We start from the raw sequence: 72,089 nt of genomic DNA on the forward strand, positions 1-72,089 counted from the left end.
GCACCTCCGTGTACCCCATATTGTAAAACATGCTGTAAAGATGACCCACCGGAATCTTCTCCGGATTGATTCTTGAAGGGTCAGCAGCAAGCCCTAGCAGTGTACCAAATCTTTGCCTTGAAATCGAGGTCTTGTGATCAGACACCTCGAAGAACACCCTGTCGACTGCTTTATCGTAATGAGCAGTCGCATACACCTGCGATAGGAGCACCATGGGCACAGACTCAACACGAGATAGTGCAGGAGCGATTTGCGAGTACTTCAGGCACTCGATGATCGGAAACATGTAAGAATCATACGCCTGAGGTGTTAGGTCAATCACCAGGCATTGTTGAGGACGAATAGGAAGGATGTGTGAGGTAGCATGGACTGAGGATGATTCTGCCATTGTTGAAGGTTGAAGAAGATGATGAACAAGAAAGCTTTTGGGAGTTTTTGTTCTCTTGAAATTTCGGAAGCAGTAAAGAGGTAAATGGTAGTGAAGACTGCCTTTTATAGTGGTTGTAAGGAGAGAGAAAAATCTGTTCAAATCTTCTATGGAAATACGAAAAGGTTTCCCGGAATGACAGATGCGTGACAGTTGTGGCATGCGATGATCACGTAGGAGAGAGAGTGTCAGATTCCTAGGATCACGCCGCCCAACAAGCGCCGTTTCAAAACAAACCGTTTCAAATCCTCACGCGCCTTTAAGTGCCAGAGAGGAATCGCTTGAAATTCTCACACGCGTCCATTGTGTCAGTAAAAGAGTGGACGTTTCAAATTCACACGCGCCCCTTTTTAACCACCGGTTGAAATTCAATCCTTTTATTTCCCGCCTGAGTCAGCAACCTTTCGTCTTATCTTGTAAATGGCAGCTTTTGAAATAAATACCCACATGGACAATTTTTGACCACAGCTTGATAATTAACCACCAAAGCAATAATACAACCTGTAATAATTAGTAACGGAATTTTGGAAAATCAAAGATTTTCGTGCTAAGAGTGTAAAAAGAAAAGAAATAAAGCAACTCTTTTTAGGAATGACTGTGATGTCAATAATGACACGAAACAAATGATCCCGGGCACGAATCTCTTCCTTCAAGGTCAAGAGAGACCTTAAAGTGTTAATGTGGATTCCCGTTGAATTACGATCAAACACTTATTAATAAATGTTGAAAGGCTTCTTTTAATTAGGCTAAGTAAGGGTGGCTTTCGCTTTGATTCAGCAATTCTAATCTTGAAATAAGAAAGAAAGTGAACAAAGTACTTGTGAGACCGGTGTAGTCTGTTGAACAAGTAGGTAGGAATTAAGTTTAAATTGGCTTGGAAAATATAAAATCTCAGATAAAAAATTAAAAACTGGATCCCAAGGGAAGAAACGTTATGGTGTTTAACAATTTCATAGGAATCACACAAAATAAAATTTGAGATTTCATGAAGGTACATTCGTCAATTCTTTTGGTGAAAACTTGAGCAAATTAATTGTTCACCGTCAATTCAGATTTGGTGTTGAATTTTGGGTTTCACTCAGCTCGTAGTGGCACGAAACTAAGATCATCAACACAGATGTTGTGTAACCATAAACCTCAGTGGTAAGTTCTGAGAGTCTCAAGGGTTACGTTGATGAAACGAATATAATGGAGAAATGTAATGGAGATGGTGTAAGAAAATAAGGTACCTCTGCTGCGAAATTAAGGACCAAGTAGAAAACTCTTATCTCATGTGAGAAGAGAGTGAGGTAGCTCACGATTAGAATAAATGTGGTAGCCTTATTGGGAAGACAAGGTTTGTTTATACCAGGTCATGAAGGCTATTATTCAAAATCTTATGAGGCTTGGGACACATACAGCAGCATGCTTCTAGGGACACTTAAGTAACCCGACAATTATATCCCCATAAACGAACGAACACACAAACAAAATTAAAAGAGAAAAATATTTTTGGAGTTTTTGAGATATATTAAAGAAATAAAAAAATAAAAGAAAATAAAAAATAATAATAAAAAAAAATAAGTAAGAAAAATAAGACTTAGAAAGAGTAAAAAAAACTTTGGAAAAATTTGAGAAACCGAACCCGAACGTTCGGTTGGATTCGGTTGGGAAAAATTTGAAAAACCGAACCCGAGCGTTCGGTTGGTTTCGGTTGAAGAAAATTTTGAAAAACCGAACCCGAGCGTTCGGTTGGTTTCGGTTCAAGAAAATTTTGAAAAACCGAACCCGAGCGTTCGGTTGGTTTCGGTTCCAGAAAATTTTGAAAAACCGAACCCGAGCGTTCGGTTGGTTTCGGTTCAACAAAATTTTGAAAAACCGAACCCGAACCTTCGGTAGGTTTCGGTTTTGGAAAATTTTAAGAAACCGAACCCGAACCTTCGGTAGGTTTCGGTTTTGGAAAATTTTATAAAACCAAGGAATTTAGACATGCAATCAGAAAATACTTTCAACACTAAGAAAAACAATTTTGTACAAGTAATATACAACCAAGAAAAACTACCTTTGAGGTGATGAGCGAGTCAAATGGTTTAACCGAACCCGAACGTTCGGTTGGTTTCGCTTCTTACATTTGAGTTTGAGAGGTAGTGTGAGGTACGGACTCTAATTCCATCATACCTAGCCCTTGCAATATTCTGTTGAATGATGCTTCAGGAAGAGCTTTGGTAAAGACGTCAGCCAGTTGATCAGTGGTTCTTACGAAATGAACTTCGACGTTTCCATCTTCCACGTGATCTTTGATGAAGTGATACCTCAGTGCTATGTGTTTGGTTTTAGAGTGTTGCACTGGGTTATGACAGATCCTAATTGTACTTTCAGAGTCACAATATAGTGGGATCTTCTTCATATTTAGTCCATAGTCTCGAAGTTGACTTTGGATCCAAATCACTTGAGAGGTGCAGGATGCAGCGGCTATATATTCCGCTTCGGCAGTAGACAACGACACGCACGTTTGTTTCTTGGGTTGCCAGCTAACCAACTTCCCGTCAAGGAATTGACAGCCACCAGTGGTGCTTTTTCTGTCGAGTCCACATCCTCCAAGGTCAACATCTGAATAGGCTTGAACGAAAAAGCCTGAATTGGAAGGATACCATAGACCTAAGGAGGTGGTTCGCTTGAGATAGCGTAAAATGTTCTTCACTGCAAGCATGTGAGGTTCGCGTGGGTTTGCCTGAAATCGAGCGCAATAACACACAGAAAACATGATGTCAGGCCTGCTAGCAGTAAGATACATTAGTGAGCCTATCATTTGACGATAGAGCGTGATATCAACAGCCGGTTTGTCTAGAGATGGAGTTAGCTTGGTGCTGAATGCCATTGGGACTTTGACTTTGGAGTCTCCCATCATACCAAACTTTGCTAGGAGAGTCTTCGTGTAAGCTTCCTGATTGATAAAGATGCCTTCGGGTCCATGTAATATTTAAACCAAGGAAAAAGTTAATAGGACCCATTGAGCTCATTTCAAATTTAGTCTCCATCAGCTTTCTGAATTCAGCGGTTAGGCTGGGATTCGTAGAGCCAGAGATGATGTCATCGACATAAATTTGAACTATCATAAGGTGGTTACCTTCCTTTTTGCGAAAGAAGGTTGGGTCAACCGAACCTTGTTTGAATTTAGACATCTTTAAGAATTTAGTTAGCGTTTCATACCAGGCTCTCGGAGCTTGTTTGAGGCCATACACAGCTTTATCCAGAATGTAGCAATGATTTGGATATTTTTCGTTCACAAACCCAGGAGGTTGCTCCACATACACGGTTTCTTCGAGTTCTCCATTAAGAAATGCACACTTGACGTCCATTTGGAAAACTTCAAAGTTTTTGTGGGCAGCATAAGCAAGAAATATTCTAACTGATTCTAGCCTAGCTACGGGAGCGAAAGTCTCTTCATAATCAATCCCTTCCTCCTGAAAATATCCCTTTACTACCAGACGAGCTTTGTTCCTTATAACATTCCCTTCCTTGTCCATTTTATTCCTAAAGACCAATTTGAGACCAACAACCGAGGCATCTGGAGGAGTTGGAATGAGGCGCCAGACTTTGTTCCTTTCGAATTCGTTCAGTTCGTCTTGCATTGCTTGAACCCAATCGGAGTGATCGAGAGCAGTGTTAACTGTCTTCGGTTCAACTTTTGATACGAATGAGTTAAACATACAAAACTCAACCTTTGAAAATAAGGATGTTTGTTTTGCCTTCAGTTGTGATCGGGTCAGAACCTTTTCGGAGACATCACCAACTACTTGAGAGATAGGATGATCTCTGGTCCATTTGGTAAGAGGAGGATAGTTTGGATCAAAGGTTGGGTCTAGTTCAGCATTGATCATTTCTTCTGGCTCGGATTGGCTTTCGTAGTCGAGCGTCATATCACCATGCTCCCCCTCGATTGATGAGCTATGAGAAACTTGAGGTTCAGAAGTTTCTTGTGGTGCTGGACTTTCAGGCGTTGATGCACCTTCAGTTGGAGAAGCACTTTCGGTAGCAGTTGAAGAGCTTGGCTCCCCCTCAACATGTGAGCTTGGCTCCCCCTCGACATGTGAGCTTGGCTCCCCCTCGACTGAAGCATCGTTGGATGGAGGTTCATCAGAATTCGATCCTCCTTCATTCATTCTCCTGGCAGCTTCTTCGACAATTTGCTTCATGTGGTCTACCTTGTTGTCGGCTGCATTTGCTTCTGAGAGAGTAGCTTTCTCTGGTTCATCAAAGAGCTCCAGAAATTTCTCGTATAGATTAGCGTTCGAGACTGTGACTTGGCCAGTTTGAGGAAAGATTTCCTCAGCTGTGTCTTCTTTGGCCTGTAGCTTTTTGACATAGCTATCGTCAAAAGTCACGTAATAGGTCTCTTCGATTTTTCTCGAACGCTTGTTTAGGACTCTGTATGCTTTGGATGTGAGAGAGTAACCCAGAAAGATTCCCACGTCGGCTTTGACATCGAACTTGTTGCGGTGTTCTTTAGAGTTAAAGGTGAAACACCGTGAGCCGAACACATGGAAAAATTTCACATTGGGCTTTCTGTTGTTGAGAATCTCGTATGGTGTGAGCGTGAATCGTTTGTTGAGATAGGACCTGTTCTGTGTAAAACAAGCAGCAGAAATAGCATCAGCCCAAAAATAAAGAGGTAAGAAAGCGAAACTTAGCATAGTTCGGGCAGCTTCACACAAAGATCGGTTTCGTCTTTCGACAATTCCGTTCTGTTGTGGTGTGTAGGGAGCTGAGAAGTTGTGACTTATTCCTTTTTCTGCTAGAAATTCTTCAAACTCCCTGTTCTTGAATTCCAGACCATTGTCGCTCCTGATGTTGCGAACGACCTTCTTGAGCTTTACTTCAATCTGCTTGATGAACACTTTCAGCTTATGAATCGCTTCAGATTTGAGCTTTAAAAAGAACACCCATGTAAATCGTGAAAAGTCATCAACAATAACAAGAATATACTTGCTACCAACGATGCTTTCGATAGATGATGGACCACACAAATCAATATGAAGTAATTCGAGTGGTTCAACAACTTTTGTGTTAATTATAGATGGATGACTTTGACGACTCTGCTTCCCCATTTCGCATGCAGCACACAAATGATCTCTGTCGAACTTGAGCAATGGAAGGCCTCGAACATGACCTACAGTGACAAGTTTGTTGATATCTTTAAAGTTGAGATGAGAGAGTCTTCGGTGCCACAACTAGCTTTCGTCAGATTGAGCTTTTGATAACAAGCATATAGCTGGGTTTCCTTTGATGGTTTTAAGATTTAGAGGAAACATTTCACCCTTACGCTCCGACTTGAGAATCACTTTCTTTGTCTTCTTCTCAATAATTTCAGAACCTTCATCGTTGAATGAGACTTTGAGACCTGTACCTCCAACAAGCTGAGATACACTGATGAGGTTGTGTTGTAGTCCTTCCACATATGCCACCTTCCTTATAGTAAAGTCACCATTAGTTATCATTCCGTATCCCTTTATGGTGCCGAAAGAATTGTTTCCAAACTTGACGTTGCCACCATTTGAAAGAGACCTGTATTCCCTGAGCTCCTCTTTCCTCCCTGTCATGTGACGCGAGCAGCCACTGTCGATGTACCATTCTTCGTCGAACTGCTCGTCACTTATAACCTGCAAAAATTATGCAGATTTACGAACCCAAAGTTTCTTGGGTCCTCGTGAGCTTTTCATTGGAACAGGAATGGTAAGAGAGATGTCAACAAGATATGTTCGTTTTATAAGTGTTGTTTCATCTTTCTTTTTGATGGTAAAGACTTTTATTTTATTAGGATTAGGTGAGTTCGGTTTAGACTCTGGTTTGGATGCATTAATCTTCTGTTTGCCTTTTTGTTCAGCTGACGAATTAGATTTTTGAGAACGAACAGAATGAGCTTTAGAGCAAGATGGAGATGAATTGGAAGAATTAGAAGAATTAGATGAATGAGAAGGAGTGGGCTTAGATTGAGATGACTTCTTAGCTGGAGACTCTAGGTGACCCTTTTGCTTTTGATCATTGGTGGGACTGACCTTAGAGTTTTGATCTCTTTTGACTTCAGAAACGAACCTATGCTTTCGGTTGGAGTCGTTCTGTGAACCGAACCTTTGCTTTCGGTTGAAGTCATCCTCAGAACCGAACCTTTGCCTTCGGTTGGTATTCTCTTCCGAACCGAACCTTGGTTTTCGTTGTTGTGGCTCTCATGCTTTTTGACAGGATTGTTCTCAAACTTCAGATTCTTGTCTTGATGTGTGAAATATGCATTCTGGGACTGCCAGAATTGCTTCCTTTCGGAGAGATTCTTCCTGTATCTTTGGTTCCTTTCACGTTTCTTATTCCTCATCTGCTTTGGTTGATGATGAATATTGGCTTTCATTTTTGGTTTCTCCTTGGCTGGTTCACTTTGAACTATAGGAGTTTCACGTTGAACTGAGGAACTAGAGGGAATGTCTTCTTTTGTCGAACTTCCATTCTCTTGAGGAATGTCTTTTGTACCACTCGTACTTGGCTCATCGAAATTATCTGGCTTATTCAATGGTTCTGGTATATATCTACCTTTACTCATCCATGAGGTTCTTTCTGATAAGCCTACTGTTTCGTTTGCATTATCTATTGGAGCTGACCAGAAGTACTCATCGCAACCATCAGCATTGTCTTCGTTCACTATAGTTGTGAGTTCAGCGGTCTGATGTTCGGTTATTCCAGTGACCTTGTACACTTGATTTGGAGTACTCCTGACCTTTTGATATACAACTGCTTTCTCTGCTAAGATCGGGGACTTTTGTTGGGACAATCGAGCGAACTCCACTGAATTTTCAGAAATTAGATTCTTGTGGTTTTCAAGTTCTCTTTTTACAAATTCTGAGCAGTCAACCGTGTCCTCTACAGAAATTTCACTCATGTTGTCGTCCTCATTAAGCTCAGATGCATTTTCAACATGAATTTTGTTTTCTGAGCTCAAGTTGGCGTTTAAAGAGTCAAATTTTTGTATGGTTTCGGTTCTTAGTTTGAGTCTATCATTTTCATCCAAAAGGTTTTTAAGCATGTCCTTGTGGTCCTTGGATTTAATGAAAGATTCTATTTTGTCCAGTCCATACATATAGGTCGGATTGACGTCATCAGATGATATCACACTCTCACAATTATAAGCTTCAGCATCAATTTCATCCTCCTTAAACTCAAGGAAGGGCAAAATCATGCGATGGATCTTTTGGCCTATTTCACAATCCAAGTGAAGCTGAGTAATATTAGAATAAAGACGTTTTGCAATTAAACAAAAAACATTCCGCTGTTTTAACAACTTTAAATTGTCTCTTTGTAAATAAATGTTTTCGTCTTTTATTTTAACTAATTCAGACTCCTTCAACTCGATCCACATGCGCCGCTCCTCACTCTTCGAAGACACCCTGCTTAATTGATCAGTTAGGTTAGAATTGGTGACTCAAGTTTGAGTTAAGCTACTATCTAGATGAGAAATTCTTGTATTAACATTTTTAGTTCTTTCTCAGATGAGGATTGTGGTACTTTAAATGAAACGAAAACCGATTGTACCTTCTTGATCAGTTCATCGAGCTCATTGAACTGCACGCTGAGCGGTTTGGCCGTAAAGCACATGTCCTGCTGCTCCTTCGGTTCATTGCTTCCATCATCAGTGTTGTATCCCCTCATCTGAGATACATCGGACACCATGAAGCATCTTCCTCCACTGCTCTCCTCCTTTGCCACACATGCCTTTCCATGAGTAGGCTTCCTCACTTCATTGTCTTCTGAGTCGGTTGACCAAACTTCCACGCTACCGAACTCGTCATCAGCAACCGAACCCTGCACAATTAGAGCATTCATGGAAGGGTTAGCTGTAGACTTCTTCTTTCTCATATCATCAAGCCTTTTCTGCAACAAGGCTTCCTCATCCTTTTCCTCGTCCTTTTCAGCCATCTTTTTGAGGACACAATCCTTAGCATAGTGGTTTTTCCCACCACAGTAGTAACAGCTTACTCCAGAATCACCATCTGCCTTCGGTTCCTTCTTGGGCTCTTCAACCTTCGGTTCATTGTTAACCTTTTTTGAACTATAACTCCCCTGCCAGTTTTGGTTTTTGTTGCTGGGGAATCTCTTCTTAATGAACCTCTTGGGGTTAGATACCATCATAGCATAATCCTCAGACGTGAGGTCATACTCCTCCAAGTTGAGGTCTTCATCCTCCATCACAGCTTTACTTTTTGACAGGAGGGCCAGTGAACCTAGGCTTGAAACCACGTTCTTTTCCTGCAGCACAATCTTCTCCTGGGACTTGAGAATACCCACCAGTTTCGCCAAAGAGTATGATTTAAACTGCTCATGGGCTTTAACTGTTGACACCACTGCTCTCCATTCTGGCCTTAGACCATTTAAGAACGTAACCTTCTGCTCGATAAGCTTCCTTTCGATGTCATGTTTGATCATCCTGCTGAGAAGATGATTGAAGCGATCGAACGTCTGGGTCACAGTTTCTTCGGCTCCTTGCCTGAATTCTCCAAACTCAGATAAAAGCAAGGTTTGGATAGAATGTTCAAGATCCTCGTCTGTAGAGTACAGTTCGCGAAGTCTATCCCAAACTTCTTTTGCCATCGTGCATGAGCTGACCAACCTGAAGGTGTCGGACTGAAGGGCGAATCTAATCAATCTTAACGCCTTGATATTACACTGGAATTTATCCTTTTCATCTTGTGCGATATCTTTGACATCCTTCAGCAGATCATTATACTCCTTTTGAGTTTTAATAATCCTTGATGTTGCAGAGTGAGAAAACGGTCCATTGATAATTGCTTCCCATATGAGGTATCCATTATCCTCAGATCCTATAACGTAGTCTTCGAAGTGATGCGCCCAGACTTCATAATCATGGGTATATAGGATTGGAATCTTCGTGGTTGAACCGATGCTGTTGGAAATATTGATGGGGTTTGATTGCGACTCGTCCATTATGATCGAAAAACCTGTTTAAAGATCAGACTTGTAATAAATCAGATTAGGGCAAAACAATAAATATCAAGATACGTCAATAATGAGATGACGGCTCAATAAATATCAGTAATTGCGGAAAAACCCTAATTGAAACCTTTTCACAGAAAAGATGTGTATCGATTACACAGCCTCCTGCTCTGATACCAATTGATGAGATTAAAACTTAATCTTGAAGATCGATTAGATCTTAAACAGGTAAGTAAATATAAAACAGCAAGAACACGAAAATAAAGAACAAGTCAAGAATGAATCAAACGTGTCGAATGATTAAAACAAAACCCTCAAAAGAGCTCGATCAAGAACATCAACTGTAGAGGGTTGGTAGGTTTACAAGAACGATCAAAGAAATATGTAATGTTATCGTTATTCTCTAGATCGATAACCTAATATGCATGCAAGCATATACTTATATAATAAACCTAAAAGGCTCTCGGTTGGACAGGCCCAAACCGGAGTACAAAATAATTGGACTAACAGCCGAGCCCAATGACGCAATCCTTTAGCGAATCTTCAACCCAACAAAGAACAATGTTATAATAGATCTAGAATCATACCTTTGAATCTATTGTTTGATCTTGTTGTCTTGGAGCTTCTAGAGTCACAATTGTCACTCCTCTAATGGCTTACAAACACCAAATAGCAAGGAGGATGATTTGGGAGAGAGGAGAGGGGAGGAAATCGGCCATGGTTTCTATACTTTAGATCAAGTGCCGATTTCCCTTTGCCATAGGGTGTATTTATACTTGTAGACTCCTTAAGGGTTACGGCTTAAACCCTAATTGGATAATCTTCTCTTAAAGCCATCCAAATCCATTCCTTAGATAACCCCTTGGACGATTTGAAGCTATCCCAAGCTTCTAGAATCCGTCCAATACATATCTATATGGATTTACAGTCTAAAGTTTAACTATCAAACAATTGACAGTTTATACCCTCTTATTTAATTAATCTCTTTAAGTCACCAAATTAATTCCAATTAATTCTATGACTTATAACAATATTATTATTCTTTATATTATTCCCATAATATATTAATAATATTTATTCTCTCTTAATAAATCATCCTATCAAGTTGCTATGGTGAAGGCAACCCAAAAGGACCATGCACAACCGGGTCAAATACTTGCCTAATAGAGTTGCAGCCTTAGACACTATTCCAACAGTCTCCCACTTGGATAAGTCTAGTAACTATATGCACAAGTACAATTTGATTTGCAATCGTAGCTCTCAAGACTCTGTCAAACTCTGATCTAATCAATCTTGAGTAAAGCCCTTCGCAACCAATCACACTTTATATGTGTGTACGTTTCCATCCACGTCGGTCTTCTTCTTGAAGATCCATTTGCACTCAACGGTCTTACGTCCGGGCACATTATCAACCAAATTCCAAACTTGGTTATCATGCATGGATTGGATCTCGCTATCCATTGCCTCTTTCCATTTTGCAGACTCCGGGCCTGCCATGGCTTTCTTATAGCTATTAGGTTCATCAAGATTTATTAGTGTACCATCACTAATATACGTGTCCCCTTCGGTAGTAATATGAAACCCATAAAACTGGGGTAGGACTCTAACTCTATCAGAACGTCTAAGAGGTAAGGACTCGTCAATCGGTTCAACCGGAGTTTCCTCCTCGGGTTGAGTGCCAGCGGTAGAGGCTCCTTCATCTATCGACTCTTGAATCTCTTCAAGCTCGATTTGCCTCCCACTGTCTCCTTGGCTTATCTGTTCTCGCTCTTTGAAAACTCCTCTCCTCGCAACGAAGACAACATTGTCCTTTGGTCTATAGAAGAGATACCCAAAGGATTTCTGCGGGTAGCCGATGAAAATACATCGCTCACTACGAGGTTCGAGCTTGTCGTGAGTATCTCGTCTTACGAAAGCCTCGCAACCCAAACCTTGATATGTGCCAACGAGGGAGCTTTCCCTGTCCACATCTCGTGAGGTGTTTTGGCAACCTTATTAGTAGGGACTCGGTTAAGGATATAGGCGGCAGTCTCTAAGGCATACCCCCAAAAAGAGATAGGTAGTGAAGCACGACTCATCATAGAGCGAACCATATCCAATAGGGTTCGATTACGCCTTTCTGCCACACCATTCAACTGCGGTGTCCTAGGAGGCGTCAATTGTGAAACTATTCCACACTCCTTGAGATAATCGTGGAATTCAAGACTTAGGTACTCTCCTCCTCGATCGGATCGAAGCATCTTGATTTTCCTGCCCAATTGATTCTCCACTTCATTCTTGAACTCTTTGAACTTTTCAAAGGTTTCTGACTTTTGCTTGATTAAATAGATATACCCATATCTACTATAATCATCGGTAAAAGTCACGTAGAAGCGGTTCCCATCCTTTTTGGTTGATCTAAATGGTCCACATACATCGGTATGTATTAGGTCCAATAGACCCGCACCCCTTTCACACGTACTCATGAAGGGTGATTTAGTCATCTTTCCAAATAAACAAGACTCGCATGTGTCATCTTCCCTAAGGTCGAATGACTCCAACACTCCATCCTTTTGGAGTTGAGCTATGCATTTCTTATTGACATGTCCAAGACGACAATGCCACAAGGATGCTTTATCCATACTATTGGAAGAATCTATGTTCAAAACATCATTTCCTAAGTTATCAACAATCATAACAATTTCATAAATTCCATTACATGGTATAGCTTCAAAGTAAAAGACACCATTTAGATAAGCCAAAATAGAACCATTCTCATTATTAAAAGAAAATCTAAAACCTTGTCTATATAAACCATGAAATGAAATGATGTTTCTAGCCATTTCTGGCGAATAGCAACAATTGTTCAAATCTAAACATAAATTATTCCTAAGCACTAAAGAATACACTCCAATCTTGGTCACAGGCGACGATCTTCTGTTCCCCATGATTAGATTGATCCTTCCTTTCTCCACATCCCTACTTCTTCTTAGTCCTTGCACATTAGAACAAATGTGATAACCACAACCGGTATCAAGAACCCAAGAAATAGCATGATTAGAATTGTTAGATTTAATTGTATATATACCTGTGAAAGATGGCTTGATCTTTCCTTCCTTGATGGCTTGCAGGTACTCTGGGCAGCTTCTCTTCCAATGTCCTATCTTGTGGCAGTGGTGACACTCTGCCTCCTTAGGGTTAGGGCAGGGCTTAGCGGGATCAACTTTGGTCCCACTAGAAGAGGCACCATCTCGGGCTTTAACCTTGTGATAGTCCTTAGACGAAGCCTTCCTCTTCTTTCCCTTTCCTTGACCAATAGCCAAGACAGGAGCAGCGGGTGGATTGGGAGTTGGTGCAACAGACTTGTCTTTTAAGTTGCTCTCAGCGACTCTCAAGAGACCTTGGAGTTTGCTTAGGGTGACCTCCTCTTTATTCATGTGGTAGGTCATCCTAAATTGATTGTACATCGGAGGCAAAGATTGAAGCACCATGTCGATCGCCAAGTCTTCCCCAAAGTCAACATTTAACTTGCGAAGGCGGTCGACATACCTTTGCATCTTTTGCAGGTGCACGGTAAGAGACTCTCCATGACCCATCTTAGGGGAAATCATGTTAGTGAAAATCTCATAATGCTCTTGTCTCGCGTTTTGGTGGTATCTCTCCAATAAGTCTTGATGCATCTCGTACGGGTACATGTCCTCGTAGGACTTTTGGAATTCGGAGTTCATGGTGGCTATCATGATGCAATGTACCTTCGTTGCATCTCGCTCATGAGTTTCAAAAGCGGTAATTTCAGCCGGAGTAGCGATTTCAGGGTTGATTTTCTCGAGCTTCTCATCGAGGACATACTCTTTATCCTCATAGCGAGCAATGGTGCGAATGTATCTTATCCATTCGCTAAAGTTCGTTCCATCGAAGGTGACCTTTTGGCAAAGGCTCATCAACGTGAAAGAACTAGCAGCAGCGTTGTTTGCGTTCGACATCTACAATTAGAAAAAAGGACAAAGATAGATTAGAATATGAATCCCTAATTATCACCCAATAAGAAAAATTAGGGCTAGGATCCAACAACAACATTTACATATTAGAAAAGGGATGCCGTAATCTAACATGCAAATAAATTGAAGGTAAGTGAATGACAATTCACTAATTCTCCACCATAAAACCTAACTATTAGTCCTAAATGTATTGAGAATTCTTAGGTTCGGATGAGATTCATTGAAAACTATTCAATGGCATATTTAAATCTCGATATGCCCCTCTAGTTTGTGACTGGGATACCGAGGATCACAAAGCGGGTGGGAATTACCATGCAAATTCACATGGTGCCTTCATTGTAACGATCACCTATTCGATGTGTCGGTAAACCACACACGCTCCATCGAACTATGATAAACAATGAATCACCATTTGCCACCTTTGCTTAAAACCAATTAGTGTGCCGGTAAACCACACACGCTCCACTAACTTCTTAGCAAGGGTGCAAAGTGTAATTTTATGGGATTGCATCAATTCACTTTTCCTAAAGTAACTAAGATTGGGAAATTTAAAAAAAAAGTGTAGTTACTTTGTATTACTTATTATACTTTTAATGAGAGGATGAGGTTGCCCTATCCTACCTGTTCGGCTAACGACCCTCCACTGATCAAGCAAGCGGTGGGTGTGAGTGTACACCTATTAAGCGTCATCTTATAGGCCGCAACCTTATACCCACCTTATAGATCGGCTTCGTGAATGAGGCCTACTAACGGTAAGACTAGCATTTTAGCTATACATATATATATATATATATATATATATATATATATATATATATATTAATCTTGTAATATTATATTAGTATAGGGTTGTATTTTAAACTTTTTAAAATCTAGGGTTTGAAATTTAAATTGTCTAAATAAAACTTTTAATCACAAAATATAAATTTCAAAACTTGAGGACAAGTTTTAAACATTTAAAACACGGAGGATCAAATAACAAATAATTTTAATTAACAATTAATTTCCTAATTATCTATATTTGATTTATTCAAGATTTCTTGCAAGATAAATACCAAAATAATCAAAATAATTAATTAATTATCATATAAGGAAATTAAATATTTTATTAGTTGATAAATATCTTTAATTAGATCAAGATAATAGTCATATATATCAAAAAATCAGATTAGGGTTGATCTAATATGATTAAGGTAAGTTTCCATAAGATAATCATGAAGAAATACCGAATCTGGCCATTCCTGACGCTTGGACTCGCCGAGTGCACCAAGGGACTCGCCGAGTCAGCCCAACTCGCCGAGTCCACTGTGGAACTCACCGAGTCCATGACTCAGAAACACAAAATTGAAATTTGCAGTTCAGTTTCAAACAAATAAGCAACAATTTAATGAAAACCAAGCTAGTCTCTGATACCATTGATGGGTTTTAGCCATAAGAACTTTCCTATGTGCGCATGCAAAACCCTAATGCTTGGATCTAGGCTTTCTAATTAAATATGCTTTGAATCCAAGACTTCTAATGACTATTTAGGTATAAGAACAATGTTATAACAGATCTAGAATCATACCTTTGAATCTCTTGTTTGATCTTGTTGTCTTGGAGCTTCTAGAGTCACAATTGTCACTCCTCTAATGGCTTACAAACACCAAATAGCAAGGAGGATGATTTGGGAGAGAGGAGAGGGGAGGAAATCGGCCAGGGTTTCTATACTTTAGATCAAGTGCCGATTTCCCTTTGCCATAGGGTCTATTTATACTTGTAGACTCCTTAAGGGTTACAGTTTAAACCCTAATTGGATAATCTTCTCTTAAAGCCATCCAAATCCATTCCTTAGATAACCCCTTGGACGATTTGAAGCTATCCCAAGCTTCTAGAATCCGTCCAATACATATCTATATGGATTTACAGTCTAAAGTTTAACTATCAAACAATTGACAGTTTATACCCTCTTATTTAATTAATCTCTTTAAGTCACCAAATTAATTCCAATTAATTCTATGACTTATAACAATATTATTATTCTTTATATTATTCCCATAATACATTAATAATATTTATTCTCTCTTAATAAATCATCCTATCAAGTTGTTATGGTGAAGGCAACCCAAAAGGACCATGCACAACCGGGTCAAATACTTGCCTAAAATAGTTGCAGCCTTAGACACTATTCCAACATGAATTTGGCCAGAGGGTCATGGGGAGCACCGAGGTGGTGCTCAAGACGGCCAAGAGAATCCAGCAGGTTCGAAGCAGGCTTCAGACTGCGTAGAGTCGACAACAAAGTTACGCCGACAAGCGTCGATCAGACCTGGAGTTCCAGGTCGGGGATATGGTTCTCCTGAAAGTGTCGCCTTGGAAAGGCGTCATTCGATTCAGGAAGTGGGGCAAATTGGGCCTGAGATTCATTGGTCCGTTCAGGGTTGTAGCCCGGGTGGGCAAGGTGGCGTATAGGCTGGATCTGCCAACCGAACTCAGTCAGATCCACAACACCTTCCACGTCTCTCAATTGTGGAAGTGTTTGGTAGACGACTCGGCAGTGGTGCCTTTGGAGGATATTCAGGTCGATGACAGCCTGAATTACATCGAGCGGCCTGTCGCAATCCTCGACAGGAAGTCGAAGGATCTAAGGAACAAGAGGGTGGAACTTGTAAAGGTGCAATGGCAGCACCGGAAGGGATCAGAGTGGACTTGGGAGCCGGTGGAAGAGATGATGGAGCACTACCCCGAGCTGTTCCAGGATCAAGCAGCAGACTTCGAGGACGAAGTCTAAAATAAGTGGGGGAGATTTGTAGCACCTGGTTCCTGGTACGTACTCCTTGTGCATAATATTTTGATTTTGTGCATTTTTTTTGCTTTGGACTCGGCGAGTTAAAGGACCAACTCGTCGAGTAGAAGCGGGATGAGGCGCGGGCTTTGAACTTTGAACTCGGCGAGTAGACCCTGCTTGGACAAAAACCCTAATCCGGGTGTTTTCACCCTATTTAAACGCTCTAACTTGGCCTCCTTCGTCCCTAACACTTCCAGAGAGCTGTAGAAAGAAACCCTAGTCCCCATATTGTTCTTGAGAGTGATTTTGGCTTTGTGGAGAAGGTTTGGAGCTTAGAGGAAGGAAGAGGAGGTTGAAGTGTGCAAGGAGGGGAGGTAGATCCGGAATCTACACTGTAAGAAGCTTCCATTCAGGTAGAAAAGTTCTTACCTTGATCACTAGTTCATTAGATCCCCTTTTTGTCCCAAATTAGTGGTTTTCAAGCCCTAAAACCTCAAACTCCATGTATTTATGCTCTAAGTTCTGAAAGGACTTCGGATTGGGACCTTATGGACATCTTAGAAGTATAAAGTCTTTGTGGTTGGAGTTATTGAGGTCCCTCTTGAGTGTATGACCTCTTAAAGAGCTTGGATTTGCCTTCTTGAGCTTATAGGGCCATGTATGCACGTAAAGTTTGCAACTTTACGTGATAAGCATGCCCTAGGGGCATGGATCTATGGTTTTGAAGCGTTGCGTGTCTCAGATTTGGTCTGTATGGGTAGTGGGTCGAAGGGACTCGGCGAGTCCCAAAGTGGAACTCGGCGAGTTCTATGTAGATGGTCTTAGACTCAGCGAATTGGATGAACAACTCGGCGAGTCCTATGAAGATTGCCTGGAACTCGACGAGTTGTTCTTCAAACTCGGCGAGTCATATGAACTTTCGCTGAGAAAGAGGGGTTTAAGTGTTGAAGGTCCAACCCTTCGTATCTGCACGCGAAATTAGCAATTTAACGTGTAGCAATAGTCCCAGAACTCCAAATCCTCTTAAGGGATGCTCTGGTGAGGATTTGGAAGCGAGTAGGAGGTCTGCTCGTGGGACTCGACGAGTTGTTCTTGGACTCGGCGAGTCGGACCACGAGTCGGTTCTATAGTCCCAATTGGTGAGTTAAGAGTGACTCGGTGAGTGGGAAGAGGGACCTGGCGAGTAGGACCGGGTTAGTAGGAGAAGGACTCGGCAAGCCTGTGCCATGACTCGGCGAGTCCAGTCAACTGGAAGTTGACTTTGACCAAGGAGTTGACCTTGGAACTGGGTTGGGTCAGTCAATTGGCTAAGGGTATTTATGAGTGGCTAATCTATGTTTATGGATTTGTAGCCGGAGGATTACCAGTGCAGCAGCCAGACGTCTAGCAGTCAGACTTTCGGTAGCTACTTTTCGAGGTGAGTTACCTTCCAGTAGCGGTGGGTCTACGGCCACAAAGCCGGCCCACCAGTACGAGTTGTATGATAGATGATTGTCTCTGTGATATTCATCTGGGGTTGCTACTACCTGTGTTATGTTTATGTGCTAGTATGATATGTTGCTATGTGATATGTGTTATGTGGTAGCAGTAGCGGGTAAGATAGTCCCCAGTATCCGGTCGTAAGGACCGAAGGGGAGGCCAGCACCCAGATATGCTAGGCAGTATCCGGTCGTAAGGACCGAAGGGGTAGGTCGGGCACCCAGATATGCCCGACAGTATATGTATGTTATGTGATTATGTAGTATGTGGTACAGTGGGGGAACTCATTAAGCTTCGTGCTTACAGTTTTCAGTTTTGGTTTCAGGTACCTCTTCTTCGAAGGGGAAGGAGTTGGCGCGGTAGCGGCCCATCACACACATGACCAGTATTCTGCACTACGAGACCCTCCTGGGAGTTTGTACTCTGACATTATTATGTTTTTATAAAATGTTTTTCAACACATGTGATAACTTTAATGAAATGATATCATTGGTGAACGTTTTAATTCTAATGTTTGCAAAGTATATGTTTTAAAAATGAAATTTTTGGCTCGTATTTTTGGGATGTTACAAGGTCACTTCTCTCTTCCCTCCCCTTTTTATTCTTCTCGGCCGAAGCTAACACACACACACACATTTTCAAATCCTCTCCAAACCACCTTCAAGATCACCCTCCATCTTCTATCAAGATATCACGAACTTTGCTTGAGTTTTTAAGGATCTTCATCAAGTTTTTCAACCTCTGGTAAGTTGGTATCAAACACAAACATCTACTTCCAACTTAATACTAAAACTCCTACAAGATCACCCTCCATCTTCTATGAAGATATCTCGAACTTTGCTTGAGTTTTTAAGGATCTTCATCAAATTTTTCAACCTTTGGTAAGTTGGTATCAAACACAAACATCTACGTCCAACTTAATACTAAAACTCCTTCTTACATAGCTTTGTTTCATGATATAATCTCCTAGAACTCCACTAAGTTCGAAAGTCCCTCCAAGTTGTTGCTAGGACCAAATATCTCTCCATATCTTTCTCAAAACCGAACCAACAAACCTCAAGGTGACTTCATACCCCCTTATTTTCGGTTTTTAATTATTTTTTGGGGAGAATACAAGTACTATGTGTTGATCTATGTGTGTACGTTTGTCATATGTGATTTCTTTGGTTTACGTTGTGAAATTATGATGTTATTTGTTAATCTTAAAATCTATGGCTCTAGTGTGAAGAATACATAAACAATGTGCATATTAAACAACTTACTTCAAAGATCTAAGAATCTTTAGGCTTAAGAAGTGAAAACAATGTCAAAATCCTTATAAGTGTCATTTTTGCCAAAATAATCAAAGTTTGGGTAAAACATGGTATTTTTGGTTTTATAAGGACAATTTAGTATTGACTACATAGAAATCTAACTTTTATGAAAATAACATTTGTCTAGGGTTCAAAAACATAAATTTTAGCTTAATGGGCTTTAAATTTGGGCCTCACGAGTTTTGGGCCCAAAGTTGCAAAAATGAAGTATTTTAGGGGATGAAATGGAAAATTTAACAAACTATGAGTTTAAAACATAAATAAAATTGTTTTGAGAGCTAAAAATGACTTTGATGCAAAAATTGGACTAAAAATTCAAAGGTTTTGATTTTGGGGTAAAAATTGTAAAACTTGCGGAATTTGTGCCAAAAGGGTAAACTTTTTACAACTAGGTGCTGGAAATGACGAATATAATAGTTTTGGGCTGAAATTATTATTTAAATAAAGTTTGGGTCTAAAATGTCAAGAAAAACGGTTTAAGGACCGAAAATGTCAATTTTCATAAAAGGGGACTAAAAGTGCCATTTTTATAGATAAAAGGGTTGAAACGGTCAAACTAAATGTTTTTGGGCCAAATAGACAAATATTAAATTATTGAGTTATAAACATTAAGTTTTAGACGCATGGTTATATATATATATATATATATATATATATATATATATATATATATATATATATATATATATATATATATATATATATATATACACACGTATAACCAAAGCTTTGTTATAAACCAACCGTCAAAGTATTTTAGCACTTCGAATAAACATCGAACTCACAACAAATACCTACATTACGAACTTAAGATCTATAAATTATAAATGATTCAATGGTTGGGCTCAAATATCTCCTATTCATGCTATTGGGCCTTTGTGGCCCAATATCATGATTATTGGCCCAATATATTTAGACATGTTTATTGGGCTTCCGGTGACCTAATTACATACCTAGTGGGCCTTTATCAGCTTTAATCTGCTATTGGTCCTTAGTGGTCCATTTGCATTGCTAATAAGACGCTGAACCTTTTTAATATGCTTAATAAACTATAACGTGTCCGTAGCATACTCGACAGCCTGTAATAACACACAAAGTTAGTGGGCCTCTGTAGTCCTCCTCTATTCGCCTGTTAGGCTTACCTTTTATACAAGTAAACATAAATTAGGTTGTTAAACTAGGTTATTCAACTTTAATTGGATTTAGTGGGAAATAACGGGTGACACCAATAAGTGTCGGTCGTAGTCTGTAGTTATAACTAGAGTCTCCTGGAGGGAGAGCGAGAGTTTGTGTATAGATCTATATGGGGTGACTCCCCCACACCCAAGTTGTTCGCTACAGTTAGACTCGGCCAGTCTAGGGTGACAAAATCTTGATCAAAACCGGCGTTTGGAAAAATGCCATGACATGCGAATTAGTCATTATTCTGCATGGTTATAACGACTCAAATAGGGATCCATTACCATCTAAGTAATCATAGGAAATCATATTCATTCGTTGTGATGATACAATAATACAAAACTATCATACTATTTATATCAGAAAACGTCGGGTTTTCCGGGGGAACAACATTATTCACTCCTACATACAACAACTATAATACAAGAATCAATTTTGAATGACAATCACTTTTACTTGTTTTGAAATCACATACATATGCACTTATCGGATCATCACATCTTTCTCGCAAACAGTTTTTGTACAGAAAATATCGGATTTTCTGGGTTTTACAAACAATACAAACTACTTTTATATCAAACATGCTTATGAACTCACCAACATTATATATGTTGACATTTTCAAAATAACTTGTATTCTCAGGAACTCGTTAGACTGAAGAACCTCCAAGTGTGTTTCAGGAAATTTCTTTTGTGAAATTTTAATCATCAGACAATTTATGTTTTGAATTATGCCATGTAAACAATGTATTTGATGTGAACAAGGGCAGTTGTAATGTATTAATGCATGGTGATGTTTATGTTATGTTTCATGTATATTCATTGTGATGATATTTCAATTTAAGTCACATGAACCCTCGGACGTTTCCGCCGTCTGGTTCGGGGGTCTGACAAGTTGGTATCAGAGCTCTATTTATAGTGAACTGGCATATTTAACCACACAACACTGATATGCAACTATTAACCCAAAGAGGGACCAAATAACTCTGAACAAAACAAATAAAATATAATAATAGACACTCTTACTTTTGCGACTTAGGAAAATAAACATAATAACAATCAAAATAAGATGATTGGAAAATCCTGACATCTCGGTTAAGCCAGGACTGTTCACTGGTGTATTAAGGGCGAATGTTGCCTGATCAACTACATTTCCTCCAGAATACAACTATCACATCCCCTAGGGCGATCGAAATGGTCGATAAACCTAAGACATACCCTTTTTTTAACTAAGAAGAGAACATCAACCCAATTTTTATAACAACTAAAACATCTTAGGTATAATAATAGTTTATACCCTCGTTGCGTGTTCCTTATCTCAGTCACCATGGAAGAGGAGCATCAAGGCATTCAGTTTCCCCAGGCCTGGGTGGCCCACGGAATGATTGAAGACGACCTCGAGGAAGGACAAGGAGTAGCACACGGCATTGGGCCCGACGAGTACACCGATACGGATTACGAGTTTGAGGGGACCGATGACGACACGGATGAGGACGGAGACACATACGAAGCCCCCGTCGAATCACCTACCGGCGAGGCAGACCAGGACCACCCTGCCCCACCAGGAAACCCCATGGGAGAGGATCGTTCTCTGGAGGCAGAGGCAGCCGCACTTCGGCAACAGCTATTCGCCATGGAGGCACAAGCGGTGCAGGCTGAACTGGAAAGGGATGAGGTCGTCGGGGAGATGACCAAGATGGCCCAGATGTTGGCACAACATTTCAGAATATGATTTCACTCCCACCGTTAGATGCCTCATAGTGTGTTTAGAATCAGTAGACCCCCCTACTAATGCTATGTTATCTTATGCTTACCATGTTATGTACTACCGACTCCATGTTTAAGTGATTACACTACTCATAGAGTCGTTATGTTGCGTATTTTGTACCCTTATGTATGCTCTTTCGAGCAAATTTTCATGTATCAAAGTACGGATATTATTAGTGGAAAATATTGTTTGTTTTATCGTGATGTTGTCATCTGCTATGTGTTTTACATCCTTATTTTTAGTGTAAATATATGGAGTCAATTAGATGCACATTCGATTCACGGAATTCCCAACTTAAATACAATACGTACTTAACATCTTTCTGTTCCATAACAGCAAGATGCCACAAAGACCAAACCATAGAAACAATCAACCATCGACACCGCCAGAAATCAACTCGGTTGCATTTCAAGCAGCTATATCTGCTGCAGTTACAGCGGCACTGGCGCAGATCCACAATGGGAACAATGATGGAGGCAACGGACAAGGGATCGGAGGCTCAAACAACGGAATGAACCAGGGGCCTACCAAGACATGCTCCTTCAAAGATTTCACTAACGCCAAGCCACGAACCTTTAATGGCACAGGGGGAATGATAACCCGGAAGAGACAGATTGAAAAGGTGGAATCAGTTTTCGAGATATGTGAATGTCCCGAAGAGGTCAAGGTGAAGTTTTCAGCATGTACATTTGTTGATCAAGCTCTCACCTGGTGGAATGGACATGTGGAGGCCATGACTCTTCCCATATCCAATGTCATGCCATGGGCAAAATTGAAAGAAATGCTGATGGCCGAGTAGTGCCCGCGTAGCGAAATTCAGAAAATGGAGCAAGAGTTATGGAACCTCACAGTCCGAAACTCTGACATCGATGCTTACATATCAAGGCTTACTGAATTGTCTCTGTTGTGCCCTGGCATGATTACCTCGGAAGGAAAGAAAATTGAACAATTCATCTGGGGATTAACTCCCCCAATTCAAGGAAACGTGACAGCCGCAAATCCTGAAAACTTTGACAGCGCCAAGAGGTTGGCCAAGAAGCTGTAGGACCACAAAAACAAAAAGGGGAAAAAGCAGGGGAAACTAAAAGCAAGAAGGAGAGTGATAACAAGAAGAGAGAATAACAAGCGGAAGGAACGACAAGGCTCAGAGTCGTCAAAGAAACAACAAACAGTGAGAGTTCATGCTGCAACCACCTAAGTCCCCTTCACACCACATGTGCCAACCTCATCTACCCCAAGTGCCCCTAAGCAGTATTCTGGAAATCTCCCAAAGTGCAACAAGTGCAATCTTCATCACAATGGTGAATGCAGGTAGATGCATTGTACCAGTTGCAACCGAAAGGGTCACAAGGCAAAATATTGTAGAACTTATGCACCCCAGAACCAGCAACCGGGAAACAACAACAACACCAACAACAACGACAACAACATTGGGGCTAGACACACTTGTTATGGATGTGGAAGGACTGGGCATTTCCGTTGAAACTGCCTCAATGTCAACAACCCAAGGAATGGAGGAGAACGGAGAGTGTTGACCATGGGTCAAGGAGAAGCGGTTCAGGATCCCGTTGTTGTCATTGGTACGTTTCTCCTTAACAACACATATGCATGCATCTTGTTTGATACCGGGGTGGAGCGGAATTTTGTGAGTAATAATTTCAAATATTTTCTAAAACAACAACCCATGAAGCTTAATGAAACCTTTACGGTGGAAATGGCTAATGGGAAAACAGAATCAACTGGGTAAATCTACATAGGATGTACCCTGACCTTAAATCACCACGCGTTTCAAATAAATTTGATGCATGTAACTATTAGGAGTTTTGATGTGATTATCGGCATGGATTGGTTGAGCCCCCATCATGCTGAAATTATGTGTCACGAGAAGGCTGTTCGCCTTCATCTCCCTAACCACGAAATCCTAATTATATACGGAGACAAACCCAATACGAACATTCATCTTATCTCGTGTATTAAGGCACATAAGTGTCTAAAAAAGGACATGGAGTTTCTAGCTCATATCGTGGATAAGTCCAAGGAAGAGGTTAGTATTCGAAACATCCCAGTGTCTTGCGATTTCCCTGACATCTTTCCTGAAGACCTTCTGGGGATACCCCCAGAAAGACAAGATAAAACATCCCAGAGGCTTGCGATTTCCCTGACATCTTTCCTGAAGACCTTCCGGGGATACCCCCAGAAAGACAAGTCGAGTTTCGAATTGACCTTGTGCCAGGAGCTACACCCATTGCCAAATCGCCCTATAGGTTGGCTCCTGCGGAGATGCAAGAACTGTCAAGCCAACTCAGCGTACTTTTGAGCAAAGGATTCATCCAACCTAGTTTCTCACCTTGGGGAGCTCCGGTCCTTTTTGTTAAAAAGAAGGACGGATCCTTTAGAATGTGCATCGATTATAGAGAGATAAATAAGCTCACTATCAAGAATCGCTACCCACTTCCACGAATCGACGATCTATTCGACCAGCTTCAAGGAGCAAATTACTTCTCTAAGATAGATTTCGATCCGGCTACCACCAACTCAAGGTCCGGGAAGAGGATATCCCCAAGACCACTTTCCAAACTCGCTATGGACATTATGAATTTGTTGTAATGCCCTTCGGTCTAACGAATGCCCCTGTTGCATTTATGGACCTGATGAATCGAGTTTGCCGACCATTGCTCAACAACTTTGTCATCGTTTTAATCGACGATATTCTGGTCTATTCTCGAAGCGAAGAGGAACATAGTTGACATCTCCTACAAATATTGGAAATCCTGCGAGCCAAAAAGTTATACGCAAAACTCTCTAAGTGTGAGTTCTGGCTCCATAGCGTAAACATTTTTGGCCATGTTGTCAGCCAAGAAGGGATACATGTGGACCCTTCTAAGATCAAAGCCATTGAAGGATGGGCAGTCCCAACGACACACACTGAAATTCATAAATTTCTGGGTCTCGCAGGCTATGACAGAAGATTCATTCAGAACTTCTCCAGAATGGCCAAGCCACTTACCATGCTTACACAGAAGGGCGTACCATTTGAATGGACAAAAAAGCAGGAGGTTGCCTTCCGAACTCTGAAACGAGCTCTCTATAGTGCGCCAGTACTATCATTACCAGAGGGAACTAAGGACTTCGTTGTTTACTGCAATGCTTCAAATCAAGGTTTAGGTTGTGTACTCATGCAGCGAGGGAAGGTGATAGCATATGCATCCCGACAACTAAAGACACATCAGGTGAATTATACCACCCATGATCTCAAATTGGGAGTTATGGTCTTTTCCTTGAAGATTTGGAGGCACTACCTTTATGGTACAAAGTGCACCATTTTCACCGACCACAAGAGCCTCCAACACATTTCAAATCAAAAGGAGTTAAGCATGGGGCACCGAAGATGGGTTGAGCTGCTAAATGATTACGAGTGCGAAATCAAGTACCGCCCAGGCAAGGCTAACGTGGTAGCTGATGCCTTAAGTCAGAAAGAATACTCAAATCATCGTGTGAAAACTCTTTCAATAACCATTTAATCCCATCTGTCCTCGCAAATCAAAGAAGCCCAGTTGGCTGCCATGAAGACAAAAAACAGAACAAGCGAAGCATTATGTGGAATGGAAAATAATTTCGAAGTCAAGGAGGACAGAGCATATTATTTCATGAACCGAATTTGGGTCCCTAAACTTGGGGGATTCAGAGGGTTAGTCATGAATGAGGCCCATAAGACACGATACTCCATCCATCCGGGTTCAGATAAAATGTACCTGGATATCAAGTAGCATTATTGGTGGCCTAACATGAAGGCATAATTTGCCACTTACGTTAGCAAGTGCCTCACTTGCGCTAAAGTGAAGGTAGAATATCAAAGGCCCTCGAGACTATTACAACATCCAGTAATACCCAAGTGGAAATGGGAGAGGATTACCATGGACTTTGTGACCAAATTACCCAAGACAAATGACGGATTGGATGCCATATGGGTAATAGTCGACGGGTTGACAAAATCCGCCCATTTCCTGCCAATAATGGAGACATACAAGATGGAACGACTGACAAGAATCTACATCAAAGAGATTGTGAAACTCCATGGAGTACCAATGTCTATCATCTCATACCGAGATAGTAGATTCACTTCACGCTTTTGGCAAACGCTTCAAAAAGCTATAGGAACACAACTCGACATGAGCACTGCTTACCACCCACAAACGGATGGTCAAAGTGAGCGAACCATTAAAATGCTTGAAGATATGCTTCAAGCATGTGCGATAGACTTTGGAAGGTCGTGGGATATCCACTTGCCTTTAATTGAGTTTTCGTACAACAACAGTTATCACACAAGCATCAAAGTTTCTCCTTTTGAAGCATTATATGGGCGTAAATGTAGATCACCGTTGTGTTGGGCTGAGGTAGGTGACACTCAGCTAGTAAGAGGACAGACACCGAACAATGCATTAACAGGACCAGAAATCATATGTGAAACGACAAAGAAGATAGTTCAAATCAGAGCTCGACTTCAAGCATCACGAGACCAACAGAAGAGCTACGTTGATAAACGGCGAAAGACCTTGGAATTTCAAGTCGGGGATCGGGTGTTGTTAAGAGTCTCTCCCTGGAAAGGGATGATTCGTTTTGGGAAATGGGGAAAACTAAACCCACGATACATTGGGCCATTCGAGGTTCTTGCCCGAATCGGTCTAGTGACCTATAGGTTGCAGCTACCTATTAAGCTCAACAGTGTACACCTCGTGTTCCATGTTTCCAAATTGAAGAAGTGCTTATCCGACGAAACTCTTGTCATCCCATTGGAATAAATCGAAATCAACGACAATCTACTGTTCATCGAGGAACCGGTTGAAATCATGGACAGGGAAGTGAAGCGTACTAAGCAAAGTTGCATCCCGATTGTAAAGGTTAGATGGAACGCTAGGCATGGACCAGAATTTACATGGGAATGCAAAGACCAAATGAAGCAGAAGTACCCTCACCTATTCTCACATTCTCAAATCTACCTTCAAAAAGAATTTCGGGACGAAATTCCCTTTAACGGGGGATGATGTCACAACTAGGAATTCTAATGCTTTTGTAAACATTAACAAGGATAACATTTGTAACTAAAACTTGAAAGCATGCATGATGTTTATTCAGTGACAAAAAAATTCCATTGAACACTCTATACAAACACTTCAAATAGTCAACAAAGGATTGGAAACCCTAAAAATCCCGGTTTAAGTCCAATATGGACTAGGATTTCCTTATTGGTCCTAATGGACCAATAAGCTTCCAATTTGACTATTTTGGGCTTAGGACCCTTAAATGGGCCCTAATTGGACCCACTTTCATGAGACTTGACATTTTGGGCCTAAAATGAAATGAATTACCCAAATGGGCCTTATTGGGCAATAACAAACATAATAAACTTCAATGGGTCGTGAAACCCATTCTTTCGTTCTAATTGGGCTGTAAACCCTCTTAAGGGCCCAATGGGCCAAAAACCATCATAATGGGCCTCCTATTATTGGAACCAAGCATTAAAGGCCCATTCCATCTCTCTTCTTTCTCCCTCTCGGCCCAACTATATATATATATATATATATATATATATATATATAATGAGAAGTTATGAAGGATTAAGGGAAGTTGACACCTCAATGTTGCTTAAGCGATAATGAGGCTTTTATGCAATATGTATCCATACATTCTCATACTTCCATGCAAGGTCACTTCTCTATTCCCTCCCCTTTTTATTCTTCTCGGCCGAAGCTAACACACACACACACACACATTTTTAAATCCCCTCCAAACCACCTTCAAGATCACCCTCCATCTTCTATCAAAACATCTCGAACTTTGCTTGAGTTTTTAAGGATCTTCATCAAGTTTTTCAACCTTTGGTAAGTTGGTATCAAACACAAACATCTACTTCCAACTTAATAGTAAAACTCCTTCTTACATAGCTTTATTGCATGATCTAATCTCCTAGAACTCCACTAAGTTCAAAAGTCCCTCCAAGTTGTTGCTAGGACCAAATATCTCTCCATATCTTCCTCAAAACCGAACCAACAACCCTCAAGGTGAGTTCATACCCCCTTATTTTCGGTTTTTAATTATTTTTGGAGGAGAATACAAGTACTATGTGTGTACGTTTGTCATATGTGATTTCTTTGGTTTACGTTGTGAAATTATGATGTTATTTGTTAAATCTTGAAATCTATGGCTATAGTGTGAAGAATACATAAAAAATGTGCATATTAAACAACTTACTTCAAAGGTCTAAGGATCTTTAGGCTTAAGAAGTGAAAACAAAGTCAAAATCGTTATAAGTGTCATTTTTGCCAAAATAATCAATGTTTGGGTAAAAACATGGTATTTTTGATTTTATAAGGACCAAATAGTATTGATTACATAGAAATCTAACTTTTATGAAAATAACATTTGTCTAGGGGTCAAAAACATAAATTTTAGCTTAATGGGCTTTAAATTTAGGCCTCACGAGTTTTGGCCCCAAACTTGCGAAAATGAAGTATTTAAGGGGCTAAAATGGAAAAGTTAACAAACTATGAGTTTAAAATATAAATATAATTGTTTTGAGGGCTGAAAATGACTTTGATGCAAAAATTGGACTAAAAATTCAAAGTTTTTGATTTTGGGGTAAAAATTGTAAAACTTACGGAATTTGAGCCAAAAGGGTAAAATTTTTACAACTAATGGCTAGAAATGACGAATATAATAGTTTTGGGCTGAAATTATTATTTAAATAAAGTTTGGGTCTAAAATGTCAAGAAAAACGGTTTAAGGACCAAAAATGTCAATTTTCATAAAAAGGGACTAAAAGTGCCATTTTTATAGATAAAGGGGTTGAAACGGTCAAACTAAATGTTTTTGGGCCAACTAGACAAATACTAAATTATTGAGTTAAAAACATTAAGTTTTAGACGCATGGCTTTAAATATATATATATATATATATATATATATATATATATATATATATATATATATATATATATATATATATATATATATACATCAATAAGTGTTAGGTTGTTAAACCAGGTTATTCAATTTCAATTGGATTTAGTGGGAAATGACGGGTGACACCAATAAGTGTCGGTTGTAGTCTGTAGTTATAACTAGAGTCTCCTGGAGGGAGAGCGAGAGTTTGTGTATAGATCTATATGGGGTGACTCCCCCACACCCGAGTTGTTCACTACAGTTAGACTCGGCCAGTCTAGGGTGACAAAATCTTGATCAAAACCGGCGTTTGGAAAAATGCCATGACATGCGAATTAGTCATTATTCTGCATGGTTATAACGACTCAAATAGGGATCCATTACCATCTAAGTAATCATAGGAAATCATATTCATTCGTTGTGATGATACAATAATACAAAACTATCATACTATTTATATCAGAAAACGTCGGGTTTTCCGGGGGAACAACATTATTCACTCCTACATACAACAACTATAATACAAGAATCAATTTTGAATGACAATCACTTTTACTTGTTTTGAAATCACATACATATGCACTTATCGGATCATCACATCTTTCTCGCAAACAGTTTTTGTACAGAAAATATCGGATTTTCTGGGTTTTACAAACAATACAAACTTGTTTTATATCAAACATGCTTATGAACTCACCAACATTATATATGTTGACGTTTTCAAAATAACTTGTATTCTCAGGAAATCGTTAGACTGAAGAACCTCCAAGTGTGTTTCAGGAAATTTCTTTTGTGAAATGTTAATCATCAGACAATTTATGTTTTGAAATATGTCATGTAAACAATGTACTTGATGTGAACAAGGTCAGTTGTAATGTATTAATGCATGGTGATGTTTATCTTATATTTCATGTATATTCATTGTGATGATATTTCAATTTAAGTCACACGAACCCTCGGACGCTTCCACCGTCTGGTTTGGGGGTATGACATAATGGCATAACAAACATCTGAATACTCATCATATCTTGAGGGATCACATATACTTCAAGTTCCTTGGATTCATCTCAGCCTTCCTTGATTCGAGTACCGATCCTCTACTTTTAGTAGTACGGGCCCATACTACCTTCCACAACTATCTGTACTTTCCTCAAGAACTGCCTTGACTTCACCAAGTCCCTTCTACAACTACTGCTTTACGCACTAATCTCATCCTGGGCTTTCCCTAGGGTAATCACCAACCCACTCTCCGCCGTCAGCTGCATAAGAAGTCCTTGATATCTCCCCCTAACTAGCTCGCGAATACCATTACATATCACTAATACTAGACAATTCTTCGAATGAGATCCTACCCTACAACGGTTGGACTCAAACAAGAGCTGCAAAATAGAGCTAGACCTAACCTTCGTAAATTATTTATTCCTCGCAATATGTAACTTAACATATTCATTTACTAGCTAGTAAAAGATAACTAGAACTCCTAAAAGCACAAAGCAATCAGCATTCGAGCATTGAGTAATATAATCAAGCATATTCTAATCAGGCCATCATATCACTGACTAATTTGTACTAGCATGCGGTTCACAAGGTGATATACATATAACAGGCACATAAGGCATCCTTCCTAGATACTTAGCCCTAATCTAGCATGCAGTTCTCATAAGCATATCATAACATAACTTGTATGGGTAATTTGGGAGTACTTACTTGAGCTCGACCTATTGCATGCACCACACCCTTTTCTCTTTTCAAAGTTCTTTTCTCTTTTCAAAATTCTTTTCTCTTTTCAAAATTCTTTTCCTTTTTCAAAGTTCTTTCTATAAAAATGAATTTTCTTTCGAAAATTTTCATACCAAGTCCTCAGTTTGAGTCCAGACACACCCGAGAGTGCGCCCGAATCCCTCAAATCAAGGTTCTAATACCAACTTGAAACATCCCAAAAATACGGTCCAAAAATTTCGTTTTAAAATCATTTAATAAAGACCATAAATCGTCAAACATCATATAAAAATCATAAGCCATGTATCTCAAATCATCATATCAAAATACTTTATCAAAGTCACAAATGGTGTGTGCACTGAGATCAACCCGAGCTCTTCCCCTTGCTACTGGAAGTACCTGAAACCAAAACTGAAAACTATAAGCACGAAGCTTAGTGAGTCTCCCCAAACTACTACATACCATATACATAAACACATAATAGCATACAAGAATCAATTTTGAATGACAATCACTTTTACTTGTTTTGAAATCACATACATATGCACTTATCGGATCATCACATCTTTCTCGCAAACAGTTTTTGTACAGAAAATATCGGATTTTTTGGGTTTTACAAACAATACAAACTTGTTTTATATCAAACATGCTTATGAACTCACCAACATTATATATGTTGACGTTTTCAAAATAACTTGTATTCTCAGGAAATCGTTAGACTGAAGAACCTCCAAGTGTGTTTCAGGAAATTTCTTTTGTGAAATGTTAATCATCAGACAATTTATGTTTTGAAATATGTCATGTAAACAATGTACTTGATGTGAACAAGGTCAGTTGTAATGTATTAATGCATGGTGATGTTTATCTTATGTTTCATGTATATTCATTGTGATGATATTTCAATTTAAGTCACACGAACCCTCGGACGCTTCCGCCGTCTGGTTTGGGGGTATGACATAATGGCATAACAAACATCTGAATACTCATCATATCTTGAGGGATCACATATACTTCAAGTTCCTTGGATTCATCTCAGCCTTCCTTCATTCGAGTACAGATCCTCTACTTTTAGTAGTACGGGCCCATACTACCTTCCACAACTATCTGTACTTTCCTCAAGAACTGCCTTGACTTCACCAAGTCCCTTCTACAACTACTGCTTTACGCACTAATCTCATCCTGGGCTTTCCCTAGGGTAATCACCAACCCACTCTCCGCCGTCAGCTGCATAAGAAGTCCTTGATATCTCCCCCTAACTAGCTCGCGAATACCATTACATATCACTAATACTAGACAATTCTTCGAATGAGATCCTACCCTACAACGGTTGGACTCAAACAAGAGCTGCAAAATAAAGCTAGACCTAACCTTCGTAAATTATTTATTCCTCGCAATATGTAACTTAACATATTCATTTACTAGCTAGTAAAAGATAACTAGAACTCCTAAAAGCACAAAGCAATCAGCATTCGAGCATTGAGTAATATAATCAAGCATATTCTAATCAGGCCATCATATCACTGACTAATTTGTACTAGCATGCGGTTCACAAGGTGATATACATATAACAGGCACATAAGGCATCCTTCCTAGATACTTAGCCCTAATCTAGCATGCAGTTCTCATAAGCATATCATAACATAACTTGTATGGGTAATTTGGGAGTACTTACTTGAGCTCGACCTATTGCATGCACCACACCCTTTTCTCTTTTCAAAGTTCTTTTCTCTTTTCAAAATTCTTTTCTCTTTTCAAAATTCTTTTCCTTTTTCAAAGTTCTTTTTATAAAAATGAATTTTCTTTCGAAAATTTTCATACCAAGTCCTCAGTTTGAGTCCAGACACACCCGAGAGTGCGCCCGAATCCCTCAAATCAAGGTTCTAATACCAACTTGAAACATCCCAAAAATACGGTCCAAAAATTTCGTTTTAAAATCATTTAATAAAGACCATAAATCGTCAAACATCATATAAAAATCATAAGCCATGTATCTCAAATCATCATATCAAAATACTTTATCAAAGTCACAAATGGTGTGTGCACTGAGATCAACCCGAGCTCTTCCCCTTGCTACTGGAAGTACCTGAAACCAAAACTGAAAACTATAAGCACGAAGCTTAGTGAGTCTCCCCAAACTACTACATACCATATACATAAACACATAATAGCATACAAGAATCAATTTTGAATGACAATCACTTTTACTTGTTTTGAAATCACATACATATGCACTTATCGGATCATCACATCTTTCTCGCAAACAGTTTTTGTACAGAAAATATCGGATTTTATGGGTTTTACAAACAATACAAACTTGTTTTATATCAAACATGCTTATGAACTCACCAACATTATATATGTTGACGTTTTCAAAATAACTTGTATTCTCAGGAAATCGTTAGACTGAAGAACCTCCAAGTGTGTTTCAGGAAATTTCTTTTGTGAAATGTTAATCATCAGACAATTTATGTTTTGAAATATGTCATGTAAACAATGTACTTGATGTGAACAAGGTCAGTTGTAATGTATTAATGCATGGTGATGTTTATCTTATGTTTCATGTATATTCATTGTGATGATATTTCAATTTAAGTCACACGAACCCTCGGACGCTTCCGCCGTCTGGTTTGGGGGTATGACATAATGGCATAACAAACATCTGAATACTCATCATATCTTGAGGGATCACATATACTTCAAGTTCCTTGGATTCATCTCAGCCTTCCTTGATTCGAGTACAGATCCTCTACTTTTAGTAGTACGGGCCCATACTACCTTCCACAACTATCTGTACTTTCCTCAAGAACTGCCTTGACTTCACCAAGTCCCTTCTACAACTACTGCTTTACGCACTAATCTCATCCTGGGCTTTCCCTAGGGTAATCACCAACCCACTCTCCGCCGTCAGCTGCATAAGAAGTCCTTGATATCTCCCCCTAACTAGCTCGCGAATACCATTACATATCACTAATACTAGACAATTCTTCGATTGAGATCCTACCCTACAACGGTTGGACTCAAACAAGAGCTGCAAAATAGAGCTAGACCTAACCTTCGTAAATTATTTATTCCTCGCAATATGTAACTTAACATATTCATTTACTAGCTAGTAAAAGATAACTAGAACTCCTAAAAGCACAAAGCAATCAGCATTCGAGCATTGAGTAATATAATCAAGCATATTCTAATCAGGCCATCATATCACTGACTAATTTGTACTAGCATGCGGTTCACAAGGTGATATACATATAACAGGCACATAAGGCATCCTTCCTAGATACTTAGCCCTAATCTAGCATGCAGTTCTCATAAGCATATCATAACATAACTTGTATGGGTAATTTGGGAGTACTTACTTGAGCTCGACCTATTGCATGCACCACACCCTTTTCTCTTTTCAAAGTTCTTTTCTCTTTTCAAAATTCTTTTCTCTTTTCAAAATTCTTTTCCTTTTTCAAAGTTCTTTTTATAAAAATGAATTTTCTTTCGAAAATTTTCATACCAAGTCCTCAGTTTGAGTCCAGACACACCCGAGAGTGCGCCCGAATCCCTCAAATCAAGGTTCTAATACCAACTTGAAACATCCCAAAAATACGGTCCAAAAATTTCGTTTTAAAATCATTTAATAAAGACCATAAATCCTCAAACATCATATAAAAATCATAAGCCATGTATCTCAAATCATCATATCAAAATACTTTTTCAAAGTCACAAATGGTGTGTGCACTGAGATCAACCCGAGCTCTTCCCCTTGCTACTGGAAGTACCTGAAACCAAAACTGAAAACTATAAGCACGAAGCTTAGTGAGTCTCCCCAAACTACAACATACCATATACATAAACACATAATAGCATACAAGAATCAATTTTGAATGACAATCACTTTTACTTGTTTTGAAATCACATACATATGCACTTATCGGATCATCACATCTTTCTCGCAAACAGTTTTTGTACAGAAAATATCGGATTTTCTGGGTTTTACAAACAATACAAACTTGTTTTATATCAAACATGCTTATGAACTCACCAACATTATATATGTTGACGTTTTCAAAATAACTTGTATTCTCAGGAAATCGTTAGACTGAAGAACCTCCAAGTGTGTTTCAGGAAATTTCTTTTGTGAAATGTTAATCATCAGACAATTTATGTTTTGAAATATGTCATGTAAACAATGTACTTGATGTGAACAAGGTCAGTTGTAATGTATTAATGCATGGTGATGTTTATCTTATGTTTCATGTATATTCATTGTGATGATATTTCAATTTAAGTCACACGAACCCTCGGACGCTTCCGCCGTCTGGTTTGGGGGTATGACATAATGGCATAACAAACATCTGAATACTCATCATATCTTGAGGGATCACATATACTTCAAGTTCCTTGGATTCATCTCAGCCTTCCTTCATTCGAGTACAGATCCTCTACTTTTAGTAGTACGGGCCCATACTACCTTCCACAACTATCTGTACTTTCCTCAAGAACTGCCTTGACTTCACCAAGTCCCTTCTACAACTACTGCTTTACGCACTAATCTCATCCTGGGCTTTCCCTAGGGTAATCACCAACCCACTCTCCGCCGTCAGCTGCATAAGAAGTCCTTGATATCTCCCCCTAACTAGCTCGCGAATACCATTACATATCACTAATACTAGACAATTCTTCGAATGAGATCCTACCCTACAACGGTTGGACTCAAACAAGAGCTGCAAAATAGAGCTAGACCTAACCTTCGTAAATTATTTATTCCTCGCAATATGTAACTTAACATATTCATTTACTAGCTAGTAAAAGATAACTAGAACTCCTAAAAGCACAAAGCAATCAGCATTCGAGCATTGAGTAATATAATCAAGCATATTCTAATCAGGCCATCATATCACTGACTAATTTGTACTAGCATGCGGTTCACAAGGTGATATACATATAACAGGCACATAAGGCATCCTTCCTAGATACTTAGCCCTAATCTAGCATGCAGTTCTCATAAGCATATCATAACATAACTTGTATGGGTAATTTGGGAGTACTTACTTGAGCTCGACCTATTGCATGCACCACACCCTTTTCTCTTTTCAAAGTTCTTTTCTCTTTTCAAAATTCTTTTCTCTTTTCAAAATTCTTTTCCTTTTTCAAAGTTCTTTTTATAAAAATGAATTTTCTTTCGAAAATTTTCATACCAAGTCCTCAGTTTGAGTCCAGACACACCCGAGAGTGCGCCCGAATCCCTCAAATCAAGGTTCTAATACCAACTTGAAACATCCCAAAAATACGGTCCAAAAATTTCGTTTTAAAATCATTTAATAAAGACCATAAATCGTCAAACATCATATAAAAATCATAAGCCATGTATCTCAAATCATCATATCAAAATACTTTATCAAAGTCACAAATGGTGTGTGCACTGAGATCAACCCGAGCTCTTCCCCTTGCTACTGGAAGTACCTGAAACCAAAACTGAAAACTATAAGCACGAAGCTTAGTGAGTCTCCCCAAACTACTACATACCATATACATAAACACATAATAGCATACAAGAATCAATTTTGAATGACAATCACTTTTACTTGTTTTGAAATCACATACATATGCACTTATCGGATCATCACATCTTTCTCGCAAACAGTTTTTGTACAGAAAATATCGGATTTTCTGGGTTTTACAAACAATACAAACTTGTTTTATATCAAACATGCTTATGAACTCACCAACATTATATATGTTGACGTTTTCAAAATAACTTGTATTCTCAGGAAATCGTTAGACTGAAGAACCTCCAAGTGTGTTTCAGGAAATTTCTTTTGTGAAATGTTAATCATCAGACAATTTATGTTTTGAAATATGTCATGTAAACAATGTACTTGATGTGAACAAGGTCAGTTGTAATGTATTAATGCATGGTGATGTTTATCTTATGTTTCATGTATATTCATTGTGATGATATTTCAATTTAAGTCACACGAACCCTCGGACGCTTCCGCCGTCTGGTTTGGGGGTATGACATAATGGCATAACAAACATCTGAATACTCATCATATCTTGAGGGATCACATATACTTCAAGTTCCTTGGATTCATCTCAGCCTTCCTTCATTCGAGTACAGATCCTCTACTTTTAGTAGTACGGGCCCATACTACCTTCCACAACTATCTGTACTTTCCTCAAGAACTGCCTTGACTTCACCAAGTCCCTTCTACAACTACTGCTTTACGCACTAATCTCATCCTGGGCTTTCCCTAGGGTAATCACCAACCCACTCTCCGCCGTCAGCTGCATAAGAAGTCCTTGATATCTCCCCCTAACTAGCTCGCGAATACCATTACATATCACTAATACTAGACAATTCTTCGAATGAGATCCTACCCTACAACGGTTGGACTCAAACAAGAGCTGCAAAATAGAGCTAGACCTAACCTTCGTAAATTATTTATTCCTCGCAATATGTAACTTAACATATTCATTTACTAGCTAGTAAAAGATAACTAGAACTCCTAAAAGCACAAAGCAATCAGCATTCGAGCATTGAGTAATATAATCAAGCATATTCTAATCAGGCCATCATATCACTGACTAATTTGTACTAGCATGCGGTTCACAAGGTGATATACATATAACAGGCACATAAGGCATCCTTCCTAGATACTTAGCCCTAATCTAGCATGCAGTTCTCATAAGCATATCATAACATAACTTGTATGGGTAATTTGGGAGTACTTACTTGAGCTCGACCTATTGCATGCACCACACCCTTTTCTCTTTTCAAAGTTCTTTTCTCTTTTCAAAATTCTTTTCTCTTTTCAAAATTCTTTTCCTTTTTCAAAGTTCTTTTTATAAAAATGAATTTTCTTTCGAAAATTTTCATACCAAGTCCTCAGTTTGAGTCCAGACACACCCGAGAGTGCGCCCGAATCCCTCAAATCATGGTTCTAATACCAACTTGAAACATCCCAAAAATACGGTCCAAAAATTTCGTTTTAAAATCATTTAATAAAGACCATAAATCGTCAAACATCATATAAAAATCATAAGCCATGTATCTCAAATCATCATATCAAAATACTTTATCAAAGTCACAAATGGTGTGTGCACTGAGATCAACCCGAGCTCTTCCCCTTGCTACTGGAAGTACCTGAAACCAAAACTGAAAACTATAAGCACGAAGCTTAGTGAGTCTCCCCAAACTACTACATACCATATACATAAACACATAATAGCATACAAGAATCAATTTTGAATGACAATCACTTTTACTTGTTTTGAAATCACATACATATGCACTTATCGGATCATCACATCTTTCTCGCAAACAGTTTTTGTACAGAAAATATCGGATTTTTTGGGTTTTACAAACAATACAAACTTGTTTTATATCAAACATGCTTATGAACTCACCAACATTATATATGTTGACGTTTTCAAAATAACTTGTATTCTCAGGAAATCGTTAGACTGAAGAACCTCCAAGTGTGTTTCAGGAAATTTCTTTTGTGAAATGTTAATCATCAGACAATTTATGTTTTGAAATATGTCATGTAAACAATGTACTTGATGTGAACAAGGTCAGTTGTAATGTATTAATGCATGGTGATGTTTATCTTATGTTTCATGTATATTCATTGTGATGATATTTCAATTTAAGTCACACGAACCCTCGGACGCTTCCGCCGTCTGGTTTGGGGGTATGACATAATGGCATAACAAACATCTGAATACTCATCATATCTTGAGGGATCACATATACTTCAAGTTCCTTGGATTCATCTCAGCCTTCCTTCATTCGAGTACAGATCCTCTACTTTTAGTAGTACGGGCCCATACTACCTTCCACAACTATCTGTACTTTCCTCAAGAACTGCCTTGACTTCACCAAGTCCCTTCTACAACTACTGCTTTACGCACTAATCTCATCCTGGGCTTTCCCTAGGGTAATCACCAACCCACTCTCCGCCGTCAGCTGCATAAGAAGTCCTTGATATCTCCCCCTAACTAGCTCGCGAATACCATTACATATCACTAATACTAGACAATTCTTCGAATGAGATCCTACCCTACAACGGTTGGACTCAAACAAGAGCTGCAAAATAGAGCTAGACCTAACCTTCGTAAATTATTTATTCCTCGCAATATGTAACTTAACATATTCATTTACTAGCTAGTAAAAGATAACTAGAACTCCTAAAAGCACAAAGCAATCAGCATTCGAGCATTGAGTAATATAATCAAGCATATTCTAATCAGGCCATCATATCACTGACTAATTTGTACTAGCATGCGGTTCACAAGGTGATATACATATAACAGGCACATAAGGCATCCTTCCTAGATACTTAGCCCTAATCTAGCATGCAGTTCTCATAAGCATATCATAACATAACTTGTATGGGTAATTTGGGAGTACTTACTTGAGCTCGACCTATTGCATGCACCACACCCTTTTCTCTTTTCAAAGTTCTTTTCTCTTTTCAAAATTCTTTTCTCTTTTCAAAATTCTTTTCCTTTTTCAAAGTTCTTTTTATAAAAATGAATTTTCTTTCGAAAATTTTCATACCAAGTCCTCAGTTTGAGTCCAGACACACCCGAGAGTGCGCCCGAATCCCTCAAATCAAGGTTCTAATACCAACTTGAAACATCCCAAAAATACGGTCCAAAAATTTCGTTTTAAAATCATTTAATAAAGACCATAAATCGTCAAACATCATATAAAAATCATAAGCCATGTATCTCAAATCATCATATCAAAATACTTTATCAAAGTCACAAATGGTGTGTGCACTGAGATCAACCCGAGCTCTTCCCCTTGCTACTGGAAGTACCTGAAACCAAAACTGAAAACTATAAGCACGAAGCTTAGTGAGTCTCCCCAAACTACTACATACCATATACATAAACACATAATAGCATACAAGAATCAATTTTGAATGACAATCACTTTTACTTGTTTTGAAACCACATACATATGCACTTATCGGATCATCACATCTTTCTCGCAAACAGTTTTTGTACAGAAAATATCGGATTTTCTGGGTTTTACAAACAATACAAACTTGTTTTTATATCAAACATGCTTATGAACTCACCAACATTATATATGTTGACGTTTTCAAAATAACTTGTATTCTCAGGAAATCGTTAGACTGAAGAACCTCCAAGTGTGTTTCAGGAAATTTCTTTTGTGAAATGTTAATCATCAGACAATTTATGTTTTGAAATATGTCATGTAAACAATGTACTTGATGTGAACAAGGTCAGTTGTAATGTATTAATGCATGGTGATGTTTATCTTATGTTTCATGTATATTCATTGTGATGATATTTCAATTTAAGTCACACGAACCCTCGGACGCTTCCGCCGTCTGGGTTGGGGGTATGACATAATGGCATAACAAACATCTGAATACTCATCATATCTTGAGGGATCACATATACTTCAAGTTCCTTGGATTCATCTCAGCCTTCCTTCATTCGAGTACAGATCCTCTACTTTTAGTAGTACGGGCCCATACTACCTTCCACAACTATCTGTACTTTCCTCAAGAACTGCCTTGACTTCACCAAGTCCCTTCTACAACAACTGCTTTACGCACTAATCTCATCCTGGGCTTTCCCTAGGGTAATCACCAACCCACTCTCCGCCGTCAGCTGCATAAGAAGTCCTTGATATCTCCCCCTAACTAGCTCGCGAATACCATTACATATCACTAATACTAGACAATTCTTCGAATGAGATCCTACCCTACAACGGTTGGACTCAAACAAGAGCTGCAAAATAGAGCTAGACCTAACCTTCGTAAATTATTTATTCCTCGCAATATGTAACTTAACATATTCATTTACTAGCTAGTAAAAGATAACTAGAACTCCTAAAAGCACAAAGCAATCAGCATTCGAGCATTGAGTAATATAATCAAGCATATTCTAATCAGGCCATCATATCACTGACTAATTTGTACTAGCATGCGGTTCACAAGGTGATATACATATAACAGGCACATAAGGCATCCTTCCTAGATACTTAGCCCTAATCTAGCATGCAGTTCTCATAAGCATATCATAACATAACTTGTATGGGTAATTTGGGAGTACTTACTTGAGCTCGACCTATTGCATGCACCACACCCTTTTCTCTTTTCAAAGTTCTTTTCTCTTTTCAAAATTCTTTTCTCTTTTCAAAATTCTTTTCCTTTTTCAAAGTTCTTTTTATAAAAATGAATTTTCTTTCGAAAATTTTCATACCAAGTCCTCAGTTTGAGTCCAGACACACCCGAGAGTGCGCCCGAATCCCTCAAATCAAGGTTCTAATACCAACTTGAAACATCCCAAAAATACGGTCCAAAAATTTCGTTTTAAAATCATTTAATAAAGACCATAAATCGTCAAACATCATATAAAAATCATAAGCCATGTATCTCAAATCATCATATCAAAATACTTTATCAAAGTCACAAATGGTGTGTGCACTGAGATCAACCCGAGCTCTTCCCCTTGCTACTGGAAGTACCTGAAACCAAAACTGAAAACTATAAGCACGAAGCTTAGTGAGTCTCCCCAAACTACTACATACCATATACATAAACACATAATAGCATACAAGAATCAATTTTGAATGACAATCACTTTTACTTGTTTTGAAACCACATACATATGCACTTATCGGATCATCACATCTTTCTCGCAAACAGTTTTTGTACAGAAAATATCGGATTTTCTGGGTTTTACAAACAATACAAACTTGTTTTTATATCAAACATGCTTATGAACTCACCAACATTATATATGTTGACGTTTTCAAAATAACTTGTATTCTCAGGAAATCGTTAGACTGAAGAACCTCCAAGTGTGTTTCAGGAAATTTCTTTTGTGAAATGTTAATCATCAGACAATTTATGTTTTGAAATATGTCATGTAAACAATGTACTTGATGTGAACAAGGTCAGTTGTAATGTATTAATGCATGGTGATGTTTATCTTATGTTTCATGTATATTCATTGTGATGATATTTCAATTTAAGTCACACGAACCCTCGGACGCTTCCGCCGTCTGGGTTGGGGGTATGACATAATGGCATAACAAACATCTGAATACTCATCATATCTTGAGGGATCACATATACTTCAAGTTCCTTGGATTCATCTCAGCCTTCCTTCATTCGAGTACAGATCCTCTACTTTTAGTAGTACGGGCCCATACTACCTTCCACAACTATCTGTACTTTCCTCAAGAACTGCCTTGACTTCACCAAGTCCCTTCTACAACAACTGCTTTACGCACTAATCTCATCCTGGGCTTTCCCTAGGGTAATCACCAACCCACTCTCCGCCGTCAGCTGCATAAGAAGTCCTTGATATCTCCCCCTAACTAGCTCGCGAATACCATTACATATCACTAATACTAGACAATTCTTCGAATGAGATCCTACCCTACAACGGTTGGACTCAAACAAGAGCTGCAAAATAGAGCTAGACCTAACCTTCGTAAATTATTTATTCCTCGCAATATGTAACTTAACATATTCATTTACTAGCTAGTAAAAGATAACTAGAACTCCTAAAAGCACAAAGCAATCAGCATTCGAGCATTGAGTAATATAATCAAGCATATTCTAATCAGGCCATCATATCACTGACTAATTTGTACTAGCATGCGGTTCACAAGGTGATATACATATAACAGGCACATAAGGCATCCTTCCTAGATACTTAGCCCTAATCTAGCATGCAGTTCTCATAAGCATATCATAACATAACTTGTATGGGTAATTTGGGAGTACTTACTTGAGCTCGACCTATTGCATGCACCACACACTTTTCTCTTTTCAAAGTTCTTTTCTCTTTTCAAAATTCTTTTCTCTTTTCAAAATTCTTTTCCTTTTTCAAAGTTCTTTTTATAAAAATGAATTTTCTTTCGAAAATTTTCATACCAAGTCCTCAGTTTGAGTCCAGACACACCCGAGAGTGCGCCCGAATCCCTCAAATCAAGGTTCTAATACCAACTTGAAACATCCCAAAAATACGGTCCAAAAATTTCGTTTTAAAATCATTTAATAAAGACCATAAATCGTCAAACATCATATAAAAATCATAAGCCATGTATCTCAAATCATCATATCAAAATACTTTATCAAAGTCACAAATGGTGTGTGCACTGAGATCAACCCGAGCTCTTCCCCTTGCTACTGGAAGTACCTGAAACCAAAACTGAAAACTATAAGCACGAAGCTTAGTGAGTCTCCCCAAACTACTACATACCATATACATAAACACATAATAGCATACAAGAATCAATTTTGAATGACAATCACTTTTACTTGTTTTGAAATCACATACATATGCACTTATCGGATCATCACATCTTTCTTGCAAACAGTTTTTGTACAGAAAATATCGGATTTTCTGGGTTTTAAAAACAATACAAACTTGTTTTATATCAAACATGCTTATGAACTCACCAACATTATATATGTTGACGTTTTCAAAATAACTTGTATTCTCGGGAAATCGTTAGACTGAAGAACCTCCAAGTGTGTTTCAGGAAATTTCTTTTGTGAAATGTTAATCATCAGACAATTTATGTTTTGAAATATGTCATGTAAACAATGTACTTGATGTGAACAAGGTCAGTTGTAATGTATTAATGCATGGTGATGTTTATCTTATGTTTCATGTATATTCATTGTGATGATATTTCAATTTAAGTCACACGAACCCTCGGACGCTTCCGCCGTCTGGTTTGGGGGTATGACATAATGGCATAACAAACATCTGAATACTCATCATATCTTGAGGGATCACATATACTTCAAGTTCCTTGGATTCATCTCAGCCTTCCTTCATTCGAGTACAGATCCTCTACTTTTAGTAGTACGGGCCCATACTACCTTCCACAACTATCTGTACTTTCCTCAAGAACTGCCTTGACTTCACCAAGTCCCTTCTACAACTACTGCTTTACGCACTAATCTCATCCTGGGCTTTCCCTAGGGTAATCACCAACCCACTCTCCGCCGTCAGCTGCATAAGAAGTCCTTGATATCTCCCCCTAACTAGCTCGCGAATACCATTACATATCACTAATACTAGACAATTCTTCGAATGAGATCCTACCCTACAACGGTTGGACTCAAACAAGAGCTGCAAAATAGAGCTAGACCTAACCTTCGTAAATTATTTATTCCTCGCAATATGTAACTTAACATATTCATTTACTAGCTAGTAAAAGATAACTAGAACTCCTAAAAGCACAAAGCAATCAGCATTCGAGCATTGAGTAATATAATCAAGCATATTCTAATCAGGCCATCATATCACTGACTAATTTGTACTAGCATGCGGTTCACAAGGTGATATACATATAACAGGCACATAAGGCATCCTTCCTAGATACTTAGCCCTAATCTAGCATGCAGTTCTCATAAGCATATCATAACATAACTTGTATGGGTAATTTGGGAGTACTTACTTGAGCTCGACCTATTGCATGCACCACACCCTTTTCTCTTTTCAAAGTTCTTTTCTCTTTTCAAAATTCTTTTCTCTTTTCAAAATTCTTTTCCTTTTTCAAAGTTCTTTTTATAAAAATGAATTTTCTTTCGAAAATTTTCATACCAAGTCCTCAGTTTGAGTCCAGACACACCCGAGAGTGCGCCCGAATCCCTCAAATCAAGGTTCTAATACCAACTTGAAACATCCCAAAAATACGGTCCAAAAATTTCGTTTTAAAATCATTTAATAAAGACCATAAATCGTCAAACATCATATAAAAATCATAAGCCATGTATCTCAAATCATCATATCAAAATACTTTATCAAAGTCACAAATGGTGTGTGCACTGAGATCAACCCAAGCTCTTCCCCTTGCTACTGGAAGTACCTGAAACCAAAACTGAAAACTATAAGCACGAAGCTTAGTGAGTCTCCCCAAACTACTACATACCATATACATAAACACATAATAGCATACAAGAATCAATTTTGAATGACAATCACTTTTACTTGTTTTGAAATCACATACATATGCACTTATCGGATCATCACATCTTTCTTGCAAACAGTTTTTGTACAGAAAATATCGGATTTTCTGGGTTTTACAAACAATACAAACTTGTTTTATATCAAACATGCTTATGAACTCACCAACATTATATATGTTGACGTTTTCAAAATAACTTGTATTCTCGGGAAATCGTTAGACTGAAGAACCTCCAAGTGTGTTTCAGGAAATTTCTTTTGTGAAATGTTAATCATCAGACAATTTATGTTTTGAAATATGTCATGTAAACAATGTACTTGATGTGAACAAGGTCAGTTGTAATGTATTAATGCATGGTGATGTTTATCTTATGTTTCATGTATATTCATTGTGATGATATTTCAATTTAAGTCACACGAACCCTCGGACGCTTCCGCCGTCTGGTTTGGGGGTATGACATAATGGCATAACAAACATCTGAATACTCATCATATCTTGAGGGATCACATATACTTCAAGTTCCTTGGATTCATCTCAGCCTTCCTTCATTCGAGTACAGATCCTCTACTTTTAGTAGTACGGGCCCATACTACCTTCCACAACTATCTGTACTTTCCTCAAGAACTGCCTTGACTTCACCAAGTCCCTTCTACAACTACTGCTTTACGCACTAATCTCATCCTGGGCTTTCCCTAGGGTAATCACCAACCCACTCTCCGCCGTCAGCTGCATAAGAAGTCCTTGATATCTCCCCCTAACTAGCTCGCGAATACCATTACATATCACTAATACTAGACAATTCTTCGAATGAGATCCTACCCTACAACGGTTGGACTCAAACAAGAGCTGCAAAATAGAGCTAGACCTAACCTTCGTAAATTATTTATTCCTCGCAATATGTAACTTAACATATTCATTTACTAGCTAGTAAAAGATAACTAGAACTCCTAAAAGCACAAAGCAATCAGCATTCGAGCATTGAGTAATATAATCAAGCATATTCTAATCAGGCCATCATATCACTGACTAATTTGTACTAGCATGCGGTTCACAAGGTGATATACATATAACAGGCACATAAGGCATCCTTCCTAGATACTTAGCCCTAATCTAGCATGCAGTTCTCATAAGCATATCATAACATAACTTGTATGGGTAATTTGGGAGTACTTACTTGAGCTCGACCTATTGCATGCACCACACCCTTTTCTCTTCTCAAAGTTCTTTTCTCTTTTCAAAATTCTTTTCTCTTTTCAAAATTCTTTTCCTTTTTCAAAGTTCTTTTTATAAAAATGAATTTTCTTTCGAAAATTTTCATACCAAGTCCTCAGTTTGAGTCCAGACACACCCGAGAGTGCGCCCGAATCCCTCAACTCAAGGTTCTAATACCAACTTGAAACATCCCAAAAATACGGTCCAAAAATTTCGTTTTAAAATCATTTAATAAAGACCATAAATCGTCAAACATCATATAAAAATCATAAGCCATGTATCTCAAATCATCATATCAAAATACTTTATCAAAGTCACAAATGGTGTGTGCACTGAGATCAACCCGAGCTCTTCCCCTTGCTACTGGAAGTACCTGAAACCAAAACTGAAAACTATAAGCACGAAGCTTAGTGAGTCTCCCCAAACTACTACATACCATATACATAAACACATAATAGGATACAAGAATCAATTTTGAATGACAATCACTTTTACTTGTTTTGAAATCACATACATATGCACTTATCGGATCATCACATCTTTCTCGCAAACAGTTTTTGTACAGAAAATATCGGATTTTCTGGGTTTTACAAACAATACAAACTTGTTTTTATATCAAACATGCTTATGAACTCACCAACATTATATATGTTGACGTTTTCAAAATAACTTGTATTCTCAGGAAATCGTTAGACTGAAGAACCTCCAAGTGTGTTTCAGGAAATTTCTTTTGTGAAATGTTAATCATCAGACAATTTATGTTTTGAAATATGTCATGTAAACAATGTACTTGATGTGAACAAGGTCAGTTGTAATGTATTAATGCATGGTGATGTTTATCTTATGTTTCATGTATATTCATTGTGATGATATTTCAATTTAAGTCACACGAACCCTCGGACGCTTCCGCCGTCTGGTTTGGGGGTATGACATAATGGCATAACAAACATCTGAATACTCATCATATCTTGAGGGATCACATATACTTCAAGTTCCTTGGATTCATCTCAGCCTTCCTTCATTCGAGTACAGATCCTCTACTTTTAGTAGTACGGGCCCATACTACCTTCCACAACTATCTGTACTTTCCTCAAGAACTGCCTTGACTTCACCAAGTCCCTTCTACAACAACTGCTTTACGCACTAATCTCATCCTGGGCTTTCCCTAGGGTAATCACCAACCCACTCTCCGCCGTCAGCTGCATAAGAAGTCCTTGATATCTCCCCCTAACTAGCTCGCGAATACCATTACATATCACTAATACTAGACAATTCTTCGAATGAGATCCTACCCTACAACGGTTGGACTCAAACAAGAGCTGCAAAATAGAGCTAGACCTAACCTTCGTAAATTATTTATTCCTCGCAATATGTAACTTAACATATTCATTTACTAGCTAGTAAAAGATAACTAGAACTCCTAAAAGCACAAAGCAATCAGCATTCGAGCATTGAGTAATATAATCAAGCATATTCTAATCAGGCCATCATATCACTGACTAATTTGTACTAGCATGCGGTTCACAAGGTGATATACATATAACAGGCACATAAGGCATCCTTCCTAGATACTTAGCCCTAATCTAGCATGCAGTTCTCATAAGCATATCATAACATAACTTGTATGGGTAATTTGGGAGTACTTACTTGAGCTCGACCTATTGCATGCACCACACACTTTTCTCTTTTCAAAGTTCTTTTCTCTTTTCAAAATTCTTTTCTCTTTTCAAAATTCTTTTCCTTTTTCAAAGTTCTTTTTATAAAAATGAATTTTCTTTCGAAAATTTTCATACCAAGTCCTCAGTTTGAGTCCAGACACACCCGAGAGTGCGCCCGAATCCCTCAAATCAAGGTTCTAATACCAACTTGAAACATCCCAAAAATACGGTCCAAAAATTTCGTTTTAAAATCATTTAATAAAGACCATAAATCGTCAAACATCATATAAAAATCATAAGCCATGTATCTCAAATCATCATATCAAAATACTTTATCAAAGTCACAAATGGTGTGTGCACTGAGATCAACCCGAGCTCTTCCCCTTGCTACTGGAAGTACCTGAAACCAAAACTGAAAACTATAAGCACGAAGCTTAGTGAGTCTCCCCAAACTACTACATACCATATACATAAACACATAATAGGATACAAGAATCAATTTTGAATGACAATCACTTTTACTTGTTTTGAAATCACATACATATGCACTTATCGGATAATCACATCTTTCTTGCAAACAGTTTTTGTACAAAAAATATCGGATTTTCTGGGTTTTACAAACAATACAAACTTGTTTTATATCAAACATGCTTATGAACTCACCAACATTATATATGTTGACGTTTTCAAAATAACTTGTATTCTCAGGAAATCGTTAGACTGAAGAACCTCCAAGTGTGTTTCAAGAAATTTCTTTTGTGAAATGTTAATCATCAGACAATTTATGTTTTGAAATATGTCATGTAAACAATGTACTTGATGTGAACAAGGTCAGTTGTAATGTATTAATGCATGGTGATGTTTATCTTATGTTTCATGTATATTCATTGGGATGATATTTCAATTTAAGTCACACGAACCCTCGGACGCTTCCGCCGTCTGGTTTGGGGGTATGACATAATGGCATAACAAACATCTGAATACTCATCATATCTTGAGGGATCACATATACTTCAAGTTCCTTGGATTCATCTCAGCCTTCCTTCATTCGAGTACAGATCCTCTACTTTTAGTAGTACGGGCCCATACTACCTTCCACAACTATCTGTACTTTCCTCAAGAACTGCCTTGACTTCACCAAGTCCCTTCTACAACTACTGCTTTACGCACTAATCTCATCCTGGGCTTTCCCTAGGGTAATCACCAACCCACTCTCCGCCGTCAGCTGCATAAGAAGTCCTTGATATCTCCCCCTAACTAGCTCGCGAATACCATTACATATCACTAATACTAGACAATTCTTCGAATGAGATCCTACCCTACAACGGTTGGACTCAAACAAGAGCTGCAAAATAGAGCTAGACCTAACCTTCGTAAATTATTTATTCCTCGCAATATGTAACTTAACATATTCATTTACTAGCTAGTAAAAGATAACTAGAACTCCTAAAAGCACAAAGCAATCAGCATTCGAGCATTGAGTAATATAATCAAGCATATTCTAATCAGGCCATCATATCACTGACTAATTTGTACTAGCATGCGGTTCACAAGGTGATATACATATAACAGGCACATAAGGCATCCTTCCTAGATACTTAGCCCTAATCTAGCATGCAGTTCTCATAAGCATATCATAACATAACTTGTATGGGTAATTTGGGAGTACTTACTTGAGCTCGACCTATTGCATGCACCACACCCTTTTCTCTTTTCAAAGTTCTTTTCTCTTTTCAAAATTCTTTTCTCTTTTCAAAATTCTTTTCCTTTTTCAAAGTTCTTTTTATAAAAATGAATTTTCTTTCGAAAATTTTCATACCAAGTCCTCAGTTTGAGTCCAGACACACCCGAGAGTGCGCCCGAATCCCTCAAATCAAGGTTCTAATACCAACTTGAAACATCCCAAAAATACGGTCCAAAAATTTCGTTTTAAAATCATTTAATAAAGACCATAAATCGTCAAACATCATATAAAAATCATAAGCCATGTATCTCAAATCATCATATCAAAATACTTTATCAAAGTCACAAATGGTGTGTGCACTGAGATCAACCCGAGCTCTTCCCCTTGCTACTGGAAGTACCTGAAACCAAAACTGAAAACTATAAGCACGAAGCTTAGTGAGTCTCCCCAAACTACTACATACCATATACATAAACACATAATAGGATACAAGAATCAATTTTGAATGACAATCACTTTTACTTGTTTTGAAATCACATACATATGCACTTATCGGATCATCACATCTTTCTTGCAAACAGTTTTTGTACAGAAAATATCGGATTTTCTGGGTTTTACAAACAATACAAACTTGTTTTATATCAAACATGCTTATGAACTCACCAACATTATATATGTTGACGTTTTCAAAATAACTTGTATTCTCAGGAAATCGTTAGACTGAAGAACCTCCAAGTGTGTTTCAGGAAATTTCTTTTGTGAAATGTTAATCATCAGACAATTTATGTTTTGAAATATGTCATGTAAACAATGTACTTGATGTGAACAAGGTCAGTTGTAATGTATTAATGCATGGTGATGTTTATCTTATGTTTCATGTATATTCATTGGGATGATATTTCAATTTAAGTCACACGAACCCTCGGACGCTTCCGCCGTCTGGTTTGGGGGTATGACATAATGGCATAACAAACATCTGAATACTCATCATATCTTGAGGGATCACATATACTTCAAGTTCCTTGGATTCATCTCAGCCTTCCTTCATTCGAGTACAGATCCTCTACTTTTAGTAGTACGGGCCCATACTACCTTCCACAACTATCTGTACTTTCCTCAAGAACTGCCTTGACTTCACCAAGTCCCTTCTACAACTACTGCTTTACGCACTAATCTCATCCTGGGCTTTCCCTAGGGTAATCACCAACCCACTCTCTGCCGTCAGCTGCATAAGAAGTCCTTGATATCTCCCCCTAACTAGCTCGCGAATACCATTACATATCACTAATACTAGACAATTCTTCGAATGAGATCCTACCCTACAACGGTTGGACTCAAACAAGAGCTGCAAAATAGAGCTAGACCTAACCTTCGTAAATTATTTATTCCTCGCAATATGTAACTTAACATATTCATTTACTAGCTAGTAAAAGATAACTAGAACTCCTAAAAGCACAAAGCAATCAGCATTCGAGCATTGAGTAATATAATCAAGCATATTCTAATCAGGCCATCATATCACTGACTAATTTGTACTAGCATGCGGTTCACAAGGTGATATACATATAACAGGCACATAAGACATCCTTCCTAGATACTTAGCCCTAATCTAGCATGCAGTTCTCATAAGCATATCATAACATAACTTGTATGGGTAATTTGGGAGTACTTACTTGAGCTCGACCTATTGCATGCACCACACCCTTTTCTCTTTTCAAAGTTCTTTTCTCTTTTCAAAATTCTTTTCTCTTTTCAAAATTCTTTTCCTTTTTCAAAGTTCTTTTTATAAAAATGAATTTTCTTTCGAAAATTTTCATACCAAGTCCTCAGTTTGAGTCCAGACACACCCGAGAGTGCGCCCGAATCCCTCAAATCAAGGTTCTAATACCAACTTGAAACATCCCAAAAATACGGTCCAAAAATTTCGTTTTAAAATCATTTAATAAAGACCATAAATCGTCAAACATCATATAAAAATCATAAGCCACGTATCTCAAATCATCATATCAAAATACTTTATCAAAGTCACAAATGGTGTGTGCACTGAGATCAACCCGAGCTCTTCCCCTTGCTACTGGAAGTACCTGAAACCAAAACTGAAAACTATAAGCACGAAGCTTAGTGAGTCTCCCCAAACTACTACATACCATATACATAAACACATAATAGGATACAAGAATCAATTTTGAATGACAATCACTTTTACTTGTTTTGAAATCACATACATATGCACTTATCGGATCATCACATCTTTCTTGCAAACAGTTTTTGTACAGAAAATATCGGATTTTCTGGGTTTTACAAACAATACAAACTTGTTTTATATCAAACATGCTTATGAACTCACCAACATTATATATGTTGACGTTTTCAAAATAACTTGTATTCTCAGGAAATCGTTAGACTGAAGAACCTCCAAGTGTGTTTCAGGAAATTTCTTTTGTGAAATGTTAATCATCAGACAATTTATGTTTTGAAATATGTCATGTAAACAATGTACTTGATGTGAACAAGGTCAGTTGTAATGTATTAATGCATGGTGATGTTTATCTTATGTTTCATGTATATTCATTGGGATGATATTTCAATTTAAGTCACACGAACCCTCGGACGCTTCCGCCGTCTGGTCTGGGGGTATGACATAATGGCATAACAAACATCTGAATACTCATCATATCTTGAGGGATCACATATACTTCAAGTTCCTTGGATTCATCTCAGCCTTCCTTCATTCGAGTACAGATCCTCTACTTTTAGTAGTACGGGCCCATACTACCTTCCACAACTATCTGTACTTTCCTCAAGAACTGCCTTGACTTCACCAAGTCCCTTCTACAACAACTGCTTTACGCACTAATCTCATCCTGGGCTTTCCCTAGCGTAATCACCAACCCACTCTCCGCCGTCAGCTGCATAAGAAGTCCTTGATATCTCCCCCTAACTAGCTCGCGAATACCATTACATATCACTAATACTAGACAAATCTTCGAATGAGATCCTACCCTACAACGTTTGGACTCAAACAAGAGCTGCAAAATAGAGCTAGACCTAACCTTCGTAAATTATTTATTCCTCGCAATATGTAACTTAACATATTCATTTACTAGCTAGTAAAAGATAACTAGAACTCCTAAAAGCACAAAGCAATCAGCATTTGAGCATTGAGTAATATAATCAAGCATATTCTAATCAGGCCATCATATCACTGACTAATTTGTACTAGCATGCGGTTCACAAGGTGATATACGTATAACAGGCACATAAGGCATCCTTCCTAGATACTTAGCCCTAATCTAGCATGCAGTTCTCATAAGCATATCATAACATAACTTGTATGGGTAATTTGGGAGTACTTACTTGAGCTCGACCTATTGCATGCACCACACCCTTTTCTCTTTTCAAAGTTCTTTTCTCTTTTCAAAATTCTTTTCTCTTTTCAAAATTCTTTTCCTTTTTCAAAGTTCTTTTTATAAAAATGAATTTTCTTTCGAAAATTTTCATACCAAGTCCTCAGTTTGAGTCCAGACAAACCTGAGAGTGCGCCCGAATCCCTCAAATCAAGGTTCTAATACCAACTTGAAACATCCCAAAAATACGGTCCAAAAATTTCGTTTTAAAATCATTTAATAAAGACCATAAATCATCAAACATCATATAAAAATCATAAGCCATGTATCTCAAATCATCATATCAAAATACTTTATCAAAGTCACAAATGGTGTGTGCACTGAGATCAACCCGAGCTCTTCCCCTTGCTACTGGAAGTACCTGAAACCAAAACTGAAAACTATAAGCACGAAGCTTAGTGAGTCTCCCCAAACTACTACATACCATATACATAAACACATAATAGGATACAAGAATCAATTTTGAATGACAATCACTTTTACTTGTTTTGAAATCACATACATATGCACTTATCGGATCATCACATCTTTCTCGCAAACAGTTTTTGTACAGAAAATATCGGATTTTCTGGGTTTTACAAACAATACAAACTTGTTTTTATATCAAACATGCTTATGAACTCACCAACATTATATATGTTGACGTTTTCAAAATAACTTGTATTCTCAGGAAATCGTTAGACTGAAGAACCTCCAAGTGTGTTTCAGGAAATTTCTTTTGTGAAATGTTAATCATCAGACAATTTATGTTTTGAAATATGTCATGTAAACAATGTACTTGATGTGAACAAGGTCAGTTGTAATGTATTAATGCATGGTGATGTTTATCTTATGTTTCATGTATATTCATTGTGATGATATTTCAATTTAAGTCACACGAACCCTCGGACGCTTCCGCCGTCTGGTTTGGGGGTATGACATAATGGCATAACAAACATCTGAATACTCATCATATCTTGAGGGATCACATATACTTCAAGTTCCTTGGATTCATCTCAGCCTTCCTTCATTCGAGTACAGATCCTCTACTTTTAGTAGTACGGGCCCATACTACCTTCCACAACTATCTGTACTTTCCTCAAGAACTGCCTTGACTTCACCAAGTCCCTTCTACAACTACTGCTTTACGCACTAATCTCATCCTGGGCTTTCCCTAGCGTAATCACCAACCCACTCTCCGCCGTCAGCTGCATAAGAAGTCCTTGATATCTCCCCCTAACTAGCTCGCGAATACCATTACATATCACTAATACTAGACAATTCTTCGAATGAGATCCTACCCTACAACGGTTGGACTCAAACAAGAGCTGCAAAATAGAGCTAGACCTAACCTTCGTAAATTATTTATTCCTCGCAATATGTAACTTAACATATTCATTTACTAGCTAGTAAAAGATAACTAGAACTCCTAAAAGAACAAAGCAATCAGCATTCGAGCATTGAGTAATATAATCAAGCATATTCTAATCAGGCCATCATATCACTGACTAATTTGTACTAGCATGCGGTTCACAAGGTGATATACATATAACAGGCACATAAGGCATCCTTCCTAGATACTTAGCCCTAATCTAGCATGCAGTTCTCATAAGCATATCATAACATAACTTGTATGGGTAATTTGGGAGTACTTACTTGAGCTCGACCTATTGCATGCACCACACCCTTTTCTCTTTTCAAAGTTCTTTTCTCTTTTCAAAATTCTTTTCTCTTTTCAAAATTCTTTTCCTTTTTCAAAGTTCTTTTTATAAAAATGAATTTTCTTTCGAAAATTTTCATACCAAGTCCTCAGTTTGAGTCCAGACACACCCGAGAGTGCGCCCGAATCCCTCAAATCAAGGTTCTAATACCAACTTGAAACATCCCAAAAATACGGTCCAAAAATTTCGTTTTAAAATCATTTAATAAAGACCATAAATCGTCAAACATCATATAAAAATCATAAGCCATGTATCTCAAATCATCATATCAAAATACTTTATCAAAGTCACAAATGGTGTGTGCACTGAGATCAACCCGAGCTCTTCCCCTTGCTACTGGAAGTACCTGAAACCAAAACTGAAAACTATAAGCACGAAGCTTAGTGAGTCTCCCCAAACTACTACATACCATATACATAAACACATAATAGCATACAAGAATCAATTTTGAATGACAATCACTTTTACTTGTTTTGAAATCACATACATATGCACTTATCGGATCATCACATCTTTCTCGCAAACAGTTTTTGTACAGAAAATATCGGATTTTCTGGGTTTTACAAACAATACAAACTTGTTTTATATCAAACATGCTTATGAACTCACCAACATTATATATGTTGACGTTTTCAAAATAACTTGTATTCTCAGGAAATCGTTAGACTGAAGAACCTCCAAGTGTGTTTCAGGAAATTTCTTTTGTGAAATGTTAATCATCAGACAATTTATGTTTTGAAATATGTCATGTAAACAATGTACTTGATGTGAACAAGGTCAGTTGTAATGTATTAATGCATGGTGATGTTTATCTTATGTTTCATGTATATTCATTGTGATGATATTTCAATTTAAGTCACACGAACCCTCGGACGCTTCCGCCGTCTGGTTTGGGGGTATGACATAATGGCATAACAAACATCTGAATACTCATCATATCTTGAGGGATCACATATACTTCAAGTTCCTTGGATTCATCTCAGCCTTCCTTGATTCGAGTACAGATCCTCTACTTTTAGTAGTACGGGCCCATACTACCTTCCACAACTATCTGTACTTTCCTCAAGAACTGCCTTGACTTCACCAAGTCCCTTCTACAACTACTGCTTTACGCACTAATCTCATCCTGGGCTTTCCCTAGGGTAATCACCAACCCACTCTCCGCCGTCAGCTGCATAAGAAGTCCTTGATATCTCCCCCTAACTAGCTCGCGAATACCATTACATATCACTAATACTAGACAATTCTTCGAATGAGATCCTACCCTACAACGGTTGGACTCAAACAAGAGCTGCAAAATAGAGCTAGACCTAACCTTCGTAAATTATTTATTCCTCGCAATATGTAACTTAACATATTCATTTACTAGCTAGTAAAAGATAACTAGAACTCCTAAAAGCACAAAGCAATCAGCATTCGAGCATTGAGTAATATAATCAAGCATATTCTAATCAGGCCATCATATCACTGACTAATTTGTACTAGCATGCGGTTCACAAGGTGATATACATATAACAGGCACATAAGGCATCCTTCCTAGATACTTAGCCCTAATCTAGCATGCAGTTCTCATAAGCATATCATAACATAACTTGTATGGGTAATTTGGGAGTACTTACTTGAGCTCGACCTATTGCATGCACCACACACTTTTCTCTTTTCAAAGTTCTTTTCTCTTTTCAAAATTCTTTTCTCTTTTCAAAATTCTTTTCCTTTTTCAAAGTTCTTTTTATAAAAATGAATTTTCTTTCGAAAATTTTCATACCAAGTCCTCAGTTTGAGTCCAGACACACCCGAGAGTGCGCCCGAATCCCTCAAATCAAGGTTCTAATACCAACTTGAAACATCCCAAAAATACGGTCCAAAAATTTCGTTTTAAAATCATTTAATAAAGACCATAAATCCTCAAACATCATATAAAAATCATAAGCCATGTATCTCAAATCATCATATCAAAATACTTTATCAAAGTCACAAATGGTGTGTGCACTGAGATCAACCCGAGCTCTTCCCCTTGCTACTGGAAGTACCTGAAACCAAAACTGAAAACTATAAGCACGAAGCTTAGTGAGTCTCCCCAAACTACAACATACCATATACATAAACACATAATAGCATACAAGAATCAATTTTGAATGACAATCACTTTTACTTGTTTTGAAATCACATACATATGCACTTATCGGATCATCACATCTTTCTCGCAAACAGTTTTTGTACAGAAAATATCGGATTTTCTGGGTTTTACAAACAATACAAACTTGTTTTATATCAAACATGCTTATGAACTCACCAACATTATATATGTTGACGTTTTCAAAATAACTTGTATTCTCAGGAAATCGTTAGACTGAAGAACCTCCAAGTGTGTTTCAGGAAATTTCTTTTGTGAAATGTTAATCATCAGACAATTTATGTTTTGAAATATGTCATGTAAACAATGTACTTGATGTGAACAAGGTCAGTTGTAATGTATTAATGCATGGTAATGTTTATCTTATGTTTCATGTATATTCATTGTGATGATATTTCAATTTAAGTCACACGAACCCTCGGACGCTTCCGCCGTCTGGTCTGGGGGTATGACATAATGGCATAACAAACATCTGAATACTCATCATATCTTGAGGGATCACATATACTTCAAGTTCCTTGGATTCATCTCAGCCTTCCTTCATTCGAGTACAGATCCTCTACTTTTAGTAGTACGGGCCCATACTACCTTCCACAACTATCTGTACTTTCCTCAAGAACTGCCTTGACTTCACCAAGTCCCTTCTACAACTACTGCTTTACGCACTAATCTCATCCTGGGCTTTCCCTAGGGTAATCACCAACCCACTCTCCGCCGTCAGCTGCATAAGAAGTCCTTGATATCTCCCCCTAACTAGCTCGCGAATACCATTACATATCACTAATACTAGACAATTCTTCGAATGAGATCCTACCCTACAACGGTTGGACTCAAACAAGAGCTGCAAAATAGAGCTAGACCTAACCTTCGTAAATTATTTATTCCTCGCAATATGTAACTTAACATATTCATTTACTAGCTAGTAAAAGATAACTAGAACTCCTAAAAGCACAAAGCAATCAGCATTCGAGCATTGAGTAATATAATCAAGCATATTCTAATCAGGCCATCATATCACTGACTAATTTGTACTAGCATGCGGTTCACAAGGTGATATACATATAACAGGCACATAAGGCATCCTTCCTAGATACTTAGCCCTAATCTAGCATGCAGTTCTCATAAGCATATCATAACATAACTTGTATGGGTAATTTGGGAGTACTTACTTGAGCTCGACCTATTGCATGCACCACACCCTTTTCTCTTTTCAAAGTTCTTTTCTCTTTTCAAAATTCTTTTCTCTTTTCAAAATTCTTTTCCTTTTTCAAAGTTCTTTTTATAAAAATGAATTTTCTTTCGAAAATTTTCATACCAAGTCCTCAGTTTGAGTCCAGACACACCCGAGAGTGCGCCCGAATCCCTCAAATCAAGGTTCTAATACCAACTTGAAACATCCCAAAAATACGGTCCAAAAATTTCGTTTTAAAATCATTTAATAAAGACCATAAATCCTCAAACATCATATAAAAATCATAAGCCATGTATCTCAAATCATCATATCAAAATACTTTATCAAAGTCACAAATGGTGTGTGCACTGAGATCAACCCGAGCTCTTCCCCTTGCTACTGGAAGTACCTGAAACCAAAACTGAAAACTATAAGCACGAAGCTTAGTGAGTCTCCCCCAACTACAACATACCATATACATAAACACATAATAGCATACAAGAATCAATTTTGAATGACAATCACTTTTACTTGTTTTGAAATCACATACATATGCACTTATCGGATCATCACATCTTTCTCGCAAACAGTTTTTGTACAGAAAATATCGGATTTTCTGGGTTTTACAAACAATACAAACTTGTTTTATATCAAACATGCTTATGAACTCACCAACATTATATATGTTGACGTTTTCAAAATAACTTGTATTCTCAGGAAATCGTTAGACTGAAGAACCTCCAAGTGTGTTTCAGGAAATTTCTTTTGTGAAATGTTAATCATCAGACAATTTATGTTTTGAAATATGTCATGTAAACAATGTACTTGATGTGAACAAGGTCAGTTGTAATGTATTAATGCATGGTAATGTTTATCTTATGTTTCATGTATATTCATTGTGATGATATTTCAATTTAAGTCACACGAACCCTCGGACGCTTCCGCCATCTGGTCTGGGGGTATGACATAATGGCATAACAAACATCTGAATACTCATCATATCTTGAGGGATCACATATACTTCAAGTTCCTTGGATTCATCTCAGCCTTCCTTCATTCGAGTACAGATCCTCTACTTTTAGTAGTACGGGCCCATACTACCTTCCACAACTATCTGTACTTTCCTCAAGAACTGCCTTGACTTCACCAAGTCCCTTCTACAACTACTGCTTTACGCACTAATCTCATCCTGGGCTTTCCCTAGGGTAATCACCAACCCACTCTCCGCCGTCAGCTGCATAAGAAGTCCTTGATATCTCCCCCTAACTAGCTCGCGAATACCATTACATATCACTAATACTAGACAATTCTTCGAATGAGATCCTACCCTACAACGGTTGGACTCAAACAAGAGCTGCAAAATAGAGCTAGACCTAACCTTCGTAAATTATTTATTCCTCGCAATATGTAACTTAACATATTCATTTACTAGCTAGTAAAAGATAACTAGAACTCCTAAAAGCACAAAGCAATCAGCATTCGAGCATTGAGTAATATAATCAAGCATATTCTAATCAGGCCATCATATCACTGACTAATTTGTACTAGCATGCGGTTCACAAGGTGATATACATATAACAGGCACATAAGGCATCCTTCCTAGATACTTAGCCCTAATCTAGCATGCAGTTCTCATAAGCATATCATAACATAACTTGTATGGGTAATTTGGGAGTACTTACTTGAGCTCGACCTATTGCATGCACCACACCCTTTTCTCTTTTCAAAGTTCTTTTCTCTTTTCAAAATTCTTTTCTCTTTTCAAAATTCTTTTCCTTTTTCAAAGTTCTTTTTATAAAAATGAATTTTCTTTCGAAAATTTTCATACCAAGTCCTCAGTTTGAGTCCAGACACACCCGAGAGTGCGCCCGAATCCCTCAAATCAAGGTTCTAATACCAACTTGAAACATCCCAAAAATACGGTCCAAAAATTTCGTTTTAAAATCATTTAATAAAGACCATAAATCGTCAAACATCATATAAAAATCATAAGCCATGTATCTCAAATCATCATATCAAAATACTTTATCAAAGTCACAAATGGTGTGTGCACTGAGATCAACCCGAGCTCTTCCCCTTGCTACTGGAAGTACCTGAAACCAAAACTGAAAACTATAAGCACGAAGCTTAGTGAGTCTCCCCAAACTACTACATACCATATACATAAACACATAATAGCATACAAGAATCAATTTTGAATGACAATCACTTTTACTTGTTTTGAAATCACATACATATGCACTTATCGGATCATCACATCTTTCTCGCAAACAGTTTTTGTACAGAAAATATCGGATTTTCTGGGTTTTACAAACAATACAAACTTGTTTTATATCAAACATGCTTATGAACTCACCAACATTATATATGTTGACGTTTCAAAATAACTTGCATTCTCAGGAAATCGTTAGACTGAAGAACCTCCAAGTGTGTTTCAGGAAATTTCTTTTGTGAAATGTTAATCATCAGACAATTTATGTTTTGAAATATGTCATGTAAACAATGTACTTGATGTGAACAAGGTCAGTTGTAATGTATTAATGCATGGTGATGTTTATCTTATGTTTCATGTATATTCATTGTGATGATATTTCAATTTAAGTCACACGAACCCTCGGACGCTTCCGCCGTCTGGTTTGGGGGTATGACATAATGGCATAACAAACATCTGAATACTCATCATATCTTGAGGGATCACATATACTTCAAGTTCCTTGGATTCATCTCAGCCTTCCTTGATTCGAGTACAGATCCTCTACTTTTAGTAGTACGGGCCCATACTACCTTCCACAACTATCTGTACTTTCCTCAAGAACTGCCTTGACTTCACCAAGTCCCTTCTACAACTACTGCTTTACGCACTAATCTCATCCTGGGCTTTCCCTAGGGTAATCACCAACCCACTCTCCGCCGTCAGCTGCATAAGAAGTCCTTGATATCTCCCCCTAACTAGCTCGCGAATACCATTACATATCACTAATACTAGACAATTCTTCGAATGAGATCCTACCCTACAACGGTTGGACTCAAACAAGAGCTGCAAAATAGAGCTAGACCTAACCTTCGTAAATTATTTATTCCTCGCAATATGTAACTTAACATATTCATTTACTAGCTAGTAAAAGATAACTAGAACTCCTAAAAGCACAAAGCAATCAGCATTCGAGCATTGAGTAATATAATCAAGCATATTCTAATCAGGCCATCATATCACTGACTAATTTGTACTAGCATGCGGTTCACAAGGTGATATACATATAACAGGCACATAAGGCATCCTTCCTAGATACTTAGCCCTAATCTAGCATGCAGTTCTCATAAGCATATCATAACATAACTTGTATGGGTAATTTGGGAGTACTTACTTGAGCTCGACCTATTGCATGCACCACACCCTTTTCTCTTTTCAAAGTTCTTTTCTCTTTTCAAAATTCTTTTCTCTTTTCAAAATTCTTTTCCTTTTTCAAAGTTCTTTTTATAAAAATGAATTTTCTTTCGAAAATTTTCATACCAAGTCCTCAGTTTGAGTCCAGACACACCCGAGAGTGCGCCCGAATCCCTCAAATCAAGGTTCTAATACCAACTTGAAACATCCCAAAAATACGGTCCAAAAATTTCGTTTTAAAATCATTTAATAAAGACCATAAATCCTCAAACATCATATAAAAATCATAAGCCATGTATCTCAAATCATCATATCAAAATACTTTATCAAAGTCACAAATGGTGTGTGCACTGAGATCAACCCGAGCTCTTCCCCTTGCTACTGGAAGTACCTGAAACCAAAACTGAAAACTATAAGCACGAAGCTTAGTGAGTCTCCCCAAACTACTACATACCATATACATAAACACATAATAGCATACAAGAATCAATTTTGAATGACAATCACTTTTACTTGTTTTGAAATCACATACATATGCACTTATCGGATCATCACATCTTTCTCGCAAACAGTTTTTGTACAGAAAATATCGGATTTTCTGGGTTTTACAAACAATACAAACTTGTTTTATATCAAACATGCTTATGAACTCACCAACATTATATATGTTGACGTTTTCAAAATAACTTGCATTCTCAGGAAATCGTTAGACTGAAGAACCTCCAAGTGTGTTTCAGGAAATTTCTTTTGTGAAATGTTAATCATCAGACAATTTATGTTTTGAAATATGTCATGTAAACAATGTACTTGATGTGAACAAGGTCAGTTGTAATGTATTAATGCATGGTGATGTTTATCTTATGTTTCATGTATATTCATTGTGATGATATTTCAATTTAAGTCACACGAACCCTCGGACGCTTCCGCCGTCTGGTTTGGGGGTATGACATAATGGCATAACAAACATCTGAATACTCATCATATCTTGAGGGATCACATATACTTCAAGTTCCTTGGATTCATCTCAGCCTTCCTTGATTCGAGTACAGATCCTCTACTTTTAGTAGTACGGGCCCATACTACCTTCCACAACTATCTGTACTTTCCTCAAGAACTGCCTTGACTTCACCAAGTCCCTTCTACAACTACTGCTTTACGCACTAATCTCATCCTGGGCTTTCCCTAGGGTAATCACCAACCCACTCTCCGCCGTCAGCTGCATAAGAAGTCCTTGATATCTCCCCCTAACTAGCTCGCGAATACCATTACATATCACTAATACTAGACAATTCTTCGAATGAGATCCTACCCTACAACGGTTGGACTCAAACAAGAGCTGCAAAATAGAGCTAGACCTAACCTTCGTAAATTATTTATTCCTCGCAATATGTAACTTAACATATTCATTTACTAGTAAAAGATAACTAGAACTCCTAAAAGCACAAAGCAATCAGCATTCGAGCATTGAGTAATATAATCAAGCATATTCTAATCAGGCCATCATATCACTGACTAATTTGTACTAGCATGCGGTTCACAAGGTGATATACATATAACAGGCACATAAGGCATCCTTCCTAGATACTTAGCCCTAATCTAGCATGCAGTTCTCATAAGCATATCATAACATAACTTGTATGGGTAATTTGGGAGTACTTACTTGAGCTCGACCTATTGCATGCACCACACCCTTTTCTCTTTTCAAAGTTCTTTTCTCTTTTCAAAATTCTTTTCTCTTTTCAAAATTCTTTTCCTTTTTCAAAGTTCTTTTTATAAAAATGAATTTTCTTTCGAAAATTTTCATACCAAGTCCTCAGTTTGAGTCCAGACACACCCGAGAGTGCGCCCGAATCCCTCAAATCAAGGTTCTAATACCAACTTGAAACATCCCAAAAATACGGTCCAAAAATTTCGTTTTAAAATCATTTAATAAAGACCATAAATCCTCAAACATCATATAAAAATCATAAGCCATGTATCTCAAATCATCATATCAAAATACTTTATCAAAGTCACAAATGGTGTGTGCACTGAGATCAACCCGAGCTCTTCCCCTTGCTACTGGAAGTACCTGAAACCAAAACTGAAAACTATAAGCACGAAGCTTAGTGAGTCTCCCCAAACTACTACATACCATATACATAAACACATAATAGCATACAAGAATCAATTTTGAATGACAATCACTTTTACTTGTTTTGAAATCACATACATATGCACTTATCGGATCATCACATCTTTCTCGCAAACAGTTTTTGTACAGAAAATATCGGATTTTCTGGGTTTTACAAACAATACAAACTTGTTTTATATCAAACATGCTTATGAACTCACCAACATTATATATGTTGACGTTTTCAAAATAACTTGCATTCTCAGGAAATCGTTAGACTGAAGAACCTCCAAGTGTGTTTCAGGAAATTTCTTTTGTGAAATGTTAATCATCAGACAATTTATGTTTTGAAATATGTCATGTAAACAATGTACTTGATGTGAACAAGGTCAGTTGTAATGTATTAATGCATGGTGATGTTTATCTTATGTTTCATGTATATTCATTGTGATGATATTTCAATTTAAGTCACACGAACCCTCGGACGCTTCCGCCGTCTGGTTTGGGGGTATGACATAATGGCATAACAAACATCTGAATACTCATCATATCTTGAGGGATCACATATACTTCAAGTTCCTTGGATTCATCTCAGCCTTCCTTGATTCGAGTACAGATCCTCTACTTTTAGTAGTACGGGCCCATACTACCTTCCACAACTATCTGTACTTTCCTCAAGAACTGCCTTGACTTCACCAAGTCCCTTCTACAACTACTGCTTTACGCACTAATCTCATCCTGGGCTTTCCCTAGGGTAATCACCAACCCACTCTCCGCCGTCAGCTGCATAAGAAGTCCTTGATATCTCCCCCTAACTAGCTCGCGAATACCATTACATATCACTAATACTAGACAATTCTTCGAATGAGATCCTACCCTACAACGGTTGGACTCAAACAAGAGCTGCAAAATAGAGCTAGACCTAACCTTCGTAAATTATTTATTCCTCGCAATATGTAACTTAACATATTCATTTACTAGCTAGTAAAAGATAACTAGAACTCCTAAAAGCACAAAGCAATCAGCATTCGAGCATTGAGTAATATAATCAAGCATATTCTAATCAGGCCATCATATCACTGACTAATTTGTACTAGCATGCGGTTCACAAGGTGATATACATATAACAGGCACATAAGGCATCCTTCCTAGATACTTAGCCCTAATCTAGCATGCAGTTCTCATAAGCATATCATAACATAACTTGTATGGGTAATTTGGGAGTACTTACTTGAGCTCGACCTATTGCATGCACCACACCCTTTTCTCTTTTCAAAGTTCTTTTCTCTTTTCAAAATTCTTTTCTCTTTTCAAAATTCTTTTCCTTTTTCAAAGTTCTTTTTATAAAAATGAATTTTCTTTCGAAAATTTTCATACCAAGTCCTCAGTTTGAGTCCAGACACACCCGAGAGTGCGCCCGAATCCCTCAAATCAAGGTTCTAATACCAACTTGAAACATCCCAAAAATACGGTCCAAAAATTTCGTTTTAAAATCATTTAATAAAGACCATAAATCGTCAAACATCATATAAAAATCATAAGCCATGTATCTCAAATCATCATATCAAAATACTTTATCAAAGTCACAAATGGTGTGTGCACTGAGATCAACCCGAGCTCTTCCCCTTGTTACTGGAAGTACCTGAAACCAAAACTGAAAACTATAAGCACGAAGCTTAGTGAGTCTCCCCAAACTACTACATACCATATACATAAACACATAATAGCATACAAGAATCAATTTTGAATGACAATCACTTTTACTTGTTTTGAAATCACATACATATGCACTTATCGGATCATCACATCTTTCTCGCAAACTGTTTTTGTACAGAAAATATCGGATTTTCTGGGTTTTACAAACAATACAAACTTGTTTTATATCAAACATGCTTATGAACTCACCAACATTATATATGTTGACGTTTTCAAAATAACTTGTATTCTCAGGAAATCGTTAGACTGAAGAACCTCCAAGTGTGTTTCAGGAAATTTCTTTTGTGAAATGTTAATCATCAGACAATTTATGTTTTGAAATATGTCATGTAAACAATGTACTTGATGTGAACAAGGTCAGTTGTAATGTATTAATGCATGGTGATGTTTATCTTATGTTTCATGTATATTTATTGTGATGATATTTCAATTTAAGTCACACGAACCCTCGGACGCTTCCGCCGTCTGGTTTGGGGGTATGACATAATGGCATAACAAACATCTGAATACTCATCATATCTTGAGGGATCACATATACTTCAAGTTCCTTGGATTCATCTCAGCCTTCCTTGATTCGAGTACAGATCCTCTACTTTTAGTAGTACGGGCCCATACTACCTTCCACAACTATCTGTACTTTCCTCAAGAACTGCCTTGACTTCACCAAGTCCCTTCTACAACTACTGCTTTACGCACTAATCTCATCCTGGGCTTTCCCTAGGGTAATCACCAACCCACTCTCCGCCGTCAGCTGCATAAGAAGTCCTTGATATCTCCCCTAACTAGCTCGCGAATACCATTACATATCACTAATACTAGACAATTCTTCGAATGAGATCCTACCCTACAACGGTTGGACTCAAACAAGAGCTGCAAAATAGAGCTAGACCTAACCTTCGTAAATTATTTATTCCTCGCAATATGTAACTTAACATATTCATTTACTAGCTAGTAAAAGATAACTAGAACTCCTAAAAGCACAAAGCAATCAGCATTCGAGCATTGAGTAATATAATCAAGCATATTCTAATCAGGCCATCATATCACTGACTAATTTGTACTAGCATGCGGTTCACAAGGTGATATACATATAACAGGCACATAAGGCATCCTTCCTAGATACTTAGCCCTAATCTAGCATGCAGTTCTCATAAGCATATCATAACATAACTTGTATGGGTAATTTGGGAGTACTTACTTGAGCTCGACCTATTGCATGCACCACACCCTTTTCTCTTTTCAAAGTTCTTTTCTCTTTTCAAAATTCTTTTCTCTTTTCAAAATTCTTTTCCTTTTTCAAAGTTCTTTTTATAAAAATGAATTTTCTTTCGAAAATTTTCATACCAAGTCCTCAGTTTGAGTCCAGACACACCCGAGAGTGCGCCCGAATCCCTCAAATCAAGGTTCTAATACCAACTTGAAACATCCCAAAAATACGGTCCAAAAATTTCGTTTTAAAATCATTTAATAAAGACCATAAATCCTCAAACATCATATAAAAATCATAAGCCATGTATCTCAAATCATCATATCAAAATACTTTATCAAAGTCACAAATGGTGTGTGCACTGAGATCAACCCGAGCTCTTCCCCTTGCTACTGGAAGTACCTGAAACCAAAACTGAAAACTATAAGCACGAAGCTTAGTGAGTCTCCCCAAACTACTACATACCATATACATAAACACATAATAGCATACAAGAATCAATTTTGAATGACAATCACTTTTACCTGTTTTGAAATCACATACATATGCACTTATCGGATCATCACATCTTTCTCGCAAACAGTTTTTGTACAGAAAATATCGGATTTTCTGGGTTTTACAAACAATACAAACTTGTTTTATATCAAACAAGCTTATGAACTCACCAACATTATATATGTTGACGTTTTCAAAATAACTTGTATTCTCAGGAAATCGTTAGACTGAAGAACCTCCAAGTGTGTTTCAGGAAATTTCTTTTGTGAAATGTTAATCATCAGACAATTTATGTTTTGAAATATGTCATGTAAACAATGTACTTGATGTGAACAAGGTCAGTTGTAATGTATTAATGCATGGTGATGTTTATCTTATGTTTCATGTATATTCATTGTGATGATATTTCAATTTAAGTCACACGAACCCTCGGACGCTTCCGCCGTCTGGTTTGGGGGTATGACATAATGGCATAACAAACATCTGAATACTCATCATATCTTGAGGGATCACATATACTTCAAGTTCCTTGGATTCATCTCAGCCTTCCTTGATTCGAGTACAGATCCTCTACTTTTAGTAGTACGGGCCCATACTACCTTCCACAACTATCTGTACTTTCCTCAAGAACTGCCTTGACTTCACCAAGTCCCTTCTACAACTACTGCTTTACGCACTAATCTCATCCTGGGCTTTCCCTAGGGTAATCACCAACCCACTCTCCGCCGTCAGCTGCATAAGAAGTCCTTGATATCTCCCCCTAACTAGCTCGCGAATACCATTACATATCACTAATACTAGACAATTCTTCGAATGAGATCCTACCCTACAACGGTTGGACTCAAACAAGAGCTGCAAAATAGAGCTAGACCTAACCTTCGTAAATTATTTATTCCTCGCAATATGTAACTTAACATATTCATTTACTAGCTAGTAAAAGATAACTAGAACTCCTAAAAGCACAAAGCAATCAGCATTCGAGCATTGAGTAATATAATCAAGCATATTCTAATCAGGCCATCATATCACTGACTAATTTGTACTAGCATGCGGTTCACAAGGTGATATACATATAACAGGCACATAAGGCATCCTTCCTAGATACTTAGCCCTAATCTAGCATGCAGTTCTCATAAGCATATCATAACATAACTTGTATGGGTAATTTGGGAGTACTTACTTGAGCTCGACCTATTGCATGCACCACACCCTTTTCTCTTTTCAAAGTTCTTTTCTCTTTTCAAAATTCTTTTCTCTTTTCAAAATTCTTTTCCTTTTTCAAAGTTCTTTTTATAAAAATGAATTTTCTTTCGAAAATTTTCATACCAAGTCCTCAGTTTGAGTCCAGACACACCCGAGAGTGCGCCCGAATCCCTCAAATCAAGGTTCTAATACCAACTTGAAACATCCCAAAAATACGGTCCAAAAATTTCGTTTTAAAATCATTTAATAAAGACCATAAATCCTCAAACATCATATAAAAATCATAAGCCATGTATCTCAAATCATCATATCAAAATACTTTATCAAAGTCACAAATGGTGTGTGCACTGAGATCAACCCGAGCTCTTCCCCTTGTTACTGGAAGTACCTGAAACCAAAACTGAAAACTATAAGCACGAAGCTTAGTGAGTCTCCCCAAACTACTACATACCATATACATAAACACATAATAGCATACAAGAATCAATTTTGAATGACAATCACTTTTACTTCTTTTGAAATCACATACATATGCACTTATCGGATCATCACATCTTTCTCGCAAACAGTTTTTGTACAGAAAATATCGGATTTTCTGGGTTTTACAAACAATACAAACTTGTTTTATATCAAACATGCTTATGAACTCACCAACATTATATATGTTGACGTTTTCAAAATAACTTGTATTCTCAGGAAATCGTTAGACTGAAGAACCTCCAAGTGTGTTTCAGGAAATTTCTTTTGTGAAATGTTAATCATCAGACAATTTATGTTTTGAAATATGTCATGTAAACAATGTACTTGATGTGAACAAGGTCAGTTGTAATGTATTAATGCATGGTGATGTTTATCTTATGTTTCATGTATATTCATTGTGATGATATTTCAATTTAAGTCACACGAACCCTCGGACGCTTCCGCCGTCTGGTTTGGGGGTATGACATAATGGCATAACAAACATCTGAATACTCATCATATCTTGAGGGATCACATATACTTCAAGTTCCGTGGATTCATCTCAGCCTTCCTTGATTCGAGTACAGATCCTCTACTTTTAGTAGTACGGGCCCATACTACCTTCCACAACTATCTGTACTTTCCTCAAGAACTGCCTTGACTTCACCAAGTCCCTTCTACAACTACTGCTTTACGCACTAATCTCATCCTGGGCTTTCCCTAGGGTAATCACCAACCCACTCTCCGCCGTCAGCTGCATAAGAAGTCCTTGATATCTCCCCCTAACTAGCTCGCGAATACCATTACATATCACTAATACTAGACAATTCTTCGAATGAGATCCTACCCTACAACGGTTGGACTCAAACAAGAGCTGCAAAATTGAGCTAGACCTAACCTTCTTAAATTATTTATTCCTCGCAATATGTAACTTAACATATTCATTTACTAGCTAGTAAAAGATAACTAGAACTCCTAAAAGCACAAAGCAATCAGCATTCGAGCATTGAGTAATATAATCAAGCATATTCTAATCAGGCCATCATATCACTGACTAATTTGTACTAGCATGCGGTTCACAAGGTGATATACATATAACAGGCACATAAGGCATCCTTCCTAGATACTTAGCCCTAATCTAGCATGCAGTTCTCATAAGCATATCATAACATAACTTGTATGGGTAATTTGGGAGTACTTACTTGAGCTTGACCTATTGCATGCACCACACCCTTTTCTCTTTTCAAAGTTCTTTTCTCTTTTCAAAATTCTTTTCTCTTTTCAAAATTCTTTTCCTTTTTCAAAGTTCTTTTTATAAAAATGAATTTTCTTTCGAAAATTTTCATACCAAGTCCTCAGTTTGAGTCCAGACACACCCGAGAGTGCGCCCGAATCCCTCAAATCAAGGTTCTAATACCAACTTGAAACATCCCAAAAATACGGTCCAAAAATTTCGTTTTAAAATCATTTAATAAAGACCATAAATCGTTAAACATCATATAAAAATCATAATCCATGTATCTCAAATCATCATATCAAAATACTTTATCAAAGTCACAAATGGTGTGTGCACTGAGATCAACCCGAGCTCTTCCCCTTGCTACTGGAAGTACCTGAAACCAAAACTGAAAACTATAAGCACGAAGCTTAGTGAGTCTCCCCAAACTACTACATACCATATACATAAACACATAATAGCATACAAGAATCAATTTTGAATGACAATCACTTTTACTTGTTTTGAAATCACATACATATGCACTTATCGGATCATCACATCTTTCTCGCAAACAGTTTTTGTACAGAAAATATCGGATTTTCTGGGTTTTACAAACAATACAAACTTGTTTTATATCAAACATGCTTATGAACTCACCAACATTATATATGTTGACGTTTTCAAAATAACTTGTATTCTCAGGAAATCGTTAGACTGAAGAACCTCCAAGTGTGTTTCAGGAAATTTCTTTTGTGAAATGTTAATCATCAGACAATTTATGTTTTGAAATATGTCATGTAAACAATGTACTTGATGTGAACAAGGTCAGTTGTAATGTATTAATGCATGGTGATGTTTATCTTATGTTTCATGTATATTCATTGTGATGATATTTCAATTTAAGTCACACGAACCCTCGGACGCTTCCGCCGTCTGGTTTGGGGGTATGACATAATGGCATAACAAACATCTGAATACTCATCATATCTTGAGGGATCACATATACTTCAAGTTCCTTGGATTCATCTCAGCCTTCCTTGATTCGAGTACAGATCCTCTACTTTTAGTAGTACGGGCCCATACTACCTTCCACAACTATCTGTACTTTCCTCAAGAACTGCCTTGACTTCACCAAGTCCCTTCTACAACTACTGCTTTACGCACTAATCTCATCCTGGGCTTTCCCTAGGGTAATCACCAACCCACTCTCCGCCGTCAGCTGCATAAGAAGTCCTTGATATCTCCCCCTAACTAGCTCGCGAATACCATTACATATCACTAATACTAGACAATTCTTCGAATGAGATCCTACCCTACAACGGTTGGACTCAAACAAGAGCTGCAAAATAGAGCTAGACCTAACCTTCGTAAATTATTTATTCCTCGCAATATGTAACTTAACATATTCATTTACTAGCTAGTAAAAGATAACTAGAACTCCTAAAAGCACAAAGCAATCAGCATTCGAGCATTGAGTAATATAATCAAGCATATTCTAATCAGGCCATCATATCACTGACTAATTTGTACTAGCATGCGGTTCACAAGGTGATATACATATAACAGGCACATAAGGCATCCTTCCTAGATATTTAGCCCTAATCTAGCATGCAGTTCTCATAAGCATATCATAACATAACTTGTATGGGTAATTTGGGAGTACTTACTTGAGCTCGACCTATTGCATGCACCACACCCTTTTCTCTTTTCAAAGTTCTTTTCTCTTTTCAAAATTCTTTTCTCTTTTCAAAATTCTTTTCCTTTTTCAAAGTTCTTTTTATAAAAATGAATTTTCTTTCGAAAATTTTCATACCAAGTCCTCAGTTTGAGTCCAGACACACCCGAGAGTGCGCCCGAATCCCTCAAATCAAGGTTCTAATACCAACTTGAAACATCCCAAAAATACGGTCCAAAAATTTCGTTTTAAAATCATTTAATAAAGACCATAAATCGTCAAACATCATATAAATATCATAAGCCATGTATCTCAAATCATCATATCAAAATACTTTATCAAAGTCACAAATGGTGTGTGCACTGAGATCAACCCGAGCTCTTCCCCTTGTTACTGGAAGTACCTGAAACCAAAACTGAAAACTATAAGCACGAAGCTTAGTGAGTCTCCCCAAACTACTACATACCATATACATAAACACATAATAGCATACAAGAATCAATTTTGAATGACAATCACTTTTACTTGTTTTGAAATCACATACATATGCACTTATCGGATCATCACATCTTTCTCGCAAACAGTTTTTGTACAGAAAATATCGGATTTTCTGGGTTTTACAAACAATACAAACTTGTTTTATATCAAACATGCTTATGAACTCACCAACATTATATATGTTGACGTTTTCAAAATAACTTGTATTCTCAGGAAATCGTTAGACTGAAGAACCTCCAAGTGTGTTTCAGGAAATTTCTTTTGTGAAATGTTAATCATCAGACAATTTATGTTTTGAAATATGTCATGTAAACAATGTACTTGATGTGAACAAGGTCAGTTGTAATGTATTAATGCATGGTGATGTTTATCTTATGTTTCATGTATATTCATTGTGATGATATTTCAATTTAAGTCACACGAACCCTCGGACGCTTCCGCCGTCTGGTTTGGGGGTATGACATAATGGCATAACAAACATCTGAATACTCATCATATCTTGAGGGATCACATATACTTCAAGTTCCTTGGATTCATCTCAGCCTTCCTTGATTCGAGTACAGATCCTCTACTTTTAGTAGTACGGGCCCATACTACCTTCCACAACTATCTGTACTTTCCTCAAGAACTGCCTTGACTTCA

This window comes from Lactuca serriola, chromosome 8 (genome assembly GCF_051521515.1).
Source record: "Lactuca serriola cultivar US96UC23 chromosome 8, Lser_US96UC23_V15, whole genome shotgun sequence".
In the NCBI taxonomy this organism is placed as follows: domain Eukaryota; kingdom Viridiplantae; phylum Streptophyta; class Magnoliopsida; order Asterales; family Asteraceae; genus Lactuca; species Lactuca serriola.